We start from the raw sequence: 72,089 nt of genomic DNA, 5'->3' as shown, positions 1-72,089 counted from the left end.
TTTACAGTGCAGAAGGAATCCATATGGCCCATCATATCTGTGCAGGCTCTTTTCTCGAGCAATCCAAAATTAATCTCACTGCCCCACTCTCTCCCCATAGCTCTGCAATTTCCTTTGCTTCATTGGAAGACAGAATGGTCCCTGGCTCAACCATTCCCTGTGGTAAAGCATTCCATAATCCAACTATCTGCTCCTAACCCATCTCCTCACTTTCTTAATGATCATTTAAATTTATGACCCCTTGTCACTGACTCCATAACCAGGGAATATAGTCTTCCCTATTTCTTTTAGCAAAAAGCCCCTATTAAATCTCCTCTTAGCTTTCTCTGCTCTAATGGGAAATAGTCTCAGATCTCTCCTTATAACTATAATTTCCCATCTCTGGCATCATCCTGGTGAATATACACTGTATGGCTTTAAAGTCCTTTCTATAAATTTGCACCCAAAGCTGCACACAATTCTTTAACTGTGGCTTAACCAATGTTTTGTATAAATTCATTATTACTTCTTTACTCTTGTACTCTATGCCCCTATTTATAAAACTCAAAATTCTTTTGACTTTTTTTAATGGCTTTACCCATCTGCACTTGCACTTTCAGTGAATTATGTATTTGAACCTGTAGGTCTCTCTGTTCATCCATACCCTTCATTTCCATAAAATGTGTACACCCATTCCTTTTTTCTTCTCCCACATGTCCACATTTAATTGCATCTGCCCATTCTGCTAACCTGTCCATGTCTGCCTGAAGTCTTTTACAGTCCTCTATTCTGTTTGTCAAACCTCCGACTTTTGTGTCATCAGCGAATTTAGATATTGTGCTCCCTATACCCAAGCCCAAATGGACTGCTGGATGAGGTTTCTAGCTTTGGTATGGGATATTCCACTAGCTGAAATGCATGACAATCAGTTAGTCCCTAATTTATATCCATGCTATTCCTCTGATTAGCAATGAAGGCCACTATAATAGGAACATATACCAGGTTGCTGTTCTCTTGTTGAGTTTGCTGCATTATGCTGTTCATTTAGTCCTGCTCTGAGTATGACTTATATTTCCATGTGTTCATGTCACATAATATAATTATTTAGCTACAATTAATTGGATTTGCCTAACACTACTCTTAATTCATGTTTTCATCATTTTAAATTTATGTTGCAAATTGAGACGAAGCATCCACACTCCCTACCTGAAATGTTAATTATAGTGATGCATTTCTTGCATGGAAGTAGGCCAGTATCAAAGTTACCCAGAAAATTGTTCCCTTTAGTATCATAATATTAGGATTTCTTTCTGCATTACTTTGTATCAGCTGTAAACTTTCAATATTGAGTAGCCTAGGGAACTTGGGATTCCCTGGATATGCTGGGTTTAATGTTTAAAAGTTAAATCTGATACCATTGTGCACTAACATATTTATGTTCTACATTGAGGTGTTTAAGATGATAAAAGGAATTGATAGGGTGGAGAGAAACTACTTCCTCTGGTGGGGGGGGAGGGGGTGGGGGGAGAGGGGGTGTCCGGAACAAGGGGGCATAACCTTAAAATTAGAGCTAGGACATTCAGGGGTGATGTCAGGAAGCACTTTACACAAAGGGTTGTGGAAATCTGGAACTCTCTCCCCAAAAAGCTATTGAGGCTAGGTCAATTGAAAATTTCAAAACGGAGATTGATGGATTTTTGTTAGGCAAGGGTATTAAGGGTTATGAAACCAAAGCGGGTACATGGAGTTAAGGTACAGATAAGCCATGATCTAATTGAATGGCGGAACAGGCTCGTGGGTCGGAATGGCTGACTCCTGTTCTCATTGTATTCCAATGCACATTGTACCATGTGCCATTTCTGACATGAAGCATGCTCTACGTTGTTGACATAAGTAGTGCATGCTTTCAACAACCATTACATTTTGGCTAAATTAAAATGAACCACATTGGTGCAATATGTTCAGAAGTACCCGCTCTGTTTGAAAGTATGGTTTGAAGAGTTTTCTGGACAATGCTATTCTGAAACAATGTAAATAGCAGCACTCATTATAAATAGAAGCCATTATGAGTTGTCTTGAATTTTATAAATGGACAGTGGCGGACTGGCCAGATGAAAAATTGGGACATTTCCCGAATGCCTCAGTGAATGGTTGCTTTGCTGCTCTCCTTTTTCTCTGAGAATCCCAAAGAATCCCACGCCCTTTTGGGGAGCCAGTCTTCACCTGTAAATGGATGTATTGATAATACAGGTATTCTTGTCATTCCGAAAGAGAGGTATCCGTCAGTTTTTACATGCATCACATTAGTTTTACATATTCATCTCACACTATTTTTGGATATTTAGATATAATAGGTGAATATGATGTGATGTACATGAGGAGTTAAAGGACCATTTAAAGCACCAGGTTCACACCCTGCTAATGCCAGCTGATGTGACCACACTGCTTGGTTGTTACACTACTGGCACCTTTCAGACCCCATCAGTTTACAATACTTCAAGTAGTTTTGTATGTTACAGCTACTTTGCCAAGGAGAATGCATCACCATATTGGCTTCCCAATGTCTGCAAAACAGCAATACTTTGCCAAGGGGACATTCTCTGATACACTCTAGTTACACATTTAATGCCTGTAGAAAAAGCTGCAGCAAACCCATCATTATAAGGCTAATTTCATTACAAATATTTTGAGACATGAAACTTCACTATTTACTGAATGGTTGACCCTGATAAGTAGAAGTTCTCAAACAAAAGGCTGGATTCTCCACACTGATCCCTCCTAAAATTGGGCAGGGTAGCAACAGAGAATAATAGAAAATTTGGGCAGTGGGACCTATTGCCACCTCACCATCTGACCTGCAATTCCCTCCCCTCCCCCTGCCCTCGCTGGGGGGCCGCTTCTTCTCCACCTACTACATGTAAATGATGGATTTGAGGGGGTGAATTGGGGCCCTGGAACCCAATGGATTTCCCTCCTGTCCGCCTGTGTTACTGATGCTTCCAGGGGCCACCATATTGAATGTGGTGGTAGGCCCTGGGTAATGGCGATAACAGTTCTGAGGTTCTCCCCTCCCCCCACCCTGCCATGGAAAGAGTGGATCTTGTAACAGCTTCTTCATCCCCCATTCTGGCCATCACTGACCTTACAGGGCTTAATTTCTGCTGAGTTCTACAAGGCAGCCACTGTGTAGATCTTCGGGGTTTTCCTGCCCTTTTAACCTCCCGACTGCCTCTTCTGGTGCTGTGGCTGCGGCACTGCTGAGATTTTGCAGCCCGAGTAATGGCGGGCTCCCTTCTGGTAACAGGAATCCTGCTGGAAGCTTGCCATGCATACCTGACAAACCCCAACTCAGGAAATGGTCAGGGTTATGGCAGTGCTAGAGAGATAAGTGTAAGTCCCACCCTGCAGGAACACCATTGCTTTGAGGAGAATTCAGCCCCAAATATTTTGGTAATAGCATACTCGTTTATCTTCATAACAGTCACTTCAAAAGCAATTAATTGGGTGAAGTTTTTTGAGACATTTGAAAGTGATAAAGTCTATATAAATGCAAGTTTATTTTAAATCCCCATTTTCAATGCTAAGTTATTTGAACAATTAGGTTTGTGTAGCTTTAGCAGAACATCCTACCTTGTTGAGCAGTGAATTTTAATCTTTATAAGCTAAAAAGGGGAATATTTTCTTTGGGTTTTTGTTTAATGGCAAAAGTAAGATGAGGTTTCAAAGAGAAAGACATCTTTGAATAGCAGTGTTAGTTTGTGTTCAAATTCAGGTCATAGATGAGTCCTTAACAGTTGTAACAATTGGAAGACACATTTTATAACACAGCAATGGCTAATACATGGCTTGTGAGCTGCATGTGGCTCTTCCATTGCTCAAGTATGACTCTTTGTAGAATATGATCGACAGTAACATGGCTTTCTATTTGAATGGCTGCAGGAGTCAGCAATCAGGAAGTGGGATGTGCTATTTTCTGTAAAAGCACTTTCAGGAAGCTGAAATCACCATTTAGGGGAGAGCAGAACTGGCGCTTCATAAGGAGGATTGGAGCGAGACCAGAGCTTTAAAAATGGGACTGGGACTTTAACTCTGAACCAATATTTTCTGAAGAGTGGGGGGTGCAGCAGGCAGTGTGGTTAGAGGGCTGCTACACTGAGAGGAGAGTTTTGCGAGAGCACGAGCAAGCCAATGGTAAGTGAAATTTAGTGATTTTGTCATGGATCAAAGTCAAGATTATTTTCACTTCAAAAGTATAACTTGTTGCTGATAATATTGTGGGGTTTCAGGCTTAATAATACCATTTTTTGGGGGGGGGGAAGAATGGGATGAAGTGAAACCTGTAAAATATAATTTTTTTAATACTGTAACAAACTGATGCAGGCCCAGGAGCCAGTGACCAATTAGACATGCAGACTAGATCCTAGAACAAATGAGATTTATTCATTCACATGGGGCCCTTACTTGGAGTGATGAACAAGACTGCGATGCGATGCCAAGCTATGCTTCAGTTCCTTCCTCTTCAAATGCCCCTCCCCAACTGAAACATTTTTCAGCCTTTTATTCTTACAGGCTGGGAGTAGTCGAAGGCAATAAAGGGCAACAATTTCTTAAAGCTATACCACCTTTTCTATAACTTCTTAAAGTGGTATCTCTATCTCAGATACAGAGCTCTCAACATTCTATGCTTTACATATTGTCCTTCTCTTACTGTTACATATCCCCCCGCCAGCAAAGAGTCAGGGGCTCAAGTGATTCCTGTCATAAGGCACGACATTTGGGAGAGGGCATCCATATTCCCACGTGAAAAACGTGTTCAGCTCCTTTGGCTTCTTGATTAAAGCTTTCTTCTGGGCCTCGTCAAAATAGTAAACCTGGAGATCCTGTTCGTGGTCAAATGTCCATCGCCCCTGGGGTCTGTCCCTCTCATCTTCCACTTTTCTCTTCAACTTCTTGCTGTGCATGTTGAAAAGGGACTTCAATAGTTTGGACTCATTGCATGTTGCCACCTTCCTGGCCATCCAGTTGTCTCTTTTGGAGAGACTGGCATGCTCGGGCTCCTTCCCAGGGGAGTCTTTGGCTTCTAACATTTCCTGAGCTTTCTTTTCCTTGTCAGCCAGAATATCTGTCCATATGGACCAGTCAGGTGACTCACTGTTTGCAAACCTCTGAATTGTTCTCACACCAGGCCTATGTTCTGGAACTTGTTTTGTGCAGCCACATCTGGTTCTTGTCTGAGTTCAATTTGGATTTCCTCTTTGATTCCCTGACCTCAAGTTTGTCATTACAAATGGCCTCAACTATTTCTGTTTCCACCTTCTTTACAACCTCATTTATGGTGGTTCCAATTGTTTCTTTGCATAGTCCTTCAATATTTGGCTCTTGCTGTGTAATTTCAGTTGCTGGAATCGATATTTCAACTACTTGTCCCTTCGTTCTCTGTTACTCATCAGTTCTTTCAAGGATTTTACTGATCTCTTCAGATTCCGCCATCGTCATTTCAGTTCCCAATCTCGACTGCAGTGAACTGCTCCTGTGCTATTTTATCATTGTCGGTCGCCATCTTTTGTACATCCTCTTCAATTCTTTCAATCTCTTGCTGCTTTGGAATTTCAAGATCACCTTTGCCTTCATCCACAGACTTACTCTCTTCTACTACCACCTCCACTGGACTGACTTCAAAGGCCTCTTCACTACGTACAACCTCAGTCATTCCCACTGCTCGAGTGATTTTGATGGTCTCTTTGCATCTAGCAACTTTTTCTGCTCCCATTTTCTCAGCAACCTCGGCAGGAGGCTTCCTTGGTCTCCTCACATTCTGTCTGAACCTTTTCCATACTGCTTGCTCGAGCAGCTTCAACAGGCTCTTCACATGGTTTTTTCCCCATCCTCTGCTGGACTGGCTTCTAGGGTCTCTTCATTTGCTGTCACCGTTTACTCCTACTCTTTTTAGTTGAGAGCATGGTCTCAGACTCTGGTTTCTTCTTGTTCTGCTCAGTACTCCCTGGAGCAGAAAGCACCATGTTTTCCTCTTCAATTTTGTGACTGTCCACCTTGGGCCCAGCAGCTATCTCGCCATTTACCAACTGCTCTACCTTCTCAGGTGCTTGCTTTACTGCCTCATCTTCCGCTTTTACCCTCATGATCAGATTCATTTTGGGCTGGAGTTCCTGAATTTTGTTAATCCACTCCCATTGATCATAATTCCATTAGTTTTAAGATAGCTATGGAGAAGGATAGGTCTGGCCCAAAAGTTAAAATTCTAAATTGGGGAAAGGCCAATTTTGATGGTATTAGACAGGAACTTTCAGAAGTTGATTGGGAGAGTCTGTTGGCAGGCAAAGGGACGTCTGGTAAGTGGGAGGCTTTCAAAAGTGTGTTAACCAGGGTTCAGGGTAAGCACATTCCTTATAAAGTGAAGGGCAAGGCTGGTAGAAGTAGGGAACCTTGGATGACTCGGGAGATTGAGGCACTAGTCAAAAAGAAGAAGGAGGCATATGACATGCATAGGCAGCTGGGATCAAGTGGATCCCTTGAAGAGTATAGAGATTGCCGGAGTAGAGTTAAGAGAGAAATCAGGAGGGCAAAAAGGGGATATGAGATTGCTTTGGCAGATCAGGCAAAGGTGAATCCAAAGACCTTCTACAAATACATAAAGGGCAAAAGGGTAACTAGGGAGAGAGTAGGGCCTCTTAAGGATCAACAAGGTCATCTATGTGCAGAACCACAAGAAATGGGTGAGATCCTGAATGAATATTTCACATCGGTATTTACGGTTGAGAAAGGCATGGATGTTAGGGAACTTGGGGAAATAAATAGTGATGTCTTGAGGAGTGTACATATTACAGAGAGGGAGGTGCTGGAAGTCTTAACGCGCATCAAGGTAGATAAATCTCCGGGACCTGATGAAATGTATCCCAGGACGTTATGGGAGGTTAGGGAGGAAATTGTGGGTCCCCTAGCAGAGATATTTGAATCATCCTCCGCTACAGGTGAGGTGCCTGAAGATTGGAGGGTAGCAAATGTTGTGCCTTTGTTTAAGAAGGGCGGCAGGGAAAAGCCTGGTAACTACAGACCAGTGAGCCTGACATCTGTAGTGGGTAAGTTGTTAGAGGGTATTCTGAGGGACAGGATCTACAGGCATTTGGAGAGGCAGGGACTAATTAGGAACAGTCAGCATGGTTTTGTGAGAGGAAAATCATGTCTCACGAATTTGATTGAGTTTTTTGAAGGGGTAACCAAGAAGATAGATGAGGGCTGTGCAGTAGACGTGGTCTACATGGACTTCAGCAAAGCATTTGACAAGGTACCGCATGGTAGGTTGTTACATAAGGTTAAATCTCATGGGATCCAAGGTGAGGTAGCAAATTGGATACAAAATTGGCTTGACGACAGAAGACAGAGGGTGGTTGTAGAGGGTTGTTTTTCAAACTGGATGCCTGTGTCCAGCGGTGTGCCTCAGGGATCGGTGCTGGGTCCGCTGTTATTTGTTATTTATATTAATGATTTGGATGAGAATTTAGGAGGCATGGTTAGTAAGTTTGCAGATGACACCAAGATTGGTGGCATTGTGGACAGTGAAGAAGGTTATCTAGGATTGCAACGGGATCTTGATCAATTGGGCCAGTGGGCCGATGAATGGCAGATGGAGTTTAATTTAGATAAATGTGAGGTGATGCATTTTGGTAGATCGAATCGGGCCAGGACCTACTCCGTTAATGGTAGGGCGTTGGGGAGAGTTATAGAACAAAGAGATCTAGGAGTACAGATTCATAGCTCCTTGAAAGTGGACTCACAGGTGGATAGGGTGGTGAAGAAGGCATTCGGCATGCTTGGTTTCATTGGTCAGAACATTGAATGCAGGAGTTGGGATGTCTTGTTGAAGTTGTACAGGGCATTGGTGAGGCCACACTTGGAGTACTGTGTACAGTTCTGGTCACCCTACTATAGAAAGGATATTATTAAACTAGAAAGAGTGCAGAAAAGATTTACTAGGATGCTACCGGAACTTGATGGTTTGACTTACAGGGAGAGGTTAGACAGACTGGGACTTTTTTCCCTGGAGAGTAGGAGGTTAAGGGGTGATCTTATAGAAGTCTATAAAATAATGAGGGGCATAGATAAGGTCGATAGTCAAAATCTTTTCCCAAAGGTAGGGGAGTCTATAACGAGGGGGCATAGATTTAAGGTGAGAGGGGAGAGATACAAAAGGGTCCAGAGGGGCAATTTTTTCACTCAAAGGGTGGTGAGTGTCTGGAACGAGCTGCCAGAGGCAGTAGTAGAGGCGGGTACAATTTTGTCTTTTAAAAAGCATTTGGACAGTTACATGGGTAAGATGGGTATAGAGGGATATGGGCCAAGTGCAGGCAATTGGGACTAGCTTAGTGGTATAAACTGGGCGACATGGACATGTTGGGCCGAAGGGCCTGTTTCCATGTTGTAACTTCTATGATTCTATAATGCGGACTGCAGGAATGCTCTCAGGATCTCCTCCGTGATGATGGGTCTCGGCCTTTCTCAGAGTGCCAAGATCCCAACTTCTGATACCATCTGTAACAAGCTGATGCAGGCCCAGGACCCACTGGTCAATTAGACATGTAGACTAGATCCTCAAACAAGTGAGGTTTATTCACCCACATGGGATCTTTACTTGCAGTGATGAACAAGACAGTGATAGGCATTACTTTCCAGCCTACCTCTTTGCGTTCACCATTCACTGTTCACTCCCCAACTGAACCATTTCCCAGTCTTTTATTCTCATAGGCTGGGTGTCTTTAAAGGCAATTAAGGTCAATGATTTCTTAAAGCTATACCGCCTTTTATATAACTTCTTAAAGTGTCATCCCTATCTTGAATACAGAGCTCTCAACATTCCTATGCCTTACATATCGTCCCTCTCTCAATCTGTTACAATACTTAAAATTTTTTTCAAGGAATGTACTGCTAGCCTCCTGTTCCAGTATGCTATATAAAAGTGAGTTCTCCTTAGAAGTGAACAAAAAAAACAATTGAGAAAAGATTTTCTGATATGAATACAATTTACATCCAGTTGGCTAGAAATGTGTTTTATACCAACCTAGATGGTAATGTGCTATTTGCATTAAATATTCCAAGGTCAGCTCATTGTTATAATTATACATAGCTTCATGTGTAGGTTTGGACAAAGCCCCGGTTAGACCACACCTGGAGTACTGTGTTCAGTTCTGGGCACCGCACATTAAGAAGGATATATTGGCCTTGGAGGGAGTCCTTAGCAGTCATGTGCATAGATCATTAAAATGTCATGGACAGGTACAGAAAATAATCAAAAAGGCTAGTGGAATGCTGGCCTTTGTATTTAGAGGACTCGAATAAAGGGGGTAGAAGTTATGCTATAGCTATACAAAGCCCTGGGTTAGACCACACCTGGAGTATTGTGTTCAGTTCTGGGCACCGCACCTTAGGAAGGATATATTGGCCTTGGAGGGAGTGCAGCGTAGATTTACTAGAATGATACCTAGACTCCAAGGATTAAATTATTAGGAGAAATTCACAATCTAGGGTTGTATTCCCTGGAATTTAGAAGATTAAGGGGTGATTTGATCAAAATTTTCAAGATATTAAGGGGAACTGATAGGGTAGATAGAGAAAAAACATTTCCACTGGTTTGGGAGTCTAGGACTAGGGGACATAGCCTAAAAATTAAAGCCAGGACTTTCAGAAGTGAAGTTAGGAAACACTTCTACACGCAAAGGGTGGTAGAAGTTTGGAATGCTCTTCCGCAAACGACAGTTGATGATAGCTCAATTGTTAATTTTAAATTTGAGATTGATAGATTTTTGTTAACCAAAGGTATTAAAGGATATGGGGCTAAGGCGGGTATATGGAGTTAGGTCACAGGTCAGCTATAATCTCATTGAATGGCAGAACAGGCTCGAGAGGCTAAATAGCCTACTCCTGTTCCTATCTTCCTATGTTCCTATATTCCTAAATGTATGCAGGGAGCACATGAGTGGAAAATTGCATGTAAATGAAAGTTAAAAGGAAGGGTTCAATTCAAGGGAAGTGTCACAATACGGTGACAAAAATTCTGAAAGACTTGGAAAAGCTCAAAAGGCATTTTAACTCATTAGTCAATCAGTGTACGCTGACTCTTGATCACCCTGGCATACCTTCTGTCAAGCAGTCGTCACTGAAAGCATGACCATACTGTGCTTTGGGTTTCTAAGGAAGCATCCAACATTACAGTTAGTGAGGCATTCATAATTCCTAGGGATGCCATTGGGTCTGCTATCCCAGCCTCCCTTGTGGCAGAGAATGTCAGAGAAGGCCCACTACCACCATTTCCCTCTCGTAGCCCCACTGCTGCCTGCTCCTTCCCTGCCCGCCACATGCAAAAGGTGGTGATGGGGGATGGCAGGACCTGGGTTCATGGTGGATTTCCCTTCATTCCACCTCACATACCACTGCTTCTCAGGGCCGCAAGGTGGAAATTGGTAGTAGGCCCCTAGAAATGGTGGTAAATGCCCATACTTCCCCAATGGAGGCTGAAGGCCACAGAAACTTACCCGCTTAAGACCTCAATCTTGGCTGAGGCCTTCAGTGGGATTCTTCTTTCTGATCTTTGGGGATATTCTGTCCCTTTAAGATCCCTACTGCTGTATCATTGCATTCTGCTCCTTACACTGGCAAGCTCTCTCTTGATGGTGGGAATCCAGGTGGGATCCTGCCATGCATCTATAATAAGCACCAACTCAGGAAATGGGTTGGGGCTAGAGCAGACATAGAGGGATGGGTGGAGGTACTGCTCCACCAATAATCCATCCAGAAGGAAGGAATTTCCTTCTAGTCTGCACCGCTTGACCTTATAGTATCACATTTGTGTGTTCATTTTTTTCCCATTATAAATTCTTATGTCCACATTTAGAGCGGGTTTTGTCTATGTAAACTCGTCATTCTGTGCAATCAGTTCCCACAAGTTACTCAAAATGCTTTCTTAATTTTTTTTTGAGTTGCCATTTTTTGACAGCAACTGAAATTTCTTGAAGCTAAATTAAAAGTTTAAATAACATTTTGGGAAGTTTAAAAAAAAATCTATATTTTACAATAACATGATTGCATTTATCTATTGAATTGTCTTTCGTGTCTATTAACGCCTTCATTAAAGTTTTTACTTGATGGTCTCAAACTCTCTAAAAGGCCTGGGCTTGGACTCGACATATCTGAGTTAAATTTGCATGTGCAATCTGAATTTGTACAGTGTACCTAATTATCCAGGATGCATCAATACTGATCCGACAGCTGTACTGATGGAATGTTTTTCTTTAGCTTATATCAGTTTCTATTTAAAAAGTTTTTCAAAATTATTTGAAAACTAAAGGATAACTTTCAAAATCTTTATTCTGGTAAAATTTATATTGGGCTGGAAATTGCTTTAAAAAGAACAGTGAGCTCAACAGCGTGGCCAAATGAAAGAGCAAGTTTCGGCATTTGCCACATGCACAGTCTTACTCTTCCTGGTTCACCGGCGATCTGACAGCTTCGCCTTAAAGGGATATTGCTGGCTGCAATCAATAGAATCAACGGACCAGCGCCAATTGCTCTATGGCTCAGTTGGAAACTAACTAATATCGCCACAAAACAGGTATGCTTAAATATACCAGGTCTAAACTAAACCTTTATGACTGCCAAACCGCTAAAAATTAACTTTTAAAAATGTGGAGTCCCATATTTCAATAGATTTTGGTCATTAAAAAATGTTTAATTAAAAAATGTAAACTTTTTAAAACTTTTCCCTTCTGTCTCTTTTATTTAATTTGATTATTTCTTATCCTCCCTTTTTGTTTTGCTGTCTATACCTGTTTTTACAAATGATTTTATTGTTGTACTTTTCACTTCCTGGTGTTTACATTGCAGGTTTTAAGTTTTCGCGGCTTTTCAAGGATGGTTGATTGGTCGAGGGGCGAGCTCGCCCCTCGACCTTGTCCCACGGTCCTAGCTTCGCTGAAGTTAATGCTGGGCTCTTCTCCGCTTCCTATTCGAGGAAGTGCACCATGTAAGTTAGTGGGTTAGCATAAATCTATGGAGCAGCGAGTGCCATTCGTTCACCGCTCAGAGCAATTTAAGGGCCAATGAGTGTGTTTATTTTTAACAGAAAGGCTGTGACTTTTTTGTTGCATGTAACAGGGAAGTAATGTATTTTTGTACTTTGGGTTATGTATTGCTACTGTCCTATGGCTTTCACTAGTTTTTGGGCCAGTTCTCATTTTACTGCTGATTTTTGCATATTTTTCTGTATTGGCACTGACCATTCTGGGGAGTTCTCTCTGTGCTTAGGAACTGTCCCTGCAGCATAAGACGAATGTAAGAATTCCTGTTGATCTCAGGGAGCTTGAGGATGAGGAGGAGTTCTAAAAGCGTGAAATGCAGGTACGTCTGCAGTGGAGGAGGATTCAGAGGACCAGATCCTACCCACAGCTATTTGGGCATTTCTGAGGAGTTCTCTTTTCACCATCAGTGCTTCACCGACAAAGCAATATTGGAACTAAGTCATCGCCTGTGATCAGACCTGGGACGGCTCTGCCCATGGTGATGGAATTCCCTAAGCCTTGACAACAACAACAACTTGTATTTATATAGCATCTTTAACGTAGTAAAACATCCCAAGGCGCTTCACAGGAGCATCATTGAACAAAATTTGACATCGAGCCACATAAGGAAATATTAGAACAGGTGACTGAAAGTTTGGATAAAGAGGTAGGCTTTAAGGAGCATCTTAAAGGAGGGGAGAGAGAGGTAGAGAGGTGGAGAGGTTTAGGGATGGAATTCCAGAGCTGTTCTATGTCACTGGCTGCTTTCAATTTGCCTCAGGGGGACATCTATAAAAATAGTTGGTCTGCAGTGCACTGTTGAATACAGCAAGTTACTAATAACTGTTTGCCAAAGGGACTTCATAATTTTTCCTAAGGACAATGAAAGAGCGGGCTCTTCTCTTTTTCAGAATGCTGCTTTCCCAAGAGGGCAAACACTAAGTGAACAGTCAATGAATAATCCCTTGAGAAATTATTAAATGTTGGTGTTCAGAGGGATTTGGGTGTCCTTGTACACAAAACACAGAAAGTTAACATGCAGGTACAGTAAGCAATTAGGAAAGCAAATGGCATGTTGGCCTTTACAGCAAGGGGGTTGGAGTACAAGAGTAAGGAAGTCTTGCTGCAATTGTACAGGGTTTTGGTGAGACCACACCTGGAGTACTGTGTACAGAAGGATATATTTGCCTTGGAGGCGGTGCAACGAAGGTTCACTAGATTGATTACTGGGTTGAGAGGGTTGTCCCATGAGGCGAGATTGAGTGGAATCGGCCTATACTCTCTGGAGTTTAGAAGAATGAGAGGTGATCTCATTGAAAGATATAAGATTCTGAGGGGGCTTGACAGGGTAGATGCTAAAAGGCTGTTTCCCCTGGCTGGAGAGTCTAGAACAAGGGGCATAGTCTCAGGATAAAGGGTCGGCCATTTAGGACTGAGATGAGGAGAAATTTCTTCACTCATAGGGTTGTGAATCTTTGGAATTCTCTATCCCAGAGGGCTGTGGATGCTGCGTCGTTCAATATATTCAAGACTGAGATCGATAGATTTTTGGACTCCAAAGGAATCAAGGGATATCGGGGTAGGGCGGGAAAGTGGAGTTGAGGTCGAAGATCAGCCATGATCTTATTGAATCGAGGGGCTGCATGGCCTACTCCTGCTCCTATTTCTTATGTTCTTATGTTCTTAGAAGGAGCCATTCTGCTCGTTGTGCCTGCGTCAGTCTTTGAAAGAGTTGTCCAATTTAGTCCCACACCCCAGCTTTTCCCCATAACCCTACAAAATAGTCCTCTTCAAATACATGTCCAATTGCCTTTTGAAAGTTCCTATGGAATCTGATTCTACCACCCTTTCAGGTAGTGCATTCCAGATCTTAACAACCCTCTGTGTAAAAACATTTCCCCTTAAGTTCTTTCGCCAATTATTTTAAATCTATGACCTTTGGTTACTGATCCACTTGCCAGAGGAAACAGTTCCTCCCTACTTGCTCTATCAAAACCCCTCATAATTTTGAATACCTCTATTAGGTCTCCCGTTAACCTTCTCTGCTCTAAGGAGAACAATCCCAGCTTCTCCAATCTCTCCACATAACTGAAGTCCCTCATCCCTGGTATCATCCTGGTAAACCTCCGCTGTATCCTCTCCAAGGCCTTGACATCCTTCCTGAAGTGTGGTGCCCAGAATCGTACACAATACTCCAGCTGGGGCTTAACGAGTGATTTGTAAAGGTTTAGCATGACTTCCTTGTTTTTGTATTCAATGCCTCTATTTACAAAGCCAAGCATCCCATACACTTTCTTAACCGCCTTTTCAACTTGCCCTGCCACCTTTAAGATTTGTGAATATGCACCCCCAGGTCCCTCTGCTCTTGCACCCCTCTCAAATTAGTATAATTTATACTGCCTCTCCATGTTGTTCCTCCCAAAGTGCATCACTTCACACATTAAATTGCATCTGCCATGTGTCTGCCCATTTCACCAGCCTGTCCATGTCCTCTTGAAGTCTGCTACTATCCTGCTCACTATTTACTACGTTGCCAAGCTTTGTATCGTCTGCAAACTTCAAAATAGGAGCATATGTGACCTATTGTATGTACCTATGACTGACCGATATTTCAGATGTTACTTGTGCCAGCTTAAAGTGACCTCGATGCAAAGAAGTTCAAAGCAGGGCCACTTTCTGCCATAGATTGTGGCATAATGTCACACTCCAGCAGGACACAAAGATTTCTTACCACCTCCTTAGTAAAACAAAGCCATCAAAGGCACTGGTTCTCCGTAAGATCTAAAAATATACATCCCAAGAATTTAAAAAAATCCCCGTAGCTTTGCTTCAGATACAGATGCAAGCTATGCACAGACACAGGTAGAACAAGATCTCTTTTCTATTGCTGTGCTAGATATCTCACCAACCCCAGCCTCCATTGCACATGGAACAATTTGTGCTGGGAATGTTGCATAACTATTAAATTGAGGGGACCACAGAAAATACCAGGAGATATCCCCATGAACCCACAGCATAAGATGTGCATGCACACTTCTGAATGTACCACTACTGCACCACAAGTGGAAATCTCTCTTATGTTTTCTATTATTTTACTGTAATAATTATAATACCATAATCTTTAGCACTAAAGCTTTATCTTATACATTGCTTTGCATACCAGCAATTTATCTGAAAATTTAGGACTGATAATTAACAGACTAGTTAATGTTTACAAAATAGTAATTCTGAAAAGTAGACTTCGAACTTTGCATCTACAAAAAATTATCAGATGTCCAATATTGCTGAAGGTGAAAAAAGGGAAAGGAACAAATTTTGTTTTTGCTTAACACAGCCTTGGATATGGATGCAACGACAGGAAAACTGAATCTAAAACGTGAAGTAGGATTAATTAGTGCTGTTTGTTTAATTGTAGGGACAATGATTGGCTCTGGCATTTTCATGTCTCCGGAATGGGTGTTACGACATATTGGGAGTCCAGGAGCCAGCCTTTTGATATGGGCAGCCTGTGGGCTGTTGTGCACGTTAGCTGCATTCTCATATGTAGAACTGGGGACTGTTATAAAAGAATCTGGTGGAGAGTACATATATATCTTGAGAAATTTTGGTCCTGTTCCTGCTTTTCTGTTCTCCTGGACCTCTGTGTGCGTAGCTAGACCTGCTGGAATTGCAGCAATATCTCTGAGCCTAGCACAGTACATTGCAGCTCCATTTTACAAAGAATGTCCACCACCTTCAGCCGTGGTAAAATGTACAGCTGCTGCTAGCATTTTAATTACAGCTATCATAAACGGTCTTAATGTGAAACTGGCAACCCGTATTCAAAATATCTTCACTTTTGCCAAACTACTGTCCCTGCTTGTCATTGTGATAAGTGGGATAGTGTTGATCTTCAAAGGACACACACGCAGCTTTCAGAATGCCTTTCAAGGAACAATAGGAGGAATTGGTTCAGTGGGAATTGCTTTCCAACAGGGGCTGTGGTCCTACGATGGGTGGAATAACTTAAATTACGTAACCGAAGAAATCAAGCGCCCTGAGGTAAGTGTAAAATAAATATTTCAGGCTGCATTAAATGCTAAAAAAAATACTACTTCAGTACAGTACTGATTGCCATTAGCAACATCAATAACCAAGTCTAGCCTCCTGTTTATGCTGAGCACCTGGTACATAAGTCCGTGTAAACCGCTGAATGCTATTGCTCTTTATAATGCTGGTTCCCATTGGGGTACATAAGAACATGAGAAATAGGAGCAGGAGTAGGCCATATGGCCCCTCGAGCCTGCTCCGCCACTCAATAAGATCATGGCTGATCTCCTTCCACAACTCCACTTTCCTGCCCTATCCCCATATCCCCTGATTCCCCATGTGTTCAAAAATCTATTGATCTCAGACTTGAAAAGACTCAACGACAGGGCATCCACAGCTGTCTGGGGTATAGAATTCCAAAGATTCACAACCCTCTGAGTGGCTGCAGAAGTCATTTTATGGCTTTTGTTAGTTAAGCCACTTTAGATTGGCTCTTTTTGCTAAAAGGGCAGACAAGTTTGAACTTTTTCAAAATTACCGGGAGGGTTCAGAGAGTAGTGACTAGAATTGCAGAACTTAATGGCCGCTAAATTGGGCCATGTAGAACCCATTGTTTCAGTGCTACATGGCCTCTCCGACATCCAAGATGGCGTCTTAGTGTCTCCAGTTTGACGTGCGCCGGACGCCATCTTAGTATAGAAGTTAGCGCATGCACAAATACCGAATGCTGGAAGCATGTAAAGTAGGGAGAAAATGTGTGCAATCAGTGTGCAATGCTGATTTAAAGCGATAGACACCATTTTGGACCTTAATGCTCAACTCAATGCATAGTCTTAACCCCAACCATCTGAACGTATCTTACAGTGCCTGGGGGAACCCCTACCAGTGCTATTTAAAGGGGCCATGCAGGTGTTGCAGGTTAGTTGCTGGATTATTGCTTCTGACTGCTGGTGGAGTAGGAAGCATTTTTTGAAGCTCCCTATACTTATTGAGAGTTCCTAGAGCACATTTGAGAGTGCTTTGGCAGGTACTGCCTTACGGTTCGGAAAGTTACAACCGTGGTTCAACAACTTTCCTGGCAACTATGGGCGGTCTGCTAGGGCTCCCACTGGGCATTGAGCACGACTGGGAGTATGCAGGGAGGCCACCAACACCAGGTCAAGTTGCAAGGAGAGGGAGGATGAGGAGGCACAGAGCAGGAAGCCGTATCCAATGAGGGCCTTCTGGTATCAATTCTCTTACCTCAACATAACCGAGGAGGATTGCATCAAGGATGCTGTGACCGAGATCTGTCAACTGGCGCAGCCTCAGAGCAGGGCAAGGACAGTATTGCCTGGCGCTGAATTTCTACTGCTCAGGATCATTTCAGGCTTCTGCTGGTGACATGTGGACTATCTCCCACAAGGGAGGTCACAGAGTCACTGTATCAGATGAGGAACTGGTTGATCACCGTCTCTCTTGACAGAGACGAGCGAGCACGGGGGTTCGCTTGCATTGCTGGCTTCCCCATGTTGCAGGGTGCCGTTGATTGCATGCACAATGCCCTGCGTGCCCCGCACACCAACTCGGCCGTCTTCATCAACCGAAAGGGCTTCCACTCCCTCAAAGTTTTTTTTATTCGTTCATGGGATGTGGGCGTCGCTGGCGATGTCAGCATTTATTGCCCATCCCTAATTGCCCTTGAGAAGGTGGTGATGAGCTGCCTTCTTGAACCACTGCAGTCCGTGTGGTGAAGGTTCTCCCACAGTGCTGTTCGTGTCCGGTGCCTAGTGGTCCGTCCGGTTATATTCTTATTATGACTTTTTTTAGCGAGATTGTACAACTGAGTGGTTTGCTAGGCCATTTCAGAGGGCAATTAAGAATCAACCACCTTGCTGTGGGTCCGGAGTCATATATAGGACAGACTGGGTAAGGACAGTAGGGTTCACTTCCCTAAGGGGCATTAGTGAATCAGATGGGTTTTTTACAACAATCCAGTAGTTTCATGGCCACCATTACTGATACTTGTTTTTTAATTCCAGATTTTATTTAATTAATTGAATTTAAATGCCACAACTGCCGTGGCGGGATTTGAACTCATGACTCCGGATTATTAGTCCAGGCCTCGGGATTAACTAGTCCAGTAACATAACCACTATGCTACCATACCCCTATCCTAGTACTCCTACGCGGTGCTTCCCCAGTGGCTGCAGCATGGGTGGTGGAAGGTTGCTGGCCTTCAATAGAGGAGCTTGCAGATGGCCTTGGAGGATGACCTCAAGGAGCTCTGGGCCGGAAGGGCACGGCTTCAGACTGCACCATCTCAGCATGGGCTGCAGCAGTCTGGCCTGACTGGCCGATAGGCAACAACAGGGGCACTGGCGGAGTGGCAGGGGTGGGAGCGGGAATGCTGTCGTCCTGAGAGAGGACACCAGGTCCGACTGCCATGGCGCCACTGCCACTCTCTCGGGGCGGCGCCTCAGCAATCCTGGTGATCAGCTGGAGAACGGATTGCTGGAGTGCTGTGATGCCCTTGAAGCCCTATTCCACAGTGGTCCCCAGGGCCATGATAGCAGCAATCTGAGCTTCCAAGGCAGCAGCCTGAGCTCCAAATGCAGCAGTCAGACCTTGGATGGCAGATGTTTGTGCTGCAATGGAAGCTGTGACATCATTCATCAGACTCTGCATCATGGTGGGTTCCACAGGTGCGCTGATGGAGGTGACCACCTGTTCCATATTAGAAAGGATGGGCTCCAAGCTCTGCACCAAGCCCTGTGCCAAGTTTGAGCTGGACTCCTCCATGCCCTTCTCATTGTGCGCAGGTTTTCTGGCAGGCTTTCCAGTGCCCCAAGCATTTGGTGGTGTACGCCCATCAGCCGTCTTCTGTAGCCTGGCCCATTGAAGTCCTCATCTGACTCTGCAGCAGAACTAGTGAGCGACCTCGCCCTCTGGCGAGTTGGCTCCTGTGGTATCCGTTCCCTCTGCCCCGGCTCCTGCGCACTTGTGCTCAGTGTCTCACCACGTGCAGATCCCTCCCCTAACCTAGCCTCTAAAGGACGCATAGTGTCAGTCTCTGAGCAGGTGATGTGAGTGTCAGGTCGAGTGATGGTGTGGCTTCAGAGTCCTCCTCCTCCTCTTCCTTGGGTGCCACCAAATGTTCTTGGGTATCTGCAATGACAAAGGGAAACAGGTTGAGTTGTGGAGCAGGGAGAGGAGCAAGTAAGACGTGCGTGCCGACAGCATCTGCAGGACATGAATCAGAAATGATTATGGGAGGAGGGAGATGTGGGAAAGGAGAAGGAGCATTGGATATGCAGAGACCCCTTTCATCCGGACCTCCAGCGCGGCATCTTATCATGGCTGCAGCGACCCCCGCCCAATGATCCGAAGCATTGTCTCCTCTGGGGGAGTGAGGATCTGGAAGCGTGCCTGTCCACCCTCAGGTCCCTCCTGCTGCCGGCTGTTATGCGCCACCTGCTCCTGTAAGACAGAGGTCAGTGTATCAGTGAGTATCCTGCAAGGTGAGTGGGTGATGTGCCTGTCATGGTCGAATAGCTGCCACTGTGTGTGACCTGTAAGTGGTAGTTGTGTGGCCTGCAAGTGTGGTACTATGTGTGGATGAGATGTAGCATGCCAAGTGCAGCGTTGAGTATGGATGGGCAGTGTTTGTTGGTGGGTGGGTGACAGGGGGTGTGATGCGTGGAGCAGTGGTGCAGTTGGTAGGATGTGCCACTTGACACTTGCACTCACTCACCTTGACCACTCGTGTCAAATCATTGAACTTCTTTCGGCACTGCACCCACGTACGTGCTGCCATGCTCCTGGTATTGACTTCCTGCGCCACAGCCTGCCAATGCCTGCAGAGCTGCAGTCTGGAGGGTCTCCTGCCACCTACGGGTACATGTTGGCCCACCTATCATCCACCCCTACCACCAGGGCCTCCACAGCATTATCGGAGAAGCATGGAGCCCTCACTCGCGCCGGTCCTGCTATCCTCGGGGCCATCTTTCCCTCCTCCTAGTGAACTGTGTACCTGCCATTTGAAATGTGCACTTGCATCTTTAAGAGGTGCAGGCTGCTGATGACGTGCGCTGTGCACGCCCCATTTCCAACTCTCTCATTCTCCATGCAGCCTCTCAGCAACGCGGTTAGCGCTGGCTGCACGGAGATATCATGGTAAGTAGCAGGCAGCATGAAGTTCACGTGTTACCTGCAAAGGGGCCATCGGGCGCGGGTACTAGTGCATTACGCTACCCCTGCCTGAAAACGACCCTTATCCAATCCACTGGTTCTAATATTGAGCTGCACTTATTTTCTTCTCGGCCACCGCCACCCCGGGACTCCCACCCGCCGCGATCGCAACGCCCCACCCAACGACTTCCTGGCTGCAGTTCCGGCTCGGTTTCCTTTGCTGAATTTGGTGAGCTGCGTCGGGATGCCTGTTTGTTGCCCTGCAGCTGGCTTGGCAAATGTAAATGAGACCAGACCTCAAAATCATGGGGGACACTTTGTCTCCCTACTTGGCAGCCGATCAGCGCGCTCCGCCAGTCAGCTGCCCAAAAGTCAATATAGATCCTGTTGACTCTTAACTGCCCTCTGAAGTGGTCTAGCGAGCCACTTAGTTGTATCAAATTGCTCGAAAGGAAAACATGAATCAAACTGTATGCAACCTAGGAATCGAATCAGGACCCAACAAAGGCACACCCTGCCTAGTCGATCCTGCAAAGTCCTGCTCACCAACATCTGGGGACTGGTGCTAAAGTTGGGAGAACTGCCCAAAGATTAGTCCAAGGCTTCTTCAGCAGCAACTTCCAAACCTGCATCCTCCACCACCTAGAGGACAAGGGCAGCAGGTGCATGGGAACACCATCACCTCCAAATCACGGACTATCCTGACTTGGGCATATATCGCTGTTCCTTCATAATCACTGGGTCAAAATCCTGGAATTCTCTACCTAACAGCATTTTGGAAGCACCTTCGTCACACTGACTGCAGCGGTTCCAGAACAAGGCCCACTATCACCTTCTCAAGGGTAACTAGGGATGAACAATAAATGCCAGCCTTTCCAGCACGACCCATCCCAGAATGAATAAAAAAAAATAGAATTATCCATATCTACTTGCTTCTGCTCTCAACTGGTAATGTAAGGCTCGATTACAGATCCTCATTACCCTATCAACATTGTCAACCTCACATTCAGCACAAAACTTTTGCTTCAGTGTTGATGTCTATAAAATTGTGTTTCATTTTATCCTGAATTTTCATTGAGTGTTCCTCCATTCTAACATCTGCTTTCTTTGTCATTGACCATACAACAATAGAAACTAATGTGTAGCAACAGCTGAGGGTAAGTAAATAAGCACTGAAAACAGCTATAAATTGTTAGATTTGAATTAAGTTATTTCAGGGCCCAGTTACAATCCAGATATATAAAAGACATTAACTGATGTTTAAGCACGGTTAGAGTTTGTGGATTCTCTGGTCTCTGTTGTGTAGTGGGGGACTGCTGTTCAGCAAGGGCCTTTGAGTATACCTTTTTAATTGAAGTGAAATTGGTGGGATTCATTTAATTTGAATTAATTAGTTAAAGGGTAAGTCATGTCAGGACAGCCCAGCCCCGTGTTATGCTCTTCCTGCTCTATGTGGGAAATCAGGGACCCTTCCGGTGTCCCTGACGACCATGTGTGCGGGAAATGCATCCAGCTGCAGCTACTGACAAACCGCATTGCGGCACTGGAGCTGCGGATGGATTCATTAAGGAGCATTCGCGATGCTGAGAACGTCGTGGATAGCACGTTTAGTGAGGTGGTCACACCGCAGGTAAAGGTTGTACAGGCAGGAAGTAATTGGGTGACCACCAGGCAGAGTAAGAAGAGCAGGCAGGCAGTGCAGGGGTCCCCTGTGGCCGTCCCCCTCTCAAACAAATATACCGCTTTGGATATTGTTGAGGGGGATGACTTATCAGGGGAAGGCAGCAGCAGCCAACTTCCTGGCACCAGGGGTAGCTCTGCTGCACAGGCTGGGAGGAAAAAGAGTGGAAGAGCTATAGTGGTAGGGGATTCTATCGTAAGGGGAAAAGACAGGCGTTTCTGTGGCTGTAAACGTGACTCCAGGATGGTTTGTTGCCTCCCTGGTGCCAGGGTCATGGATGTCACTGAGCGGCTTCAGGGCATTCTCAAGGGGGAGGGTGAGCAGGCAGAGGTCGTGGTCCACATTGGGACCAACGACATAGGTAGGAAGGGAGATGAGGTCCTGCATCAAGAATTTAGGGAGCTAGGTAGCAGATTAAAGAGCAGGACCTCAAAGGTTGTAATCTCTGGATTACTCCCAGTGCCACGGGCTAGTGAGTATAGAAATAGGAGGATAGAACAGATGAATGCGTGGCTAAAGAGTTGGTGCAGGAGGGAGGGTTTCAGTTTCCTGGATCACTGGGCCTGCTTCTGGGGAAGGTGGGACTTGTACAAGTCGGACGGGTTGCATCTGAACCAGAGCGGGACAAATATCCTTGCGGGGAGGTTTGCTAGCACTGTTGGGGGGGGTTTAAACTAACTTGGCAGGGGGATGGGATACAGAGTGGAGCTACAATAGGGGGTGATGTGCAGCCAAATATAGAGAAAAAAACAAGTCAGCTTGGAAGACAGGGCAAATATGTGAGGGCAAGGCTGGATGGCATCTATTTTAATGCAAGGAGTCTTGCGAATAAGGTGGATGAACTGAAGGTGTTGATAAACACATGGGAGTATGATATTGTTGCTGTCACAGAGACATGGTTGAGGGAGGGGCAAGACTGGCAGCTCAATATTCCGGGGTACAGAATCTTCAGGCGAGACAGAGGGGGAGGTATAAGAGGAGGGGGGGTCGCAATATTAATTAAAGAATCAATTACTGCCATAAGGAGGGATGATATATTAGCAGGTTCCTCTAATGAGGCCATATGGGTGGAGCTTAAAAACAAAAAGGGGGCAAGCACTTTGATGGGAGTGTACTATAGGCCCCCAAACAGTCAGGGGGAGATAGAGGAACAGATATGTAGGCAAATCTCAGAAAATTGTGCAAATAATAGGGTAATAATAGTGGGGGATTTCAACTTCCCCAATATTAACTGGGATACTCAGAGTGTAAAAGGCTTAGAGGGTACAAAATTCTTAACGTGCATCCAGGAGAGCTTTTTGAGCCAGCATGTAGAAAGTCCTACAAGAGAGGGGGCGGTACTGGACCTAATTCTAGGGAATGTGGCCGGCCAAGTGGAAGAAGTGCTAGTAAGTGAGCACTTTGGTGACAGTGACCATAATTTGGTGAGATTTAAGGTGGTCATGGAAAAGGACAGGGAGGGGCCGGAAATAAAGGTTCTAAATTGGGGGAAGGCCGATTTTAATAGGATAAGGCAGGATCTGGCCAAAATGGACTGGGATCAGCTGCTTGTAGGAAAATCCGCATCGGAGCAATGGGAGTCTTTCAGAAGGGAGATTGAGACCATACAATGGCAACATGTTCCCGTAAAGGTCAAGGGTGGTTCCAAGAACTCCAGGGAACCTTGGATGTCAGGGGATATACGAGAATGGATGAGGAAAAAAAGGAGGGCTTTTGGCAGATACAAAAGGCTAAAGACGGAGGAAGCCCTAGAGGAGTACAAAAAGTGCAGGGAGATACTTAAAAAAGAAATTAGGAGATCAAGGAGGGGCCATGAAATAACACTGGCGAGCAAAATAAAGGAAAATCCTAAGATGTTTTATAAGTATATTAAGGGTAAGAGGATGACTAGGGAAAAAATAGGGCCCATTAGGGACAAAAATGGCAATCTGTGTGTGGAGCCGGCAGATGTAGGAGGGGTTCTAAATGAATTTTTTGCATCTGTTTTCACTATGGAGAAGGACGATGTAGACATAGAAATACGGCAGGGGGACTGCGATATACTCGAACATATTAACATCGAGCGGGAGGAGGTATTGGCGGTTTTAGCAGGCCTAAAAATGGATAAATCCCCAGGCCCGGACGAAATGTATCCCAGGCTACTGTGTGAGGCAAAGGAGGAGATTGCGGGGGCTCTGACACATATATTCAGAACCTCTCTGGCCACAGGGGATGTGCCAGAGGACTGGAGAACCGCTAATGTAATACCATTATTCAAAAAGGGGAGTAGGGAAAAACCGGGGAACTACAGGCCAGTGAGCCTAACATCAGTGGTAGGAAAATTATTGGAAAAAATTCTGAAGGACAAAATTAGTCTCCACTTGGAGAAGCAAGGATTAATCAGGGATAGTCAACATGGCTTTGTCAAGGGAAGATCATGTCTGACTAATTTGATTGAATTTTTTGAGGGGGTGACTAGGCGTGTGGATGAGGGTAACGCAGTGGATGTGGTATACATGGATTTCAGTAAGGCCTTCGATAAAGTCCCCCACAGGAGACTGGTCAAGAAGGTACGAGCCCATGGAATCCAGGGTGCCTTGGCACTTTGGATACAAAACTGGCTTAGTGGCAGAAGGCAGAGGGTGATGGTCGAAGGTTGTTTTTGTGACTGGAAGCCTGTGGCCAGTGGGGTACCACAGGGATCGGTGCTGGGTCCCTTGCTGTTTGTGGTCTACATTAATGACTTGGATATGAATGTAAAAGGTATGATCAGTAAGTTCGCTGATGATACAAAAATTGGTAGGGTGGTAAATAGCGAGGAGGATAGCCTCAGTCTGCAGGACGATATAGATGGGTTGGTCAGATGGGCGGAACAGTGGCAAATGGAATTTAACCCGGAAAAGTGCGAGGTGATGCACTTTGGAGGGACTAACAAGGCAAGGGAATACACAATGAATGGGAGGACCCTCGGCAAGACAAAGGGTCAGAGGGATCTTGGTGTGCAAGTTCACAGATCCCTGAAGGCGGCGGAACAGGTAGATAAGGTGGTAAAGAAGGCATATGGGATACTTGCCTTTATGAGCCGAGGCATAGAATATAAGAGCAAGGAGGTTATGATGGAGCTGTATAAAACACTGGTTAGGCCACAGCTGGAGTACTGTGTGCAGTTCTGGTCGCCACACTACAGGAAGGATGTGATCGCTTTGGAGAGGGTGCAGAGGAGATTCACCAGGATGTTACCAGGGCTGGAGCGCTTCAGCTATGAAGAGAGACTGGGAAGATTGGGTTTGTTTTCCTTGGAGCAGAGGAGGCTGAGGGGGGACATGATTGAGGTGTACAAAATTATGAGGGGCACAGATAGGATGGATACTAAGGAGCTTTTTCCCTTCGTTGAGGGTTCTATAACAAGGGGACATAGATTCAAGGTAAAAGGCGGGAGGTTTAGAGGGGATTTGAGAAAGAACTTTTTCACCCAGAGGGTGGTTGGAGTCTGGAACTCACTGCCTGAAAGGGTTGTGGAGGCAGGAACCCTCACAACATTCAAGAAGCATTTGGATGAGCACTTGAAATGCCATAGCATACAAGGCTACGGACCAAATGCTGGAATATGGGATTAGAGTAGACAGGGCTGATGGCCGGCGCGGACACGATGGGCCGAAGGGCCTCTATCCGTGCTGTATGACTCTATGACTCTATGACTCTATGATGAATGCAAATAAACTTCACCCATGTTTCCCGACACTAAAAATATGAAATATGTGAAATATCACAATGACACAATTTATATTTATTTTCATTATTGCAACAATACTTTTATTCCTTTATTTAATTTAAATAAAGTGCAAGTGATAAGCCCCAGCCCCATAGGAGTGGCAGTGGCGCTATGGGAGCAGTACATGTTGCCCTCTCTCAGGATGTCAGCGCATCTGCTTTATCGCCGCCCCCTCAACCAATACCCCCCGTGCTGCCAGCAACTCAGCTTGGCCAGTCTGACCAGCAGCAGCTGAGGTGCCCTGGGTGCAGCTGAGGCCACTAGGGGAGCACCTCATAGGTTAGTAAACCTTCTTTTAAGAAAAACACCATGGGCTGATCACTTGAGAGAAATGAATGGAAGGCAATTATTATGTTTGCCATTAAATTAATTACCTTTAGCACATTTGCAGTGTGGTTTAATAACAGCTTCTGAAACTGCATTGATATCGAAGCTGGCTGAATGTTTTGAATGTTCTTTACTGCGGGATGAGGGAAGTGGTGAAGGAAGTAACAAGAACTTTTCAGTTGAGCGTCTCTGTGTACGTTTTCAGGGCAGGGGAATGCGCAGATCACCAGAATCGCTGAGCAATTAATTCATCCCTTAAATCTCTGGCTGCAAGGCATTGAGGTGGCCCTTCCTCTTCTGCTGCTTTCTCACCTTCCCCCTGGTATTTTTTATCCGACGAGGACTGCTGCTGCTGCGCCTCCTACAAATGCAGGCCTCTCTATATGACAAGGCATAAAACAGCACACCATTACTATGTGGAAGACTGTTTGTGAGGCATACTGTAGGGAGTCCTCAGACCTGTCGAGACACCTTATCCTCTGCTTCAGCTTCCCTATGATGTGCTCCATAATGATCCCGGTGGTCCCTTGGCTTTGATTATACCTGTGTTGCTCAGGCATGGTGGGGTTGCGGAGGGGTGTCATGAGCCACTTCTGTCCCCGAACAGCCAACCTGCCATATTCCTGGAAGGGTTGAATATTGGACGTGATGGTTTAATGTTGAAGGATAAATGCATCGTGATAGCTGCTTGGTTAACTTGCATGATCCTGTTTCTGTGATCGGACACTACCTGGACATTAATTAAGTGGTAGCTTTTTCTATTGACGAATGCTGTTATCTGGTGTTCTGGTACTCTGCAACATTTGTGCAGTTAATGACGTTCTGGACACAAGGGAAGTCAGCCACTGCTGCAAATCCTCAAGCTTTCTTGTGTTGACTGTTGTGATCAATGGGGAAGGCGATGTACTGCTACTGGTGAACAGGGTGCCGTGGAGCTGCTTAATACAGCTGTGTACAGCAGACTGGGAGATCCAGCTGATGTCCCCCGTAGCAGACTGAAAGGGTCCAATGACAAAGAAGTTAAGGGCTGTGGTGACTTTCACAGCCATTGGCAAAGCATGGTCCCCTGGTCCAGCAGGCAGCAGGTCCTGTTGCAGGAGGCTGCAAAAGTCTGTAACAGCCTTCCTGGAGCAGTGCAGACTCCTGATGCAAAGGAAATAGAACCAAGAAGGTGACTCATGGCCTGTATACCCTGTGTGCTGGGTATGGCCTCCTACAAGCACACACATCTCATCTGCTGTCTTCTGATAGAAACATAGAAAATGGGAGCAGGAGTAGGCAATTCGGCCCTTCGAGCCTGCTCTGCCATTCAATATGATCATGGCTGATCCTCTATCTCAATACCATATTCCTGCTCTCTCCCCATACCTCTTGATGTCTTTTGTGTCTAGAAATCTATCTAGCTCCTTCTTAAATATATTCAGTGACTTGGCCTCCACAGCCTTCTGTGGTAGAGAATTCCACAGGTTCACCACCCTCTGAGTGAAGAAATTTCTCCTCATCTCAGTCCTAAATGTCCTACCTGCAAGGACAGAGGGTTGAGGGTGTTTTTTTGAGGAGGATAACGATGGTCGCTTTGAAAGGGAGAAGGACAATGCCCAGGGCCAGAGAACTATTTACAATGTCAGCTAGCATGGGGACCAGGAAAGGAAGTTGGGTAGTCAGTAATTTCGTGAGAATTGGGGCAAGGGAGGAGGAGGTGGGTCTCATGGAAGTGGTGAGCTCACCTTGTGCAAAGGGGGAGGTGGCAAAGAAAGTAAAGAGAGATGGGGTTCAGGGCTAGGGCATTGGGGCTGGTGGGGGGGGGATGGAGGGTTGGCTTGATGGGCATAGGGAAGGAGAGGAAGCAGCACATGCAGCTGAATGGACGGTCTCTATCATGGTGAGAAAGAAATCCATGAGCTCCTTTTATTTCATGTTCAAGGTAGGGTGGAGGGGGCAGAGGAGAGGGGTTTAAGTAGGGGCTTGGTATTAGAGAAAAGAAGTCGGGGATTATCTTTGCATTCTTCATAGACGAGAAAAAACTGTGAATGGTAGAAATCCAGAAAGCTAATTGGCCTGCCATGCATTTACAGCATTTCTGTCCATTCTTCATGTGTGAGCTTGAACAATGAGTGTTGGCATGCTATTCAAATGTGAAAGAAATTACTGCTTAAGACCTGTCTTCGCCTAGAATGAAGTTTTCAAGACCCTGGCCCTCCCACGCAATAGGCATCTTATTGAAAAATCAAGGTGCACTGCTGTGATTTTCCATCCATAGAAATCAATGGATGGGAAATCGTGAGCAGCACACATGAGATTTTCCGATAAGCCACAACAACATAAACAATAACTTGCATTTATGTAGCGCCTTTACTGTAGTAAAACATCCCAAGGCACTTCACAGGCGTGTTATCAAACAAAATTTGACACTGAGCCACATAAGGAGATATTAGGACAGGTAACCAAAAGCTTGGTCAAAGAGCTAGGCTGTAAGGAACGTCTTAAAGGAGGAGAGAGAGGTAGATACAGAAAGGTTTAGGGAGGGAATTCCAGAGCTTAGAGCCTAGGCAGCAGAAGGCAGGGCTGCCAATGGTGGAGCGATTAAAATCGAGGATGCGCAAAAGGCAAGAATTGGAGGAGCGCAGAGATCTCGGAGGGTTGTAGGGCTGGAGGAGGTTACAGAGATAGGGAGGGGGCGAGGCCATGGAGGGATTTTAAAATCGAGATTTTCCCAGATTGGGAGCCAATGTAGCCAAGCACAGGGGTGCTGGGAGAACGGGACTAGGTGCGAATTAGGATATGGGCAGCAGAGTTTTGGATGCAGTCACCCATTACATATGGATGCAGTCACCCACTACATATGGATGTAGTCACCCACTACATAGGAGGCCCAGTTGATGTTGCAGGGTCTCAAAAAAGTTTACCCCTGGTGTCCATGTACACACTTCCCCGCAGGAATCACTCGATAACTATCAAAGCCTCAGCTCTGGTTGATTTTTAACTCCATCCCCCCCCCGCCACATTCAGCCATGGGTATTGAAGCCAATTATAGTGTCCTCACTGCTGTGCAGGTTGAGATCAGCTGATGTAGCACAGACCATGGATGGAACCTGGGAACCCCCTCCCCCCACCCTTATCTATACAGCTCAATATCACATCACATGGTGCATTTACCAATGGGAGCCATTGACTTTCTTTATCGTTTTTATTTTTGAAATGTCCGTGAACATTTTGATCATTTTGAAAATTTTTCAGGTGAACCTGCCTCGAGCTTTGTTGATTTCGCTTCCACTGGTGACATTGCTGTATTTATTGGTAAATGTGAGCTACCTGGCAGCCATGAGTCCAGCTGAGATGATGACATCTGGTGCTGTGGCTGTAACATGGGGGTAAGTTACCTACGTAACATAAATTGTGATTTTATTTGTTTCTGTATTCAAAGAATGCTTTTGGCAAGTCAATTTTTCATAGTGACTATTTTTATTCAGCAATTCCCAGAGAACCAACAAAGTTTGCAGCCCAGAGGGAGGCCATTAAGCCCATCATGTCTGTGCAGGCTCTTCATTGGAGTAATCCAAAACTAATCCAACTACCTCACTTATTCCCCATAGCCCTTTATCTTCTTCTGTTACATTTGTTTAGACATTTTCCCCTTAAAAGATGCTCCGATCTCTGCCTCAATCCTGCTTATTGCAAAACATTCCATGCTCCAATAAACTTCTGCATAAAGAAATTTCTCCTAACCTCTCTCGTCAATGCCTTAGTAATAATTTTAAGTTGATGCCCCCTTATTGCTGACTCCCAACTAGAGGGGCGGCCTTTAAAGAGGAGATGGTTCAGGTACAGTCTAGGCACATTCCCACAAGGCAGAAAGGTAGGGCAACTAAAACCAGAGCTCCCTGGATGACAAAAGAGATAGTGAGTAAGATGAAATGGAAAAAAGGGGCATATGACAGATGTCAGGTTGATAACACAAGTGAGAACCAGGCAGAATATAGAGTTCAAAGGGGAAGTGATAAAGGAAATGAGAAGGGCAAAGAGAGAGCATGAGAATAGATCGGCGGCCAACATAAAAGGGAATCCAAAAGTCTTCTACAGGCATGTAAACAGTAAATGGGTAGTAAGAGAAGGGGTAGGGCTGATTAGGGACCATAAAGGAGATCTACTTATGGAGGCAGAGGGGATGGCTGAGGTACTAAATGAATACTTTGCATCTGTCTTTACCAAGGAAGATATAGTTGAGATACTGGATGGGCTAAAAATTGATAAAGAAGAGGTACTAGAAAGGCTAACTGTACTTAAAGTAGATAAGTCACCTGGCCCGGATGGGATGCATCCTAGGTTGCTGAGGGAAGTAAGGGTGGAAATTGTGGAGGTACTGGCCATAATCTTCCAAACATCCGTAGATACAGGGGTGGTGCCAGAGGACTGGAGAATTGCAAATGTTACACTCTTGTTCAAAAAAGGGCGTAACTACATGCCTGTCAGTTTAACCTCAGTGGTGGGGAAACTTTTAGAAACAATAATCCGGGACAGAATTAACCGTCACTTGGATGAGTGTGGATCAATTAGGGAAAGCCAGCACAGATTTGTTAAAGGCAAATTGTGTTTAACTAAATTGATTGAGTTATTTGATGAGGTAACAGAGAGGGTAGATGAGGGCAATGCAGTTGACGTGGTGTATATGGACTTTCAAAAGGCGTTTGATAAAGTGCCGCATGGTAGGCTTATCATCAAGATTGCGGCCCATGGAATAAAGGAGGCAGTAGCAACATGGATACAGAATTGGCTAAGTAACAGGAAACAGAGAGTAGTGGTGAATGGTTGCTTTTTGGACTGGAGGGAGGTGTACAGTAGTGTTCCCCAGGGGTCAGTGCTGGGACCACTGCTTTTCTTAATATATATTAATGACTTGGACTTGGGTGTACAGGTCACAATTTCAAAATTTGCAGATGACACAAAACTTGGAAGGGTAGTAAACAGTGAGGAGGATAGTGATAGACTTCAGGAGGATATAGACAGGCTGGTGGCATGGACACGTGACAGATGAAATTTAATGCAGAAAAATATGAAGTGTTACATTTCTGTAGGAAAAACGAGGAGAGGCAATGTAAACTAGAGGGCACAATTCTAAAAGGGGTACAGGAACAGAGAGATCTGGGGGTATTTGTGCACAAATCGTTGAAGGTGGCAAGGCAGGTTGAGAAATCTGTTAAAAAAGCATACAGGATCCTGGGCTTTATAAATAGAGGCATTGAGTACAAAAGTATGGAAGTCATGATGAACCTTTATAAAACACAGGTTTGGCCACAACTGGAGTAGTGTGTTCAGTTCTGGGCACCGCATTTTAGGAAAGATGTGAAGACCTTAGGGAGGGTGCAGAGGAGATTTACTGGAATGATTCCAGGGATGAAGGACTTTAGTTACATGGATAGACTGGAGAACCTGGGTTTGTTCTCCTTGGAACAGAGACAGTTGCGAGGAGATTTGATAGAGGTATTCAAAATCATGAAGGGTCTAGACAGAGTAGATAGAGAGAAACTGTTCCCATTGGCAGAAGGGTCAAGAACCAGAGGACATAGATTTATGATGATTGACAAAAGAACCAAAGGTGACATGAGGAAAAACTTTTTTACACAGCGAGTGGTTAGGATCTGGAATGCACTGCCCAAGGGGGTGGTGGAGGCAGATTCAATCATGGCCTTCAAAAGGGAACTGGATAAGTACTTGGAAGGAAAAACTTTGCAGGGCTACGGAGATAGGGCGGGGGTGTGGGACTAGCTGGATTGCCCTTGCATAGAACTGGCACGGACTCGATGGGCCAAATGGCCTCCCTCCGTGCTGTAACCTTTCTATGATTGGGGAAAGATTATTTCATAGAATCATACAATCACTTGTACAAAACCTTAATGTTTTGCACAAATTTATCATTATTTCATTCCTTTTCTTCTCTATGCCCCTAACTTATAAAACCGAAACTAAAGTTTGCCTGGTTTTTTTTGGTTTTATCTCCCCCCACCCCCAATCCCAGGATGTACCTCAGGGCTGCTGTTGGTGAGGCAGCCAGCCCAAATTAGGCCCACGGCGACTGGCGAGCTTGCTGCGATTATTAAGAGGGGTCCCAAGGCCCAATTTTTGGCAAGCCTCCGACCATTGATTTCTGGTCACCATTTCAGGCCCGAAAACATGCCGAGATCAATTTCTACCCCAAAGGCCTTTTCGTCGGAAAAACAGAACACAAGGCTGAGTGCTCTAAATGGGAAAATACCATTAAATCGATCCCTGCGTCTGAATAGTGAGGCCCGAGGCGCACCCAATATTAGGCCTCGGGTCTCATTACCTTCAAGCTGGCCAGCTGTGGATCACGGAGACGTGGGGGTCTTTGCGTGTGGTGGCTGCAGCCCATATTATTCTTATGGAGCCCAGAGAATCAGGAACGTTTCTCTTGGCCCGACAAAAATAATTTTTAGATTTACCTTTTTGGGGTCTTTTCCACAATGTGCACTCCACTCAATAGGCTGTTAAAATTGCATTGAGATCCTATGTATGTGATAAGACCCTGATTTACATGGTTTAATAAAGCTCCCACCTGATTCAGAAAGGCCTAGCGGAAAGCCCCAGCAAAAATGGTGGCAGAATGGGAATGGGCCAGTTAGTTGACCACCTTGATTTTAACTCCATTACCTTCCCAATTCTGCCGGGCAGTGGGAGTTAAAATATCCCTCCTAATTCATGTGAGTAATGTTTTAGCAGAACAATAGTTTCATAACACTTCCCTAAACACTAGTCATAGTATGAATAATGACTACACTATTGTTTTTCATAACTTCCTTCTAAATGTTTTCTATTTTCAGAGACAAAGTGCTGGGCAGCTGGGCTTGGTTGATTCCATTGTCAGTTGTACTTTCCACATTTGGGTCTGCAAACGGTAGCTTCTTCACTGGAGGTCGTAGTTGCTATGTAGCAGCCAGAGAAGGTCATATGGTAAGGAAATAAAACTGTAACTGTGCTTCATGCATATAATATCAATTTGGCAATTAAGAACTGTGTGTCTCTCACTCTTTTAATAAATAGAGATAGGATAGTGAAAAGTGGTGCTGGCTGGAATCTGGAGGGAAAAGCTTCTGGGAATGAAAGTTAGAGAGCTAGAAATGGTCTTTGGGAGACACCCCAACCTACTTATTAATTCCTGCAAGGGATGGTGGGGAACTGAGGCAAAGGCTTCAAACTGAATGCAAAGTCCAATGTAAATATGTAGGGTTTGTATACAGAAAGCAGTGTTAAATAACACACAAATGCATGGAACAAGAAATTACCATTCATCCTATCCAGGTCATTCCTTCCACAAACCAAATATAATCTTTTCTATCAGGAACTCTATACATACTACTAAATCATCTGACAAAAAGTTCTGCAACATTTCTCTGTGCCAAACCCCAAAAGGATAAATGAAGCAAAATTCCAGAATACTTTTTAAAACTGGAATCCTACATTATCATTCCTTAATGAGTTGGGGGGGCTGAGAGCCTGTGCACAAGATGTGCACTAGGTGTTTAGGCCCCCGACTTTAATGCAAATTAGGTGCTTGGAATGGGCGCTTAAAAGGAGGCTGCTATTCAAAGGTTCAAAAAAGATTGTCACCCGTGTCCCTTGGCACTCCTGGAACCCCTGGCACCTCTGTGCCCGGAGTCCCTTCCCCCTGGTTAGACCATATCCGGAGTATTGTGTACAGTTCTGGGCACCGCACCTTAGAAAGGATATTGGCTTTGGAAGGAGTGCAGTGCAGATTCACCAGAATGTTACCAGAGCTCCAAGGGTTAGATTATGAGGAGAGATTACATAAACTAGGCTTGTATTCCCTGGAATATAGAAGGTTAAGGGGTGATTTGATAGATCTTTAGGATTTTGAAAGGAATTGATAGGGTAGAGAGAAACTTATTCCGCTGGTGGGAGACTCTAGGAAAAGGGGACGTAACTTTAAAATCAGAGCCAGATCATTCAGGAGAGAAGTTAGGAAACACTTTTTCACGCAAAGGGTGGTATAAGTGTGGAACTCTCTCCCACAAGAAGCAATAGATGCTAGCCCAATTTATAATTTTAAGTCTGAGATCGATAGACTTCTGCTAGCCAAGGGTATTAAAGGATATGGAACCAAGGCGGGTGAATGGAGTTAGGATACAGATCAGCCATGATCTCATTGGATGGCAGAACAGGCATGAGGGACTGAATGGCCTACTCCTGTTCCTATGTTCTTCACTGGCTGCTGCAGCCTGACATTGTAGCCCTGGCACTCCTAACACATCATGAGTGATGCAGAGTGCCACAAAAATTATCTTTTGGAGGGAGACAAGTCAATGAAAAGGAAAATTGGGAGTGGTGTATAATGGGTGGCTGATCTGCTATCGCCCATTTTGCATCCCTGCCGAAGTTGAATTTCACCCCTATAGAGTCTACAATAACATATTGAAAAGTATCAATATGCATCCTACCAGAGAGCTAAAGTGGGTATCTGATTTATATTCTAACTTAAGGAGGTGGCTGGTCTGCCTTGAACATCATTAAATATCTTTCTGAGGCCAGTTCTGCATTCCACCAACTAATAAAGAATCACACAGCCTTAGGCATGCTAGCTTGATTAGCTTAGAGGAAATCTGTGTAAGGAGAGAGTGTTAGGAGCAGAGCCTAGAATCCTGTCCTACTAGAGTTTGTATTGTGTTCTAAACTTGGGTTGACAAACTTCTGCACAATATTTAGAATCAAGTACTTTCAAGCCCCTTTGGGCAATGACTGTGAGGAAAAGTTCTGGGGCATCAGTGAACGAGATGCATAGCTCTGCCATTCATTAAAAGGACACCTGCAGCTGCCATATACTGTAATGCTGGTACATCCATTGATAGCAATGGTCAATTGTGGTTTGATATTTGGCTCTGTCATCTTGCAGGCATATTGCAAAGCTGACCCACGTGGATGGTGCACAGCGGGAAACCCCCCTCGTAACCACCTCATGCAGTACCACCTCCACTTCAGCATCCAAACTGGGGGGGGAGGGGTCAGGTGTTGGGTTGCTCTGCCTTTTGTTTGGAGAATATTAGAGTAAGATATGAGAAAAAGAACAAAGGGAAGGTGGGAAAGAAGGTACTGAATCATTGACTGTTAGGGATAATTTATTCCTAGGAAGATTTATAGAGCAGTTATCATCTAGATGGGTCAGATAATGTTATAAAATGTGAGATCAAAGCTTTGGCAGTTTATAAGCCATTTGAATCTAAAACCACTCAAGTACACTATCTGATACCATTATTTGATATGTATTATTTCAATTTTAAATGGGATTTTATTCTGTTTTTAGTCAGTTTTCATATTGGTTGCAGATTTTGAGGCTAAAGATAACTATCAATGTGCACAAAAGAGAGCTCTCAGCATTACTGCAAGTTTATTAAGAAATAATGGGGGTATTTCTGTGATCCTATGCTTGCAACAGAAAACCATACTCACAAAGAGCATAGGTTGAAGATAGGGTAGGGAAGACAGACTGATAGATAGATTGGGGAAAGCAGACTAGCAACTGTCAGAAAGGTAGTGAATTTCTTGAGTGTGTCCGGGATAGTTTTCTACAGCAGTATGTCCTGGAGGCAACAAGGGGGCAAGCCATACTAGATTTAGTAATGAGTAATGAACCAGATTTAGTGAACAGCTTAACTGTGCGTGAACATCTATCCAATAGCGATCATAACATGATCGAGTTCAATGTAATGTTTGAAAGGGAAAAAAGTGAATCAGCTGCTAAGATTCTAGACTTGGGTAAGGCCGACTTCAATGGGATGAGACAGAGACTGTCCACAGTAAACTGGGCAAATCTATTAATGGATAAAACGACTGATGATCAGTGGGAAATGTTTAAAGAAACATTTAACGAGATACAGAACCGGTTTATAGGCCAGAGGGACAAGAACTCTACTTGCCAAAAATAACAGCCATAGACAACTAAAGAGGTATGGGACAGTATAAGACATAAGGAAAGAGCATACAAAAAGGCAAAAAATGGCACAGATCCTGGCGAATGGGAAAGATACAAAGATCAACAAAGGGTCACAAAACAGATAGTAAGAGCTACAAAAAGAGAGTATGAAACGAAACTTGCAAGGGATATCAAAACCAATACGAAGAACTTATATAGTTATATTAGGAAAAAGAGGGTGGTCAGGAGCAGTGTTGGCCCCTTAAAAACTGAAAGTGGGGATATTGTCATTGATAATGGGGAAATGGCGGACATGTTGAACGATTACTTTGCGTCAGTATTTACAGTAGAAAAAGAGGATAACATGCCGGAAATCCCAAGAAAACTAATATTGAATCGGGGACAGGGACTCGATAAAATTAACATAAGTAAAGCAACAGTAATGAAGAAAATAATAGCACTGAAGAGTGACAAATCCCCAGGACCAGATGGTTTCCATCCCAGGGTTTTAACGGAAGTAGGTGAGCACATTGCAGTTGCCCTAACTATAATCTTTCAAAGTTCTCTAGATTCAGGAACTGTCCCTCTAGATTGGAAAATTGGACATGTCACTCCACTTTTTAAGAAAGGAGAGAGAGGGAAACCAGGGAATTATAGACCAGTTAGCCTAACATCTGTTGTGGGGAAAATGCTGGAGTCTATAATTAAGGATAGGGTGACTGAACACCTCGAGAATTTTCAGTTAATCAGGGAAAGCCAGCATGGATTTGTGAAAGGTAGGTCGTGCCTGACAAACCTGATTGAATTTTTTGAAGAGGTGACTAAAGTAGTGGTCAGGGGAATGTCAATGGATGTTATTTATATGGACTTCTAGAAGGCATTTGATAAGGTCCCACATAAGTGACTGTTAGCTAAGTTAGAAGCCCGTGGAATCGAGGGAAAAGTACGGACTTGGTTAGGAAATTGGCTGAGCGAAAGCGACAGAGAGTAGGGATAATGGGTAAGTATTCACATTGGCAGGAAGTGACTAGTGGAGTCCTGCAGGGATCTGTCTTGGGGCCTCAATTATTCACAATATTTATTAACGACTTAGATGAAGGCATAGAAAGTCTCATATCTAAGTTTGCCGATGACACAAAGATTGGTGGCATTGTAAGCAGTGTAGATGAAAACATAAAATTACAAAGGGATATTGATAGATTAGATGAATGGACAAAACTGTAGCAAATGGAATTCAATGTAGACAAATGTGAGGTCATCCACTTTGGATCAAAAAAGGATAGAACAGGGTACTTTCTAAATGGTAAAAAGTTAAAAACAGTGGATGTCCAAAGGGACTTGGGGGTTCAGGTACATAGATCATTGAAGTGTCATGAACAGGTGCAGAAAATAATCAAGAAGGCTAATGGAATGCTGGCCTTTATATCTAGAGGACTAGAATACAAGGAGGCAGAAGTTATGCTGCAGCTATACAAAACCCTGGTTAGACTGCACCTGGAGTACTGTGAGCAATTCTGGGCACCGCACCTTCGGAAGGACATATTGGCCTTGGAGGGAGTGCAGCGTAGGTTTACTAGAATGATACCCGGACTTCAAGGATTAAGTTACGAGGAGAGATTACACAAATTGGGGTTGTATTCTCTAGAGTTTAGAAGGTTAAGGGGTGAACTGATCGAAGTTTATAAGATATTAAGGGGAGCACATAGGGTGGATAGAGAGAAACTATTTCCACCTGTTGGGGATTCTAGGAGTAGGGGGCACAGTCTAAAAATTAGAGCCAGACCTTTCAGGAGTGAGATTAGAAAACATTTCTACACACAGGGTGGTAGAAGTTTGGAACTCTCTTCCGCAAACGGCAATTGATACTAGCTCAATTGCTAAATTTAAATGTGAGATAGATAGCTTTTTGGCAACCAAAGGTATTAAGGGATATGGGCCAAAGGCAGGTATATGGAGTTAGATCACATATCAGCCATGATCTTATCAAATGGCGGAGCAGGCACGAGGAGTTGAATGGCCTACTCCTGTTCCTATGTTCCTATGCTACTTGCAAGCACAGCTTCCTGCTGGAAACATGGGGTCACAGAATTATCCCTAACATTCCTAAGCTTGATTCTGTACTAAATTAGCTGATCTCAGCTCGGGCAGTAGTAGGGACCCTACAATTAGACTCAACACTCCTGTGCTAGGGAGGATTCCTGCTCCTTATTGCTATCCAGTGTAAGATTCTCAACATTCACAGATCCCCCAAAACCCGGAGAAAAACCCTAAGTATGGGAAAACTTTGGCCATTGACTATAATCCTAAAATGGAAGGATAGTTGAGAGGTCACCAGACGAAATCCACAACCCACACGTGGAAGGTGGGAGAATTAACGCTTCAAACATGTCTCTGTTTTAATGTAAAACCCACAGCAGGTGGTCGACACTCAGCACGAATTCGAAAGGCAGTCAGCCATTGAAAGAGATAACTGTTTCCAGACTGGTGGGCCCATGCTTTTGTTTTAATGCAAAACCTAGGACGTTGGATACAAAAGGAAGCCTTATGTGACAAACTCTAAATCAGAATTAAAACAATGACACATTGGGAGAAGCAATTTGCAATATGATTGGGACCATCAAAAGGCCATCAAAGAACTTTGTAAGAACTGTTTAAACAGACCATTGTAGAAGAGACAGCCACAAGGCGAAAGCTCTCTCTCTCTCTCTCTCTCTGGCTTGCTGGCTCTGGTGGGCTGCTTGTGTTGGTTCTGCCTGTGTCTGGAAAGAAGAGCAGTTTGTAGTTTCCAGCAAACAACAAGGCGAGGGGAAGGCAGTTTGACAAGGAAGATCAGCAGCTCTAGAAGCAGGCCGACACACAAGAAGAAACTGTCTTGGTTCTGCCTGTGTCTGGAAAGAAGAGCAGTTTCCAGCAGACAACAAGGAAAGCAGTTCGACAGGGAAGGACAGCAGCTCTAGAAGCAGGCTGACACACAAGAAGAAACCAGAGCAACAGTCCCAGTGACCATCAGACACCTCGCGGCAACAAGGGCCTTATGAAACAACCAACCGAATATTACCACCAACCAACCGGGTAATATTGAGCCACCGCGACCAAAGAAAACCAACTCGGGAGAAAGCCAAAGATCCGCAAAGTTTCCACTCTACAATCTATTTCTGACCTACCTCTGGGTGAATTACTGTCAAGGTTTCGTTTGGTGAGCATTATCCCTGGTCCTTTAGAGTCCAACCTAACTAGTACAGTGGGATTTGGGAGGGGTGAGGTATCTTTCTACTGTAATTTCCCTCGCGTGTACTGTAGTGTTCCCCATTTTATTAGAGTGTTAAGATTGTTGTGTTGTATTTCCTCTCTTGAATAAAGGTCAAAGTTTCTTGCACCAAAACCAGCTGTCTGCTGCACTTTGTCACAACCCCCAAATAAGTCCAAGGTCTAGAACCGAGGGAGTGGGAGCGATTCGGACCGCTCAGTAGTCAGAGGTGAAGCTAACACACACCACCACCCCCTACACCAGTGAGCCCCAATGGAAAATGCATGTGTACAGACATCATGTGACAACTGGTCCAGGCTCAACTCTTATGCTGTTCACATTCAAATAGCCTAGAAACACTGATTATTTAGGCTCATACATGAAGAATGGCCACTTGAGCAAGGTATTAGACACTACCTGACATAGACAGAAACATACCCGAGTGTGACTCACTGCGTTCAGGAGAGAAAAATAGAAAATTAGAAAAAAAAACCATAATGATAAATGTCTAAAATTTGACAAGAATAATATGCACTTGATTACCTAACATATGAACTAGTGGATATTAAGATACTCACTTTTGCATTATGGAACTTGTAAATTGTAATTCAAAAACAGATTGATGATCAATGTTTTATTTTTTTTCTTCCAGCCAGATATTCTGTCCATGGCTCATGTGCACCACCTGACACCATTGCCTGCACTTATGTTTACAGCATTCATTGCTTTGGTAATGATAATCTCAGGGGATTTTGGGTCCATTATCAATTATTTCAGGTTTGTGCAGACTTTTGAACATTTTTTAAAATACATTTATTAATATATTAATTTCCTGAAATTCTACAGGGGTTCTTCCAGTCTCCCACTATAACTTTGATGGAACCCCCCAAAAAAGGTCAGAGACTTCGTGCAATCTGGTTGTGTCAGTCTTCTTCTGGAATTATGCTAGGAGACCAGGAGAACCCTGCAGAAGTTCGTAGCCAGATTATCAGCACATGCAGACATCACTTTGTAAATGTCACACTTTGTTACAGATCCAAAACAATGATAAAATACTGTGTCCTTCTTAACTGGAGCCTGAAACTAACAGCCACATTCTAATTTTTAAAGTTCCCCAATCAAGCAACAAATAAACTTTAATGATATGAGGCTGTGTTTGTTTAACAATTATAATTTCTGACCTTAAAGGGGCATAATTCCACTTTATAATAAGAATAATACATTGTGCATTACATGGTTTTATCTTTATACTTCACACTTTTATCTTTATAAAACAGTGAATCATCCAATTTACCATGAACAATGGCATGGGAGATCTGCTTATACACGTGTATACTTATGGCAATTAGACTTTTGTCCTGAAAGGGAATGACCAGGTTAAACACAGCTCTGTCTTAGGAGCAGAATAATACACCAGTGTGTGTTACATGGTATGTGTTTTGTCATTATAAAATAGCATTTCATCTGATTTACCATGAGCAGCACCACAGAAGATCGTCCAAGATTGTTATAAAAAAGCTCTTTTTCATTTTCCATTTTTTTCCCCAATGTTTTGATTTTTAATCTGTCTTGCAGCATTTATGCCAGTACACTTATTCCTTATCGTGCCCATATAAATTGGGCATCTAAAGATGCAAAGCATTATGCTTCAATGCAAAAGCATTTAAAAGGACAGGCAGCAATTGAGTTTTGAATGGGTTTTTTGACCTTCAGAAGATGTTTTTCTTCTGTTCCATTCTGTGTTCAAAGGAGGTTTGTAGGAGAGATTTGGGTGAACCCATTTTTGAAAGATGCCCTTTGGACAATGGTTCCCCCCCCCCCCCCCCGCCTTCCCCCCCATCCCCCACCTAATGGAATCTCTGTTTATTTGGTGCACTTGGATGAATAGGAGGAGAAGGAAAGCAGGGATGCTGGTCCAATTACAGTACATAATGGAAGGATTGCTCTTACCAATGGAGCATACAGGCAAAGGTGGACATTCCTGGACTTGACAGAAAAGCAATACATGCGGAAACTATGCTTCATCAGGGAGGGAGGCAGAGACAAAAGGTTATGGTGCAGGCTCCAGGGGAGGTTGCTGTAATTGTTACTGAAGCCCTGAACTTTTTCATCTAGCGCTCGTTCGAGGCTGCCACAGAATACATCAGTTGACCTGTACTTCCAATATGTATAAAGAGAGTGACTGATGCATTATTTGCCAGAAACATCAGGGGAGGACCAAAGTCCAGGGCATCATATGTATTACCTTCCATGCTTCTGCTCACAATAGCGGAGCTTTCATGAACTGTAAGGGCTTCCACTTGATCAATGTGCAGCTAGTCTGTGACCATCTGCACAGGATCAGGAGGTGAATGCGTCGTTACACCCATTCTTTGGCCCTGAAAAGAAAGTGCAACGTTGACTTCTTGGAGACCTAGGCTACCCATTGCACACCTGCATAATGAAAACTGTGCAGCATCCACAGATGCCTGCTGAACACAGAGATAATGAGGGCCATGCATCAACAACAGCTATCAGTGAGCACATTATAGGTACAGTAAAACAAAAATTCAGATGTCTTCACAGGTCTGGGGGCTTCCTACAACACAAGCCAGGCAAAGTGTGGTGCATCATTTTGTTTGCTGATGCTGCACTTTGATGTGCAACATGGAATAAACATGGACTTCTTGGGGCAGGAGGGTCCTCAGCCTTCTAAGGATAAGAACATGCATGACACTGAGATGCCTCTGGTGCCAGCCACCAGAGCAGTTCATCAGGATCTGAATTAGGAGTCCTTCACGTAATTACACCTTAGATCCCTTGCATGAACTGCCCTCCCTACATCTTCACTATTCCCTCAGCAAAAGAATTATCAACTAAATGTTTGAGAACAATTCTTGAACTGTTGAGTAGACAATTTCGCTCACCTGATGATACAATATGAAACACCATTACAAGAATAATCTCTGGAGAAAGTGCAATTCCTAAAATGGGATGTGTGGGTCTAGTGTATGCCATGTCAGTGGGCTGAATTCCCAAAATGTGCTCCTGGTGTGCAAATCTCTGAGTCAGGATTGCAGAAGATGAAAATTTACTCCAATTTGTTTTATGGACTTTAATCAACATTTAGAGTGCCTAATGTTGGTCTAAATGATCCATAAAGACTACATAATAATTGATTATTTGGTCCCTGTATGGCAAGTCGATTTTCCAAATATGTGTACCTGGTGGGTGAGGCTCCATGATGCACATTTGGAAGATTGGTCCTAGTACATTGAAGTTTTAAATGGATTCTTTTTGCAATTGTGCAGACTTTGCTAGGCCCACTCTCCAGTCACTAACTATGTCCTTTCTTTGCCTCTAAGTTTTACAGCTTGGATTTTTTATAGTCTAACCTTTGCTGCGTTGGTGTACATGAAAATTAAGAAGCCACATCTTCATCGGCCCTTTAAAGTAAGATTTATTTCAATATTGTTACTTTCATGAAAGTGCCTTTGTACGTTCAGCATTTCTAACAGCTGCTTCAATTATTTGTTGTAAACAATTTTACAACACCAAGTTATAGTCCAACAATTTTATTTGAAATTCACAAGCTTTCGGAGGCTTCCTCCTTCCTCAGGTGAATGCTGTGGAAATGAAATCCTCGAACCCTTCGCATTTATAAATCACAGAACAATACCTGGTGATTACAGAAAGTCTTTCCAACTGCCCGTTACCAAGACAATCACAGTGTGCAGACAGAGAGGTGTTACCTAAAAGGCCACTGAATATACAAACCACCAAAAAAAGAAACCGAGAGAGAGAGGCAGAAACATAGAAAAGACAGCAAATGACCCGTTATATTAAAAACAGATAACATTTGTTCGCTGGTGGGGTTACGTGTAGCGTGACATGAACCCAAGATCCCGGTTGAGGCCGTCCTCATGGGTGCGGAACTTGGCTATCAATTTCTGCTCGACGATTTTGCGTTGTCGTGTGTCTCGAAGGCCGCCTTGGAGTACGCTTACCTGAAGGTCGGTGGCTGAATGTCCTTGACTGCTGAAGTGTTCCCCGACTGGGAGGGAACCCTCCTGTCTGGCGATTGTTGCGCGGTGTCTGTTCATCCGTTGTCGCAGCGTCTGCATGGTCTCGCCAATGTACCATGCTCTGGGGCATCCTTTCCTGCAACGTATGAGGTAGATAATGTTGGCCGAGTCACAGGAGTATGAACCAAGAAAAATGGTAACCCCACCAACAAATGTTATCTGTTTTTAATATAACGGGTCATTTGCTGTCTTTTCTATGTTTCTGCCTCTCTCTCTCTCGGTTTTTTTTTTGGTGGTTTGTATATTCGGTGGCCTTTTAGGTAACACCTCTCTGTCTGCACACTGTAATTGCCTTGGCAACGGGCAGTTGGAAAGACTTTCTGTAATCACCAGGTATTGTTCTGTGATTTATAAATGCGAAGAGTTCGAGGATTTCATTTCCACAACATTCACCTGAGGAAGGAGGAAGCCTCCGAAAGCTTGTAAATTTCAAATAAAATTGTTGGACTATAACTTGGTGTTGTAAAATTGTTTACAATTGTCAACCCCAGTGCATCACCGGCATCTCCACATCAATTATTTGTGACACCAAAGAGCTGTTTTTTTTTACAATTTTCAATTTGTTAGGACACCTACATACTCAGTACCTCATGGTTATTGATTCACTATAAGAAAATGGACACTTATTTTTAAACAAGTACATAATCCACTTTCATAACTCAAGCTGTAGTAATTGAGGCATCTGACATTTTAAAATTCTTAGATGTAGGAAAATAAAAGCCTGCAGCATGGGAGGGGGAGGGGGGGTAATTTGATTTACTTTTGGTATTAGTTTTGAATTCTGCCATGGAGATCCTAAATTTACTGTGCAGTCTATTCCTCTTAATTCAAAGTTGGCAAAGTTGTTAATTCAATTTAAAATTGTTCAAAGAATGCCTTGTGTTGTTTTATTAAAATTGCTTAATTCAAACTTCTGGATTGTTTGAATTTTCTTGAGCAAAAAAAGATATTGGGTGATTTTAGGAGGCAATTGCGGGTGCATTGGGAGCTCCAAAAATCATGGAAATCCGTTCGGGTTCGGAAGCCGGCTCCAACCCGCCGACTTCCGAGTTTCAAAACCGTGGGATGTAGATCATCAGGTCCTTGGGATTTATCGACTTTCAGTCCCATTAATTTCTCTAGTACTATTTTTTTCACGAATACTAATTTCTTTCAGTTCCTCATTCTCACCAGACCCTTGGTGCTCTAGTGTTTCTGGGAGGTTTTTTGTGTCTTCTTGAGCCATGAAACCATGAAGGGATTTAAACACAAGGATTGGAAGTGTTGGGGGAATGGGAGCCAATGTAGGTCAGTGAGCACAGTGATGGGTAAGCCGGAGTTGGTGTGGGATAGGATATAGGACGTAGAGTTTTAGATATGCTGAAGTTTATGGAAGGTGCAGGTTGGGCGGTCGGCCAGGAGAGCATTGGAATAGTCAAGTCTGGAAGTGACAAAGGCACGAATGAGGGTTTCAGGAGCAGATGGACCAGGGCAGTTGTGGAGAAGGGTAATATTATGGAGGTGGAAATAAGCAGTATTTGTGATGAAGAGGCTATGGGGTCGGAAACACAGCTCAGGTCAAATAGGATATCACGGTTGCAAACAGTCTGGTTCAACCTGAGACAGTGGCCAGTGAGGGGGATGGAATTGGTGGCAAGGATACAGTTTATGGTGGGGCCCAAAGATGATGGCTTCAATCTTCCTAATGTTTAACTGCGACTCATCCAGGACTGGGTGTTGGACAAGCAGAGGAGGGGCTGAAAGAGGTGGTGAAGCGATGGTGTCGTCAGCATACATGTGGAACCTGTACTCATTTCTTTGGTTGATGTCACCAAAGGGCAGCATGTAGATCAGGAAGTGGAGGAGGCTAAGGATAAATCCTTGGGCTATCCAGAGGTAACAGTGCAGGGACATTCTCTGGCTACAATTGGATAGTTAAAAGTGGAGCCAAGTGAGGACAGTCCCACTGAGCTGGACAACAGAAGAGAAGTGTTGGAGGAGGCTGATGTGGTAGATTGCACAGAGGAAGAGAAAGATAAGGAAGAATAGTGCACCATAGTCACAGAGGATGTCATTTGTGACGTCGATTAGGGTCGTTTCAGTTCTATGGCAAGGACGGAAACCTGATTGAAGAGATTCAAACATGGAGTTTTCATGGGCACAAATTTGTGAAGCGACAACACACTCAAGGACTTTGGAGAGGAAGGTAGGAGATTGGGTTGAAAAGTAAAGGCAACATCACAAACCCTCTTCAAGAATATCATGACCCGGCTGTCTCATCCTCTCAGCTAAGGAAGATGCATAGAATGGATATGGTGGGGAGGGGGTACGGTTGAAAAGAGAATGACATGCATGATACTTGCTTGAAGTGCTGTCAATGGATGCAGAGTTGCAATTAGTGAGAGCAAATTAAGAGATAAAGAGGCAGCAGCAGCTTTCTTGGAAGTGAGGGGCATGCAATGGTGGAACAGAGGCTGTACAGGCAGAGGTGGATATTTATGCCAGTAGGAGAGAATTGCCAATCCAGGTCAGGTTGGAGTGCCGAGGTCTGTTTGTCAGGACCTCCTACAGACTGTAAAGGAAGTACATAATTAAATTATATAAGAAAAGATATATTATATTAATTACTACTTCCATAAATAAATGCTAAAGTTGCTAAATGTAATAACATGGCAGTAGAATAAAAAGAAAATCGATGTCTCATTGCATTCATTGAAAATTTTCTCTCTCCACTTATAGGTGCCGATCCCTATTCCAGTGTTCATGCTAATTATTTCAGTCATCCTGGTGGTGGCGCCACTCATTGACACTCCTCAGATTGAATACTTGTTTGTTCTTTTGTTCATTCTCGGCGGTCTACTGATTTATTTTCCATTGATTCACTTCAAACTGTGTAAAGGCTCAATGTCCCAGATCACTGTGCTTCTGCAGTTGCTGCTAGATGTTGCACCAACACAGGCAAACCTGGATTAATTGGTCAAAAAACAAAATACTGCAAATGCTGGAAATCTAAAACTAAAACAGGAAACACTTGGGAGGCCAGGGGCTCGAATTTAGCAGGCCTGCGGGTTCCCAGCGGGTGGTCCTCCGGGAGCGTCGAAAACGCGAACGGCGAAATTAGTGGATTGCCCACGCGATCGTAGCAGGCAATCCACTAATAGGATCCAATTACCTGCTCCTCCGGGGTCCACGGCGCTGGCCTGCGCGTCGGGCGGGCTGCGCATGCGCAGTACGATCTGTCAGCTGGAGGCTCTCTAGTTAAAGGGGCAGTCCTCCACTGACAGATGCTGCAACCAATGGGACAAATTGCAGCATGGAGCAGCCCAGGGGGAAGGCTGCTCCCAGTTTAATGATGCCTCACCCCAGGTATCATCAGATGGGGTGAGGAGGAGGGGGAGGACACAGATCTTCCACCCGGCGGGCGGGAGGAAGCGGCCTGCCTCTGCCACCAAGAAGGCCTGGCTCGAGGTGGCAGAGGGGGTCACCTGCGCCACCAACATATCGCCCACCTGCATACAGTGCAGGAGGCGCTGCAATGACCGCAGTAGGTCAGCCACAGTGAGAACACGAAGTCTTTCCCCTACACTCCGTCTGCCACAACACTGCCCCCACCCCAAATCTCCTTCGGCACCGCCAACACTATTCTGTCACATCACCCTTCATGCCCACTCACACCCCATCCTCATCTTACCTCCACCTACTCACCTCGCCAGTACTCATCCTGCCACTAACACGCGACCCAATCCTCATACAATCTCATGGCTCCATCCCATACTCACCCTCTCGTGCATCTCCCTCACGGCCAGCCTCACTCAACCTGCCACCACCTGTGCTGCAGCCACAGGGCATGCATCACATATGTGCAGTAGGCAGGGTAAGGCAAACGTCTCGTCAGCATGAAGGGGGTGCACAAGGGTGTCTGAGGGTTTGTCATGGGTGTTACCCATATTGAATTTCAGAGCCACAAACAGCACACATTATATTGACACCACCACTGCCATGTCTCTGCGAATCCTGTCCATTGTGTCCAATAATGCCCGCTCCTGGGTATCACTATGAGGACCCACCACTGATGCCACCCATCGTGTTACTGCAGAGTAGGTGCAGGTGTATTTGCAGGGCTCGTCCGCGCAGACAACTGAGAGACATCGGCGGTGTTGCCGGCTGCACCCTGGAAGGATGCGGAGGAGAAGGTGTGGAGGACAGTGGTGACTTTGCCAGCGACAGGTAAGCAGTTGGTGCTGGGGCCAGCCAGGAGCAGCTCGGCATGAAAGAGGCTGCAGATCTCCACGACTACATGTCGAGCGAATCTGCGCCTCCGTGTGCACTGCTGCTCGGAGAGGTCCGAGGAGCTGCGCCTCGGTCTGTGGACCCTGTGGCGAGGGTAGTGCCCTCTGCGACGCGTCTCTCTCTGCGGTAGCCCTCCCTCCTGCTGTGCAGGTGGGCGTGCAACCACACCGTGTTGGGGGGATCCACGTCTCTGCGGCGGACGGCGTGGACTGCGAGGCTGCTGGTGGTGGTCATGCTCTTCGTCCTCCGAGGGTGTCCACACACCACCCAACTGGCAGGTGTTGGTCTGAGGGGTTGTGCAGGGTAGGTGTGTGGGTCCTCAGACTGGGGCTGCGGTTTCGTGTCGGTCTGTCCTCTGGCTTGGCCGGGGGGTGGTGGGGGGCAGGGGTTGCCCTATGTGACGCGGTGGCCTCCTGCGTGGGTGAGGGCGCTCCCCCGTGGAGCGCACCTTGGCACCTGCCACAGGCTGCTGGCTGCAACACGCCTGGTTTGAAGGGTCCTGTTTCCCCCAGTGTGGGAAACTGACTGCTTTGAACGTAAAATCCCACACTTCCTCTTTTGACAGCTGCTTCAGCTCATTAACTGACCACAACGAGCAAGTTAAGTACTCTCAAGTGGAACCCCGCTGGCTTTAATTGCCTGCGGGATTCCCACCAGCGGGGCTTGCGCGCGCAGCCCCGCACGTCAGCGCGGTACCCGGAAGTGGCCGGGATTTCGTCCGAATCCGGTCACGTGATCGGAGATCGGGATTTTCGGGGCCCCCCCGCTGGAAACCCGCAGGTAACCCGACCCTAAAATCGAGCCCCAGGCAACAACTATAGAGAGAACAGGCAAGACGATGCAGCACCATGACATTCTTTTTTAATTATTAAACGATCTTTTCACAGTCAAAAAAGGAGGATTGATTTGCTCTGTGCACTATTTACAGTGAAATCAGTGATGCATTTACAAATGACAATTTTACAATTTTGCTAAAAAGAGAAAATCATGCAAGATGATATCAGGCCAATAAAGATAGCACTTTGCAACCAACCTCAAGGCAGTTCATGAAATCAGTCCAGAGTGCAAATCTCCCATTTATTGTTTCTGCTATCCCTGCACTCTGTGCCTTCTCCTAATGGCCAACTTGAGATTCAGAACGTGCAGTTTTGGAAGCAGCCTGCATCGCTATAAAGAGTAATAACAATTTAGTTTTTTAAATGAATAAAAATGTTAGTACATTTCTAATGAGTCACATATTTATTACCTAATGTTTTTTTAAGTTATGCCCCTTAAAAAGGAGGGGGGTGGGGGGAGGGTCAGGTGTAAAATTGTTTCTCTGTTGATGACACTGGGGCAAGTGTCATCAGGTGTCTACCATGCACCCCAGTCCCTGAGGTGCCCACTGGTCACGGAAGGCCTCAAGTGCACCAGCAGACACGGCGTGTTCCTTTTCCAAGGCCACCTGGACACGGAGAAAGCCACGGAAGAGAGGCAAGCAGCCAGAGTGACCACCTCCACAGGCGGGGTCGAACCTGGACCTGTAGATGGTTAACTTGGCCAGGCCCAAGTGCAGACCTATGAGGAGATCCTCCAACTTGCCGGCCCCCTCCTTATCGGATGGCCAAAGATCAAGAGCATGGAATTGAAGTGCAACCAGAAATTGGGGAGCAGTCTCTTCAAATAATGGAATGTGAAATATTTATTATGTTAATAAAATAAAATCATTGTATAAATTACCTAAAACAACAAAAAATGATGGAGATGTTTGTGCCAGCCCTACCTTTACTATGCATATGAAGTTAGTAATAATTGCCAGAAGAAACCGAAAATGCAACTGTAGTTTGAGCGAAGATTTCACTTTGCCATTACAGAGGTTTCAGCAACACCTTCAGAACTGCGCGTTGCCCAGTGTATCAGCAATTTTTTTAAGTTTAAGCCCTTAAAAAAATGTGTGTGGTGGTGGGGGGGAGGGGTTAGGTATAAATGTGTCCCATTTTTTTGATGACACTCGGGCCACCCATGTCATCCCGATAGATCAATTAAAAGAAAACCCTATTAAATAATGATTTTATTATCCGTGTCTATTATGGACTCCAGTCCCTGCGGTGCCCACTGGTCGCAGAAAGCCTCAGGCGTATCGGCAGACACCGCGTGCTCCTTCTCCAGGACCGCCCGGACGTGGAGAATGCCATGGAAGAGAGGCAAGTGGCCGGACCGAACCCCCCTTCCCCCCGGGGCCACGTCTAGCCTCGGAGCGGCGGCGACGGTGGTAGCAGACCTAAAGGAGCACTGGAGGCAGCAAAGGGAAGCAAATAAAGGTTGAGGCTCGAAGGCCTACACTCTCGCGGAATGGTGGTGGAGCTTCCCGAGCAGTTGGTGGGAATGGAGAAAAGAGACCAAGGAGTGACGTCACAGAGCAGTAGGTGATTGGCTAGTAAGTATCACAGCTTCTTTTTTCCCTCTGAGTTAGGGAAGTGGGAAAAATTAAATTAAAAGCTGTGAGTATAAAACTGCTGTTAGCCGATTAAATTTAGTAACTTAAAACTATAAGTAACCGATTGAATAAAAACTTTAAAAAACTAATTATCGTTGGATCACTGGAGCGGATAAAGAGCGAGGTAAGAAAACCTAGGGAAGGAGCTGATTGGTTGGTAGCTGGTGAGTGTTTCTCTGTTGAGTGTTTTTTTTAAGGCTTAATTTATTTCTGGTAAGTTTAGTTAATAATCTAATAAAATGAGGCATGGCAGGGCAGCTCAGACCCATCGAATGTACATCTTGTGCCATGTGGGAACTCCAGGACGCTTCCCCTGTCCTGGATAACCACATGTGCGGAAGTGTCATCAGCTGGAGGAGCTCGAGCTCAGGGTTTCGGAGCTTGAGCAACAGCTGGTGTCACTGCAGTGCATCCACGAGGCTGAGAATTTCGTGGATAGCACGTTTCAGGAGGTGGTCACCCCACAGCTTAAGAGGATGCAGGCAGAGAGTGACTGGGTGACTGCCAGACAGACAAGGAGAACCAGGCAGGTAGTGCAGGAGTTCCCTGAGGGCATCTCGCTTTCTAACCAGTATTCAGTTCTGAATACTGGTGAGGGAGAGGGTTCCTTTGCGGAGTGCAGCCAGAGCCAAGTCCACAGCACCATGGGTGGCTCAGCTGTACGGGGAGGGAGGAGAAAGGTCAGGAGAGCAATAGTGATAGGGGATCCGATAATTAGGGGAGCAGACAGGCGTTTCTGCGGCCGCAGACATGATTCCAGGATGGTATGTTGCCTCCCTGGTGCCAGGGTCAAGGATGTCACTGAGCTGCTGCAGAACATTCTGGAGGGGAAGGGTGAACAGCCAGAGGTCATGGTCCATATCAGTACCAACAACATAGGTAGAAAGAGGGATGAGGTCCTGCAGACAGATTTTAAGGAGTTAGGAAAGAGATTAACAAGCAGTACCTCAAAGGTAGTAACCTCTGGATTACTCCCGGTGCCATGCGCTAATGAGTATAGAAATAGGAGGATAGAGCAGATGAATGCTTGGCTGGAGAGATGGTGCAGGAGGGAGGGCTTTAGATTCCTGGGACCGGTTCTGGGGGAGGTGGGACCTGTACAAGCCGGACGGGTTGCACCTCAATGGAGCTAGGACCAAAGTCCGAGTGGGGAGGTTCGCTAGTGCTGTGGGGGGGAGGGGGCGGTGGGCGTGGGGGGAGGGTTTAAACTAATTTGGCAGGGGGGATGGGCACCAGGATGTAGCATTGGAAAGCAGAAACAAGGGGCACAAAGGATCGGAAGAGAAAGGTAGCACTGGAGCAAGAAATAGTACGGTATTAGGTGGGATCAGACTAAGAGAGAATACAAAAGAGTCTAAGACTAGTTTGCAGTGCATGTGTGTAAACGCACGAAGTGTGGTAAACAAGGTTGATGAGGTGCAGGTGCAAAAAGCCATATGGGAATACGATGTCATGGCGATAACAGAGACCTGGCTCAAAAAAGGGCAGGATTGGGTACTAAATACTCCTGGATACAAGGTGTCCTAATACAAACTGGGATAATAACAATATAAAGGGCAAAGAGGGGGAGGAATTTTTGAAATATGTTCAGGATAACTTTCTTAACCAGTACGTTTCTGGCCCAATGAGGAAGGAGGCATTGCTGGACTTGGTTCTAGGGAATGAGACGGGCCAAGTGGAACAAGTGTCAGTGGGGGAGCATTTAGGGAGCAGTGATCATAGTATCATAAGGTTTAGAATAGCTATGGAAAAGGACTCAGACCACTCTAAAGTAAAAATACTCAATTGAAGCAGGGCCAATTTCAGTGGTATGAGAACAGATCTGGCCTGGGTAAATTAAATCAAAGATTGGCAAGCAAAACTGTAATTGAACACTGGGATGCCTTTAAAGAGGAGACAGTTCGGGTACAGTTAGGTACATTCCACAGGATGCACTGCAGCAACTCGCCAAGGCTTCTTCGACAGCACCTCCCAAACCCGCGACCTCTACCACCTAGAAGGACAAGAGCAGCAGGCACATGGGAACAACACCACCTGCACGTTCCCCTCCAAGTCACACACCATCCTGACTTGGAAATATATCACCGTTCCTTCATCGTCGCTGGGTCAAAATCCTGGAACTCCCTTCCTAACAGTACAGTGGGAGAACCGTCACCACACGGACTGCAGTGGTTCAAGAAGGCGGCTCACCACCACCTTCTCAAGGGCAATTAGGGATGGGCAATAAATGCCGGCCTCGCCAGCGACGCCCACATCCCATGAACGAATAAAAAAAAAATTCCCACGAGGGAGAAAGGTAGGGCAACTAAAGCCAGAGCTCCCTGGATGACAAAAGAAATAGAGAGTAAGATGAAGCGGAAAAAAGAGGCGTATGACAGATGTCAGGTCGATAATACAAGTGAGAACCAGGCTGAATATAGAAAGTTCAGAGGGGAAGTGAAAATGGAAATAAGAGGAACAAAGAGAGAGTATGAGAATAGACTGGTGGCCAACATAAAAGCGAATCCAAAAGTCTTCTACAGGCAAATAAATAGTAAACGGGCAGTAAGAGGAGGGGTGGGCCGATTAGAGACCATAAAAGAGATCTACTCATGGAGGCAGAGGGGATGGCTGAGGTACTAAATGAGTACTTTGCATCTGTCTTTACCAAGGAAGAAGATGCTGCCAGAGTCTCAGTAAAGGAAGATATGGTTGAGATACTGGATGGGCTAAAAATTGATAGAGGCACTAGAAAGGCTAACTGTACTTAAAGTAGATAAGTCACCCGGTAGGGATGGGATGCATCCTAGGTTGCTGAGGAAAGTAAGTGTGGAAATTGCGAAGGGAAGTGTACAGTGGTGTTCCCCAGGGGTCGGTGCTGGGACCACTCTTTTCTTGATATATATTAATGACTTGGACTTGGGTGTACAGGGCACAATTTCAAAATTTGCAGATGACACAAAACTTGGAAGGGTAGTGAACAGTGAGAAGGATAGTGAAAGACTTCAAGAGGATATAGGCAGGCTGGTGGCAAGGGCGGATGAAATTTAACGCAGAAAAATGCGAAGTAATACATTTCGTTAGGAAGAATGAGGAGAGGCAATATAAACTAGAGGGCACAATTCTAAAAGGGGTACAGGAACTGAGGGAATTGGAGGTATATGTGCACAAATCGTTGAAGGTGGCAGGGCAATTTGAGAAAGCTGTTAAAAAAGCATACGGGATCCTGGGCTTTATAAAAGAGGCATAGAGTACAAAAGTATGGAAGTCATGATAAACCTTTGTAAAACACTGGTTTGGCCACAACTGGAGTATTGTGTCCAGTTCTGGGCATCGCACTTTAGGAAAGATGTGAAGGCCTTAGAGAGGGTGCAGAAGAGATTTACTGGAATGATTCCGGAAATGAAGGACTTTAATTACGTGGATAGACTGGAGAAGCTGGGGTTGTTCTCCTTGGAACAGAGAAGGTTACGAGGGCATTTGATAGAGGTATTCAAAATCATAAAGGGACTAGGCAGAGTAGATAGAAAGAAACTGTTCCCATTGGCGGATGGTTCTAGAACCAGAGGGCATAGATTTAAGGTGATTAGCAAAAGAACCAAAGATGACATGAGGAAAAACTCTTTTTAACACGGTGAGTGGTTAGGATCTGGAATGCACTGCCTGAGGGGGTGGTGGAGGCAGATTCAATCATGGCTTTCATAAGGGAACTGGATAAGTACTTGAAAGTAAAACGGGGGTACGGGGATAGGGCGGGGGAGTGGGACTAGCTGGATTGCTCTTGCATAGAGCTGGCGTGGACTCGATGGGCCAAATGGCCTCCTTCCGTGCTGTAACCTTTCTATGATTCTATGACCTGAGGATGGCCACCTTGGCCAGGCCTATTAGCATTTCTTTGGGCTTTAGCTTTTTAAACTAGTATTATTTTCATTAACTATATCTGTTATTAACTACTATTTGAAAGTAATTGTTTGTGCCAGTCTAATGTAGATGGATCAGAGATGATTTTCCCCAAGCTTACTGATTCCATGCCAGACCAAACTTTTGGAATTTCTTAGTTCAACCTCACTGTAAACTCCCAGCCCAGATTGACCCTGTGGTGGGAGCTCTCTTGTCAGTCGGAGCAGGCAGGAAATGACGTGCAGCTGCAGCTCTTAAAGGCTGTATTTGCAATTTAAAGGGGCTGCTTGCTTCATTGTTGTTGGGCAGAAAACTCAAAATTCAGTGATGCAGATCACCTTCATTTTTAGATACTGCTTTGGAGTTATTCTGAAAGAAATGCAACAAATGACAGTTGCCCTGTTGGGATCCCAGGGCAATGTCTTGACAGGATTTGTGCATCATCTAATGTTAAAGTCTCTTTTCATATATTCTCCAAATAAACTTATCTCCTTTCAACTTGGACTTCATCTGCCAAGAACACGCCTGACTCTGATCAGCCATTATATATGGGCAATTTGAACATGCTGCACATTAACACCTGAGAAAATCATGGAATTGCACTTGTGATGATTTCCATATCCCTGTTGTTGACTTTCATATTAAAATGGAGCTACTTTTACAAGAGCACTTTCGAATGCTCAGAAGATCATGAATGACACATAAGGGGTGAAAATCTGGTGACAGCCATTCTCACAATTTCCCAGCTCTTGATTGCCCATTCCACTTTGATACCACTGATGATGTGTTTTATTTCTCTATATATAGCCTAGACAAAACCAATTAATTGGTTTCTACCACTTTTTATCTGTGGGTGGCGCTCTTACCCAGCTTCAAGTTTTTCTAATAGTAGTTGTATGTATGTTTATTTGCTGCATAAGAGGCAGGAAGAATTCTGCTGGTTTCACTTATAACTACATCACAAAATTAATACTCATGTTAAGAAGCAAAGCTATGGCAAACAGATGTACTGTCACATAATGAGGTTTTAAGAAAAGATCTCCTGTCAAAACAGACTGACTACCACTTTGTACAGACAGCTACACGACCATAGTTATGGGCCAGTTATACTCCATAGATTGTATTCATGCAAAGTGATTTCAGTCTTGTAGAACACAAGATTGAGGAGGTAGTCTCACAACACTTTTGCTTTACACTGGCTGTAGTGTACAATGACAACCAATGCGAAGGGAATTTTAATAGTAAGCTACTGGACAGCAAATAAATATCACTGTATCAAGTAGCTCAAACATATGTTACATGTACTGGAGTACTATTACACCATGTGGCTTGTATTGCAGAGACTGTGCTTTTACTTTGCTGAATGTTACATGCAAATAACATTATATACATATATATTAAAAAAATCTTATGTCAGTATGTACTTCCTGTCTGTAGAACTTTACTTCCCATTGTCATGCTTTTGTGTCAACTTCTTTCCATTATAAATTCCTATGTCCATATTTATAATAGGTTTTGCCTATGTAAACGCTTCACTGTCATTGCATAAGACCACTGCATTCCCAATAAAATGTTTTCTGAAGATTTTTTAATCACCAGTTTTTTCTCAGTGACTAAAATTCTAATGTCCAAAATAATCATCTAAACATAATTTTAAAAATTCAAAGAATTACTTATTTCACAATAACATGATTACATTTATCTATTGACTTGTCTTTTGTGTCTTTTAATGCCTTCATTAAAATTTTTAACTCTCTCTGTTAACAACCTCTCCCAAAAGCTTTGGCTTGGACTTGATGTTTTTGTCCCGAGCTGTGAATCTGTGAGCTGAATTTGGATTGTGCATTCCGAGCATGTGCAATGTACCTAATTTCTCAGGATGCATCTGTACCGATAGAATATTTTCCATGAGGTGCTAATACTTTCTGCTCAGTAGCTTTTCTTCAAATAATTTTGAAAAACAAGAGGACAATTTTCAAGAGCTTTATTGAGATAGAATTGAGTTGAATGTTTTCTTTTAAACAGAGAAGCTGTGAAAGTGTGTCTGAGTTTGTGTGTGAGAAACAAACTGACAGTGTTCTGATTAAACACATGGCCTTGAGTGCATCATTGATCAGAACAATAAAATTATTATTTGACTCTGGTTTTGTTTTTTTAAAAATAAAAGTGACACCCTAACCCTAACCCTCCCCCGTTTTTTAAATTGGGCTTAATCCAAAAAAATGTGTTCTAATTAATACCTGTTGTAGCTTTGGTTTGATTATAGTGGTGAGACAGTGGGGTCAGCCTATTTGTTATCTTCTATGTATCATGTACTAAGATTTTTTTTTCCAAATCAGCGGGTCAACATAAATGGTTACCAGTGGATGAATACTGTGTCCTGTTCTTTTCTGTGACTATTTAACTGTTTGAAAAGTTCTAATGTGCATGTACACTTCCTTTCACCATGTACTATATTTGGTCACTTGTGCATGTTCTAAAACACAAAGCCTTAAAAAGTGTATTGCTTAAAGGATTTGCGTCGTCATAAAAAAATGTTTGGCAAAGTGTTTGAGTTGAGGGAGGCACAGAGAAGTCATATAACATTTTCTCTTACTATCACACACAAGTAGTGACGGTGCATTTGATATGACTTTTGTCATTGTGTCTTGTGTTTCTAGACAAAGTAAGGTTTGCCAAACATTTTTTCATGTCCCTTTAACAGCTGAAAATCAATAACAGACCTGTGTTACAGACAATGGAATCAGAAATGAATGTGTAGTTTTTTTTAATGTACTGCATTTTGAAAACTAAAAGTTGATTTTAAGAGGTATTTGGTTGTAAGCCAGTGCCACTTTAATTATTCAGTTACCAAAACAAATCTTACCAATGAAATAGTCTGACGAAGACCATATCAGATGATGCGAATCATACAATATCACCAGAGAGCTGACTGTGTTTTGAAGTTCTCTCTCATGCAATTGTTGGAGACAGTCAAGAGAGGACAATTCCATTACCATCCCAAAACAGACACACACACACTCACTCAGAATACTATAAATCACAATTTAATCTTTAACAATCTGAACGTTGGTCTCTTGTCCTTATTTCCAAAATTCTGGCTCCACCTCCAACTTTATTGGTATCCTGGGATAAACATCAACAGTTACCAGTGGATAAATTTTACCATGGCTTGTATCCACAGCTAGCCCTAGGCAGGTGAGGTCTGTGGGAGTCCAAGACTGATTTAATTGGGAAGACAAATATTACCATAAATGAACTTTATTCATTGAAGCCCAGACGATTAGGGCATGCAATGACTGAATCCAGTCAACACTCCTACTAAATTGTTAACATAATAAAACTATATAGTGAATGCTTCATTCAGGGAAAGTAACTATCACTTAGAGCCTAAATGGGGTGGGGAGTTGAGTCCACATTTCCAACATTTCATTTACCCACATTTGATAATAATCACCCTCAGTTATTGTTTTAAATTCTATTTGCCCATGGATTACAAATTTCACACAGATCTGTCAAGTTCACCTGAGTGAACCTCACTCATTTTGGCCTACTATTTTAATCCAGTTTACTCTGAAAAATAAACATGACAGTCCCATATGCATAATGTGTTGATTAAATCTAATATATATAATTATTGACTACATGCCACTCCTATCACCAGATAAAACGCGACTAATGGGCACTGAAGGACATTCACAGCATCCTTTCTAGCAAATACGGGTATAAGTAGCCAGAAATTATTTCTGTTTAGGCTGGATCAACTGTAGCTGCAGCCCTGTCCAAGGTGGCCATCCACAGGTCTAGGATGATCGTGGTCCGTGGGGGCGGTCGCTCGGCCTGTCTGCCTCTCTTCCGCGGAATGCTCCGTGCCCGGGTGGCCCTGGAGATGGAGCACGCAGTGTCTGCCGGTACGCTTGAGGCTTTTCGCGACCGGTGGGCACCGCAGGGGCTGGAATGCATCCTGGACGAGGATAATAAAATTTTAATTTGAACACTTGGTTTTGGTTTGTTTGGTTTTAGTATTTAAGCACACCCCACACCAAAAAAAAACTGTAGCTGCAGCAGTGTTTGAAGAATAATTGCTGCCATCCAATGTAAACTGGTGACACCCCGACAAGCCAATCTAAAATTAATATACTCGTATCGCTTCCCCAAAGCTGACAGCACTGGGCGTGATTTATAGCTACGTGACTTAATGTCATTGACAGAATACTTTACTAACGACGATACAGAAAAGCAAACATATGGGCGTCTCAGAAATCATTTCACTAACAACCGGGGCCGCCTATTTAAATGTAAAGGTGCAGTTTGGGTTACTTCTTTAAAAGGTAAACTTTTCTCCACTTGGGGGAAAAATAAAAGGGTGCTTTAACTGAAACTTTCTCAGTGGCTCGTCCAGTCTGGGAGCTGACTAACCTCTTGCACTTTCCACCAGTCCAGCTCCAATCACCGAGCCGGCTCCAGCCGATGAGCTCAACCAGAAGCCACTCATTGGACGGCTATATTTAGGAGCAAGCGCTGCCCCTTTAAAAAGCGACGGTGGGGGCTTCAGTCTGAACATCTGAGAGTGAGGGCAAGGCAAAGGGGGGGGGGAGAAAAAAAAAGGAATAGGCGGCGGATGCAGACTCGGCGGCTTGGCATTTAAACGTATCTTATTGCACAAATAGTAAGACTTTTTTTTTTGTTATATTTATATATATAAAAAGAGAGAAGGAGCCTGAGCCATGGCCGCTATCAGGAAAAAGTTGGTGGTGGTGGGCGATGGTGCCTGCGGTAAGACTTGTCTGCTGATCGTCTTCAGCAAGGACGAGTTCCCCGAAGTCTACGTGCCCACCGTGTTTGAGAATTACGTGGCCGACATCGAGGTGGACGGTAAGCAGGTGGAGCTGGCGCTGTGGGACACGGCGGGGCAGGAGGACTACGACCGCTTGCGGCCCCTCTCTTACCCGGACACGGATGTCATCCTGATGTGCTTCTCGGTGGACAGCCCGGACTCGCTGGAGAACATCCCGGAGAAGTGGGTCCCCGAGGTCAAGCACTTCTGCCCCAACGTGCCCATCATCCTGGTGGCCAACAAGAAGGACCTGAGGAACGACGAGAACGTGAGGAACGAGCTGGCCCGCATGAAGCAGGAGCCGGTCAAGACCGAGGACGGCCGGGCGATGGCCGTCCGCATCGGAGCCTACGATTACCTCGAGTGCTCGGCCAAGACCAAGGAGGGGGTCCGGGAGGTGTTCGAGACGGCGACCCGGGCAGCCCTGCAGAAGAGACCCCGACCCAGCCGAGGCTGCGCCCACTGCTGCTCCGTGTTGTGATGCCGCTCATCTATTGATTGCTCTCACAGCTGATCTCTCTCTGTGTGTGTCTCTCTCTCTCTCTCTCTGGGCTTTTGACACACAAAAAAAGAGGAAGCGGACGATTTTTTTTATATAGAGGGGAAAAAAAACAATAAATGGGGATCACTGAAGAAGGCGAGGGAGGGAGGGAGGGAGGGGATATTTTTTTGCAAGAGCCGATCAATCACCTAAGAGACTTTTTTTTTGGAGAAAAAATTAATTTAAACGAAGATCAGCTTTTCACATCGCATCACATTCACTGCGAGACGGGACGGGACTGTACCAGCGAACCCGAAGGGGTTAGGCAGAGTTTGAAGCATCGTGTTGTGAGATGCGGCGGACGGGACTGGTTTATAGGGAGTATCCCCATGTTTCTATGTGGGTTTTTTTCCACCCCCCCCCCCCCCCCCCACCACCTCTGAACATTTAAAAAAAATATTTTTCTCAACTGCGAGAAGCGATCAGGACTTTTTTTTTCTTTTGCCTCCTTCCCTCTCCCCATTTACTTCCAGTTGCATCTGGTGCACGGATGGAAGCGAAATGGGATGATGGTTTGTGAAGGGGATTAGAAGGTTGGACATGATTTGACATCACCCGGGTAGATGGCACAGATTAATGGAAGAGCACGTTAGGCACTTGTCGGTCGGACGCATTCGTGGCCACGATATCTCGACCTGTTTTTTTTTTCCCTCTCTCTACACGAGTGACTGCTCCATCTGAGGGTAATCATCGCGAATCGTTACACATGCTTTTTTAAGCAAATATTGTTTGGCAGCAAGGACAACGAACTTCTGAGACACACCAAAAAAAGTGTTTTGGGTCAGTAAGAAGAATTGGTGAAAAGTACATTGTGTTCAGCGACTGTGCTGATTTTTGTCTGCAAATCTGTACTGTTCTCTGACCTTTTAAGAGGCTTAAAAATGCATTAATATTTTTGATACGTCTCCAAGTGGTACTGAGGTTGGCCATTGTCTCAGTTTTAAAACCAACAAGAAAATGGCGAAGCTTCGAAGTGATAAATGGTGAAGCCAAGACGTACGTTTGTTTACAGGACTATATACTGAATTATAAGCGGTGTAAACTCGTTTTCACGAAAGGTATTAAATATATTCAAATCTGACGCTTTTTTTGAGTTTGTTTTCATTTCCTTACCGTTGCAAAACCTGTTCGGATTTTTTTTTGAAGAAACTTTAAATCGGGTGACTTCAGTCTGTGCGATTTTAATTGTCACGTTTACGAACGTGAAAACACACGCAGAAAGGGGACAAAGTGACCCATTCTTGGTTGCAATGGCACCGATTTACTTGGGGGCAGAGAAAATGCACGCTTTTACCACCGTAACCAAAATTATAGCACTGTGGTTTTTGTTAACTGAATCAAAGATTAGACTTCTTTGTGAAAGAATGGGCGCGGTCACTTTTCTGCAGATCGAAAGCATTCCTTTGGGTCCTAATGCCAACCATGTTACCAATGAGTATATCGATATGATTTTAGATGTATGGACTCAACCGAGTTCGTAATGCAATCACTTTCAATGTTTCCATTTCCAATGAATCCGAATTCAATGTTTTTTTTTAAAAAAAGTTATCTCCAAATACAGGATCTTGATTGACTGCTGTCAAAAGAAGATACCATGCAACAAATATTTTGAAAAGATTAAAATCGGTAGCCTTGAGGAAAAAAATTATATTGCTAAACTTTACACTAATGTGAACAGTCGGATTGCATGCTGCCAAATGACGAACAAACACGGAGGTACTCCCCTGACGGCCAATTCATAAAGGCTGCACAAAGCAGGGGGCTCCCAGCTTCAATTTCAGTTGGTCTGTTTAAGCGAATGTCGACTTGGGCAGCAGTTGGGATGCTACTGTTACCTGTGCTAGGAAGTGAAGCTGAGAATTGGTGAGGGCTTTTTTTTTCCATTGTTGAAAGTGCAGGTATGGAATGAATAATTTGTGATAACCTTCATGGTTGAATAGTTCGTCTAGTCTCTGGTAATATGGTATTACCAGATTATTAATATGGTAATCTGCTAATATCTCTATAGTAATTTGGCCAAGCCACTAGAAGGTGGCTGCTGCTGCCACCCTAATTGGAATAAAAAAAATACTTTTCTGCATTGTCAATTAGATATAGTGGGAGTGTTTTTTTTTTGGGGGGGGGGTGGTTTCCCCTTCGTCTGCTGTGACTTAAGTGGAACAGTCACAGGAAAAACAGTGCAAATGGTTCTCACTTCAGCAGAACAGCCATAGGAATCCCAGAAGCCGATTGGAACCTCTGAAAATTCACCTCCCCTATTAAGTATAGATTTAATAAATACTATTGCACTTAAAACTTTTCCAATGCTTTGTTCACAATTAGTGAAGAAAATATTTAAACTGACCTATTTCATTTGTGTGACTATATCTTCTCTAGCTGGTCGTGTTTTAATTCTCCCACAGAGGAGGAAAAAAATGTACATCTAATCAATGATTGTCCCATTCATGAATTGCTGAACAAAAGACCATGGATAGCAGGAGTAACAATGAGGTGTTTTCAATGTGGGAGCAGGTGTGTTGGCATAGAATTATTTCGAATTTTGTTTAGCCATTTCTTTATATCCATGTATGCTATGCCACTATTTGAATTTATTTCACTAATATCTGCCACATGAAAATTTGAGACTTCTTGCTGTTTTAATCTCTACTCTCAAAGGAGGAAAATGTCATTTTAGAAAGATTTGGTTTGTATTCAGAGCTTCTGCAATGTGGCTTTGCAGCTTACGCCTTCTGAAAGACTGCAGCAAGAGAAGTAGGTTTGTTAAAGTACCTCCTTAATGCAGTTTCTTTCAATATTTAAATTAGCTACATGTAAAGTATCTCTTGTTTTCTTGGCTGCATTTTCTTATGATCCCTGTCTCCATATAAACAACAGTCCTGTTTTTATAGGAAATAATTTCCTTTAAACTGAGCCTGGGCAAAGAGTAACTAACAGAACATGATGTGTGGTAGAAAAAAGACCTGAAATTCTGGAAAACTAAAAATGCTAGAAAAACACAACATCCTGTGAAGTCTCATTTTAGAAGAGAAATGTTTAATGCTGTGGTAGTAAAGCTAACTTTTTGGGTGAATTTTTTTTAAAAAAAGCAGAATTCAATATACAGGAGTGCATGCTAATTTAATGTGTCCTTACAAACTGATGCCTAAATCATACAAATAATTACTGCTTGTGAGATCTTTGTGTAAAGTTGATTACTGTGTTCATGCAAGTCACTCCACCTCAAAGCAATTGTATGTATGTGAAATGCTTTGAGATGTTTGAGACACATGATTATAAAGTGCTATTTTTATAAATTCATGTTTTCTTTACCATGTTTGAAGTATATTGCAGGACCCTAACTGGAAGATACTTTCAGCTACTCCTATTGGGAGAACCCCATGGAAATTCAGCCCCAATCATCTGCTTCAGTGGAAGAAACCCTGGAAAAACAGCGACAACAATTTGTATGAAATTTATTGTTTTGGATTAATTCATTTTAAAATTAAATAGGTTAATGTTTTCCACTTCTCACCTTGATCATGCTATTAGGAGGATGTGCCAAATAAGGGCCATACAGAGAGGCAGAAAATTGAAGAGTGGGTCACCTCAGGCTCTTGCACGTCTAGCAGGTGGGTCAAAAGAGCAGATCATCTGCTTGCCTACCTGACATCAGCTATGGAGGGCATATACCTTTTTTAAGGGTAACTTGAAAGACATCAATTAAACTTTTTTTTTATTTGGGCGAATCCTCTTTTCCTAAAGTTTGTTCCCTTTCCTTCCTTAGTGGGTCTCCCTATACTGCACACTATTCACAGCTAGTAGGACAGGGCTTAGTTGATATCACCCAGAAACACACTTACTGGAATATACACTAGCATCATGTTTGCATCCTTCTCTGCAACATACCTAGGTTCTGCTTGGACCTTGTCCATGGCAATGTAGCTGCAATTAGCCGCTCACCATGTGGACAATAATGGCTACAATCTCTATCCTGAAACTCCATGGGACAGTACATTGGAGCTACTGTGCTTCATGCTGAACATTTTGGATTTCCTGGATGAAGGGGGATAAGATTTTATTCAAATTGAATAAACCTCACTTTTTAAAAATTAGGCTTGTTTTGCATAACCCCTGGATAATACCAAGACATAGAACTATGAGGTACTCAATTGGACTGCACTTCAGTTATGCTTAATTAATGCCTGTCCAATAAAACTCAAATGGTATTTCTCATCTAGTACTGCATTTTCTGTTTCCTTCAACCCTAATCTTTTTTTTCCTCCTAGCTTAAAAGCGTCTTTGCTGGGATGTGTTTCTACAGGTGTCTGGTGTTCTCTGGTACCTTTTCCAAAGGCCCATTCTTCATAGGGGTGATTCTGTGCTTGAGGCAAGGAAGGTAACTTTCAGGGACTGTATATTGCTTGTGGACACACAGCCTGTGCTTTTTCATCCATTTTAAAATGAATGGATGGACAATCATGGCTGCAACCTCTGATTGCTGCTCCCCACTGGAAGTGCTGGATTGTGGAATCATCACCATGTGTGTACTTATTTGACTGCCGGAGACATCAAATCCAAGCCCAGGGGCACAGGTCAATTGTAGCTCCCTTTCTGCCATTTTCAATAACGTGCATTTTCCAACAGAGGTGGATAGTTATTAGAAGCAACAACTTGCATTTATATAGTGCTTTTAATGTAGTAAAATGTCCTAAGGTGCTTCATGGAAGCAGGGAGACTTTGCTGATTTCCACACCTTTCCTTCTTCTCCCCCGCCCGCCCAAGCTTTTAGGATACTGAGACCAATTGTAGGGCTGTGCCCCCACCACTGCTCCAGCTGACTCTGCACAGACCAGGGATTGAATTTAGGATTTTCAGCTCTATGATTCGGTACTACATCAGACAATGCATTCTGCCATTGACCCATTAGAGGAACACTGGGGCTTAAATAAAACTTGGTTGTGCTCATTTTTGAGCATAAAATGGGTGCAACAATGACTAATTTAGCAGTGGGAAGACCCATACCTAATTTGTGCATATGCCCGGGCCACTGCTAATTTCAACAGGGCCTTATTTTAGATGGCCAGCGCAGCCGCCTGAAACACGTGCATCCCTCAGTCTAACATTAAAAGAAGACTCTTACAGCCCATTCCAGAAATTGGTGATAAGTAGTTGGAACTTGTGGTCCTTACAGGGATCACCGGAGGCCTTGGAAGAAACCTGCAGGGAGGATGTTTTAACTTGCCTTAATGTGGAGTGCTCCTCATGCCTCCACATTAATACAGTGGCCACTGCTGGCCCATGCCTGCCTCCCCATGGACTAACCTGTGTGCCTGAGCTGGCCAAAATTCAAGGGCTTGGACTGCTGTGCTGCCTGACTGGCAGCTTGCAGCAATTATGATGACGCCTGAGGACAAATTTAGGATGGCCCTTGGGCCTCTCCATTCCGGTGTGTCACACGGATGATGCCTGGTTTTGGGCTCTAATTCATTTAGGCCCCACTTTTATATTATTCAGCTTTATCTCCCTCAACAATAGTATTATAAATCATTATTGAGTGATGAAAATTAGTATCTTGTTCTATAATTGGCATCTTGTCAGTAACTCCATACAGACCAAGAATCAAAACTAGGACCTTCTAATCTCTTCGGCTCAGTTAAATACTGAGGTAGATTTTCATTTTGCTGCTGGAGTGTGAAACTGATTTCCATAAAGTGCAGCCGATCTGCACTGCTCGGTTCATGCCCAGGCGCCAAGCTGAAAATCTCATTGTTTTTACTAACTGAATCATCAGAGGAACTGCTAATGCTGTGTTAGTATGGTACTATTTGATTGTTGCGCGCACATGGTTCTGTCTCATAAAGCTTGAATTAGATTCAGAAACTTAGTGCAAGATGGTGAATTTTGTAGATGATACCAAAGTAGGAGGTGATCCAATAGAGCGTTCCTGCCCAGCTCTCCAAAAATTCCCTGTTTAAATCTCTTCAGTTCAGCTTCTGTCCTTTTCACAGCCCCGAGATTGGTCAAAGTCATTAACGACATCTTCTGCGATATATTATCTCTCCTTGTCCTCCTCAACCCCTCTGCAGAGGTCAATATAGTCAATCACGTCATTATCCTCAATAGCCTTTCTTCAGTTGTTCAGCTAGAGGAACTGCACATGCATAGTTCTGATCCTGCTTGTCCAACACATCTTCAGCCCTGCACCATCACCTCTAGATTCCCCAAGGATCTATCCTTGCCCACATCGCTTCTTCATGCTGCCCCTTAGTGACATCTGCCATAGGCATGAGATCACCTTCTATATTTATGCTGATAACACCCAGTCCTATCCACCACTTTACTCGACCCCAGAACCACCTCTGTGCAGTGAGACTACCTGTCTGATATCAAGTTATAGATGAGCCAAATTTTCTTCCAAACGAAGATCAGGAAATTGAAGGTCCAACAAAAATTCCCTTCTGTTGCTACAGACTCCTTCCTCCTATCTAGCCACCTGGTTAGGCTGAACCAAACCACGTAAAATCTTGGTGTTCTGTTCAACCTAGAGTTGAGTTTCAAAACTCGCATCCTATCTGTCACCAAGATGGCTTATATCTACATCTGCAACATTGCCCCAAGCTATGCCTATCTCTGCTGAGGCTATTATTCTGCTTTTGTCACCCCAGGTCTTGATTTCTCTAATATCCTCCTTGCTGGCTTCCCATCCTCCACCAACCTTCCATAAACTCCAACTTGTTTAAAATTCAGCTGCCCTTATCTTGTCTCTCCTGCCTTCACTGACCTACATTGATTTTAAATCCTCATTTTTATTTTCAAAGCTCTCTATGGCTTACCCCACCCTTTTTCTTCATACTTCATATAGCCTTATACCCCCTCCCACACCCTTTGGTCCTTCAACTCTGGCCTTTTGTGAATCCACCCTCTTTGATTTGTCCTACCCTTGGTGGCAGAGCCTTTAGCTGCTTCTACTACTCCCTGCTTAAACCATTGCATCTCTCCACTTCTCTGTGCACTTTCAAGGACTTCCTCACCACTCATCTTTTTGACAAAGCTGTCAGTCACCTGGCCTAACTCTCACAGTAAACAGTATGGAAAAGTTAGGTCTGGAAAACAAATTGAAACTAAATTGCAAGATTAGGACAAGGAAATATAGGAACAGAAATAGACCATTCAGCCCCTCACGCCTGTTCCGCCATTTAATTATATCTTGGCTGATCTGTATCTTGTCTCCATCTACCCGCCTTGGTTCTGTAACCCTTAATCCCCTTGCCTATCAAAAATTTATCAACCTCAGTTTTGAAATTTTCAACTGATCTAGCCTCAACAGCTTTTTGGAGGAGAGAGTTCCAGATTTCCACTACCCTTTGTGTGAAGAAGTGCTTCCTGTCATTACCCCTGAACATCCTAACTCTAATTTTAAGGTTATGCCCCCTTGTTTTTTTGGACTCCCTCACCAGAGGAAATAGTTTTTCTCTATCTACCCTATCAACTCCTTTTAATCATCTTAAACACCTCAATTAGATCACCGCTTAATCTTCTACTTTTAAAGGAATACAAGCCTAACCTATGCAACCTGTCCTCATAATTTAACCCCTTTAGCCTCAGTTCAACCCAATAAAAGACAAATTTAGAACTGATCAGGAAGTTCTTCTTCCTACAAAGAGTGATCAATACTTGGAAATTGACTTCCAGATAGAGTAGTGCAGAAAAAACTCCTGAAATTATTTAAGAAACAATTGGATGCTGCAGTGGGGGACTGTTAAGGTTTTATGTGGATGGATGAAATAAAATAGGACAAATGGTCTTGCAATACACAGTCCTGTATACATTATGCGACAAAAACCTATGGGGCTGGCATCCCAGTGTTAATGGCGGGAGGCGACCGCTGTTAATTTCTGGCACTGACCCTGCTGGAGTTTGCAGGGTCAGTGGGAGGTCATGCTATTTGAATAGCCCGGCAAACACCCACACCGCTAGAGGTATATCTTTAGTGCCTGCCTTCCCCATAAGCTGTAAAGTGCAGTGGAAGTGTACCTTTCCGGAAAGGGTGTGGACAATGGGCCTCTCCCCAAAAGAAGCAAGTCATGACCCTTTGCTGCTCTTTCTTAGAGAACTGAAATGTGGCCCAAAGATTTGCACCATCTTTGGGAGTTCAGGCTATGATCCTAGCCTGGATCCCATGCAGGGCCCACAACTGCCGCTTGGCAGCCTGGCACCACCATTGATGCTCTGCCGAGCTCCTGTGAGGCTTTTGGGGTCCCTGCCCCAGCCCCGTTCTCCCGCCTCTACCTGCCAGAGCTCATCTGCTGCTGAAATCCTCATCCATGCCATTGTTACCTCTAGACTTGACAATTTCAGTGCTCTCCTCGCCGACCTCCCATCTTCCACCCTCCATAAACTTGAGCTCATCCAAAACTCTGCTGCCCGTATCCTAACTCGCACTAAGTCCCGTTCACCCATCACCCTTGTGCTCGCTGACCTACATTGACACCCATTCTGCTAATGCCTCGATTTTAAAATTCTTATCCTTGTTTTCAAATCTCTCCATGGCCTCACCCCTCCCTATCTCTGTAACCTCCTCCAGCCCTAAAATCCTCCGAGATCTCTGCTGTCCTCCAATTCTTGCCTCTTGCACATCACCAATTTTAATTGCTCCACCACTGGCGGCCGTGCCTTCAGCTGCCTACGCCCTAAGCTCTGTAATTCCCTCCCTATACCTCTCCGCCTCTCCTCCTTTAAGACACGCCTTAAAACCTACCTCTTTGACCAAGCTTTTGATCACCTGCCTACTATCTCCTTATGTGGCTCGGGGTCAAATTTTGTTTGATAACACTTCTGTGAAACGCCTTGGGGCATTTTATTACATTAAAGGCACTATGTAAATGCAAGTAGTAGTTGTTATGTTGATGGCAACACCCAACAGACCAATTCAGGAACTTTGCGCAAGGTTGGGACCTGGGATATTCTGGTCCAGACCCAATTTGCAGCCCCAGCACCACACTCCTATCGTAGTTATGGCAAAAGTGCACCAGAAGGACTGCTGATTTTTGGCTTCCTTCTCCCTTTGGGTCTGCATGGCTTTCCTTAACCAATGCAGTTTCTTGAACACAGAAATGTGTTTGTAACTTATAAAAGTCAGTGTTCCTCCTACAGCTGCAAATAAAAATATTTAGATTCAATATGGCATTGATACTAAATCACCCTTCTCCGGAACATTATGCGACACTTTGATGTACAACTGATCTCCGGAATCGTTATAGCCTTAAGTGAAGTACGTGCTGTCAGTTTTTATCTCTATAAACATTTTCCCTTGTGGTTTGTACATTGCATTAATTTAGTCACTGGATTTGCTCAGTATATAAACAGCAGAATTGATTGAAACCATCCTGTCTCTTAGAATACTGATATAGCTCACTGAATGCTGTCAAAGTTTTTTTCTCCCCTCCTCTTTCTGAAGGTGCTGACTTGTGCTGGAACATAGTTCCATAGATGGCAGCTATCCAAGCAGCTATTCTTCATGTGTATGACTAGTTAGTAGGGGTAATTTTCTGATTTTGCATTCTCTTGGAAATTGGCCATGTGCCACATATGATTTTCTGACCAAGGCGATCCAGTAAGAGTCACAAGGTATTGATCAGGAGCAGGAATCCCAGATGATTTTTCCCATCTACCTGGGGGACTTAAAGGATATGATAACAGAATACTTGGAAGGCATTAATGGGATTGGACAAAGTCAGCATGGGTTTATGAAAGGGAAATCATGCTTACCAAATCTACTGGAGTTTTTTGAGGATGTAACTAGTAGAATAGATAGGGGAGAACCAGTGGATGTGGTGTACTTGGATTTTCAGAAGGCTTTTGATAAGGTCCCACACAAGAGGTTAGTGTGCAAAATTAAAGCACATGGGATTGGGGGAAATATACTGGCATAGATTGAGAACTGGTTGACAGACAGGAAACAGAGAGTAGAAATAAACGGGTCTTTTTCCAGGTGGCAGGCAGTGACTAGTGGGGTACTGCAGGGATCAGTGCTTGGGCCCCAGCTATTCACAATATATATCAATGATTTGGATGAGGGAACTGAATGTAACATTTCCAAGTTTGCAGACGACACAAAGCTGGGGTGGAATGTGAGCTGTGAGGAGGATGCAAAGAGGCCCCAATGTGATTTAGACAAGTTGGGTGAGTGGGCAAGAACATGGCAGATGCAGTATAACGTGGATAAATGTGAGGTTATCCATTTTAGTTGTAAAAACAGAAAGGCAGATTATTATCTGAATGGTGATAGATTGGGAAAAGGGGAGGTGTAATGAGACCTGGGTGTCCTTGTACACCAGTCGCTGAAAGCGAGCATTCAGGTGCAGCAAGCAGTTAGGAAGGCGAATGGTATGTTGGCCTTCATTGCAAGAGGATTTGAGTACAGGAACAGGGATGTCTTACTGCAGCTGTACAGGGCCTTGGTGAGACCACATCTGGAGTATTGTGTGCAGTTTTGGTCTCCTTATCTGAGGAAAAATGTCCTTGTCATGGAGGGAGTGCAACGAAGGTTTACCAGACTGATTCCTGGGATGGCAGGACTGACGTATGAGGAGAGATTGGGTCGACTAGGCCTATATTCACTAGAGTTTAGAAGAATGAGAGGTGATCTCATCGAAACATATAAAATTCTAACAGGACTAGACAGACTAGATGCAGGGAGGATGTTCCCGATGGCTGGGGAATCCAGAACCAGGGGTCACAGTCTCAGGATACGGGGTATGCCATTTAGAACCGAGATGAGGAGAAATTTCTTCACTCGGGGTGGTGAACCTGTGGAATTCTCTACCACAGAAGGCAGTGGAGGCCAAGTCATTAAATATATTCAAGAAGGTGATAGATATATTTCTTAATGCTAAAGGGATGAAGGGATATGGGGAAAAAGCGGGAACAGGGTACTGAGTTAGACGATCAGCCATGATCATTTTGAATGGCGGAGCAGGCCTGAAGGGCCGAATGGCCTACTCTTGCTCCTATTTTCTATGATTCTATGCAGAATGAGCACTGGAATTTCCAATATATGTTGCCGATGGGTGAGCCTCCCTGTCGGGAGTGCAAAGTCAGAAAGTGTGTTGATAGGCTATTCAACAATTTGGAAGATCAAAACTAAGTTCAACCCTGTGGACATCGACTATCCAGTAAGAGTCACCAGATATTGATCAGGAGCAGGAATCCCAGATGATTTTTCCCATCTACCTGGGGGACTTAAAAGAAGACAACTGTAACTCCCCTGTTGTTGCCTTGGCTGAGATCATCTATCTCAGCACGGGCCTGTTATCTAGCCAGGGACATAAGAACATAAGAAATAGGTGCAGGAGTGGAGCATAAGGCCCTTCGAGCCTGCTCCGCCATTCAATAAGATCATGGCTGATCTTTTACCTCAACTCCACTTTCCCTCCCAACCCCCATATCCCTTGATTCCCTTAGTGTCCAAATATCCATCAATCTCAGTCTTGAATATACTCAACAACTGAGCATCCACAGCCCTCTGAGGTAGAGAATTCCAAATAGTCACAACCCTGAGTGAAGACATTTTTCTGCATCACGGTCCTAAATGGCCGACCCCTTATCTTGAGACTATGACCCCTAGTTCTATACTCTTCAGCCCATCTTTCCTGCAAATCCACATTTCAATCTCTCCCTTCAGGTTTTCACCTCTGCTGCAGTATCGAAACGGCCCTTATGAAAATCACAAATTACATCTTCTGTGATGGTGACTATGGTGTACTACCCATTGTGAACCTCTCTTCCGCCTTTGACATGGTTGACCACACCATCCTCCTTCAATATGTTGGGTTGAATGAGACCGTTTGCAACCTCTGTGTCCTATTCGACACAGCTACTCTTCCAACCCCATATCCTCTCCTCCACAAAGACATCCTACTTCCACCCTGTAACATCGCCAACCTCAACCCATCTGCTGCGGAAATCCTCACCTATATTTTAGTCGACTCCAGACACGACTGTTCTGATGCTCTCCTGGCCACCCTCCATTATCTTCAGCTCATCTTAAATAGTGGCATCCATATCTTATCCTGCACCATCCCACTCATTCATTACCCCAATCCTCACTGAACTACATTGGCTCCCAGAACCTCAACGCCTCAAATTTAAAATTCTCATCCATGTGTTTAGATCCCTTCTTCATGCCTCGTCCCTTTCTATCTCTAACCTTATCTAGCCCTACAAACCCCCCCTGGAATTCGGTTCATCCAACTCTGGCCTTTTGTGCAACTCCCTTCCCTTTGCTCAACCATTGGTCGTAATGCCTTCAGCCTTCGAGGCGCTACATTCTGGAATTCCCTGCCTAAACCTCTCTGTCTTGTTCTTCTTTACGACCCTGGTTAAAACTCACCTCTTTGACGAAGCTTTTGATATCCCCTCCTAATATGTGTTTCTCCTTTCCTGGTCTGTGTGGATAAGTACCAGTTTGGCAATGAATTTACCCACTGAACTATCAGGGAGTTTATTGGCATTTCTTAATACAATACTGTATTTGTGAGTTGTTCCTCCAAACCCAGGAACTCCCTGGGTGGGTCTTAATAGTACTATTAATCCACAATGTTAACATGGACTCCTAATTCTGAGCAGGATGCAGTTCGTCATAGCAACGCAAATTACACAAACAAGTGAGCACAGTGCACTCAGATCAGAGGTATAGGAAACAGCTAAGATTTATTCATGGAAATTAATTTGAAAAAAGGCTAAGAAATATATTTACATTAATTATTTCATTACTAGGAATTTAGTTTCCCTTTAATCGTAATCACTTCCCTTCCATAGTCAAAGGAAAAATAAATCTCCAATCCGTGACAAGAA

At 44.2% G+C, this 72,089-nt stretch overlaps 2 protein-coding genes and 1 long non-coding RNA gene across 3 annotated transcripts; 2 read left to right on the top strand and 1 right to left on the bottom strand.

Annotated features, from left to right (window-relative positions):
- The first annotated feature begins 15,348 nt into the window (after window positions 1-15,348).
- Window positions 15,349-46,555, top strand: zmp:0000001267 (b(0,+)-type amino acid transporter 1). The gene is made up of 6 exons (XM_067984342.1): window positions 15,349-16,085; window positions 29,240-29,373; window positions 32,839-32,968; window positions 39,842-39,966; window positions 42,534-42,621; window positions 45,972-46,555. The coding sequence occupies exons 1-6, from the start codon at window positions 15,387-15,389 to the stop codon at window positions 46,203-46,205; spliced, it is 1,410 nt and encodes a 469-aa protein (XP_067840443.1). The 5' UTR covers window positions 15,349-15,386; the 3' UTR covers window positions 46,206-46,555.
- A 10,353-nt stretch (window positions 46,556-56,908) lies between these two features.
- On the bottom strand, window positions 56,909-60,621 carry LOC137321742 (uncharacterized). Its single transcript, XR_010962897.1, has 2 exons — window positions 60,369-60,621; window positions 56,909-57,841 (listed from the first exon to the last, which is right to left on the bottom strand). It is a non-coding gene; the product is annotated as an uncharacterized lncRNA (long non-coding RNA).
- Window positions 58,439-60,336, top strand: LOC137321741 (rho-related GTP-binding protein RhoB). The gene has a single exon (XM_067984346.1). The coding sequence runs from the start codon at window positions 58,605-58,607 to the stop codon at window positions 59,193-59,195; it is 591 nt and encodes a 196-aa protein (XP_067840447.1). The 5' UTR covers window positions 58,439-58,604; the 3' UTR covers window positions 59,196-60,336.
- Window positions 60,622-72,089: the final 11,468 nt, after the last annotated feature.

The sequence above is a fragment of the Heptranchias perlo genome, chromosome 5 (genome assembly GCF_035084215.1).
Source record: "Heptranchias perlo isolate sHepPer1 chromosome 5, sHepPer1.hap1, whole genome shotgun sequence".
NCBI classification, from domain to species: domain Eukaryota; kingdom Metazoa; phylum Chordata; class Chondrichthyes; order Hexanchiformes; family Hexanchidae; genus Heptranchias; species Heptranchias perlo.
The sequence above is the reverse complement of the archived record's forward strand: the minus strand, read 5'-3'. Positions and strand labels throughout refer to the sequence as shown.

Excerpts from the sequence above, each read along its gene's own strand:
- zmp:0000001267 (XM_067984342.1), top strand. The coding sequence starts at position 15,387 with ATGGATGCAACGACAGGAAAACTGAATCTAAAACGTGAAGTAGGATTA. Across the intron at positions 16,086-29,239 it reads AAGAAATCAAGCGCCCTGAG|GTGAACCTGCCTCGAGCTTT; the intron begins GTAAGTGTAAAA and ends AAAATTTTTCAG. Across the intron at positions 32,969-39,841 it reads CAGCCAGAGAAGGTCATATG|CCAGATATTCTGTCCATGGC; the intron begins GTAAGGAAATAA and ends TTTTTCTTCCAG.
- LOC137321741 (XM_067984346.1), top strand. The coding sequence starts at position 58,605 with ATGGCCGCTATCAGGAAAAAGTTGGTGGTGGTGGGCGATGGTGCCTGC.